The sequence below is a fragment of the Diuraphis noxia genome, unplaced genomic scaffold (genome assembly GCF_037042655.1).
Source record: "Diuraphis noxia isolate RWA-SAM2 unplaced genomic scaffold, SU_Dnox_SAM2 contig0003, whole genome shotgun sequence".
Lineage (NCBI taxonomy): Eukaryota > Metazoa > Arthropoda > Insecta > Hemiptera > Aphididae > Diuraphis > Diuraphis noxia.
Window position 1 is genome coordinate 82,901,612 of NW_028301713.1, and position 60,948 is coordinate 82,962,559.

General features: G+C 28.4%; 2 protein-coding genes across 6 annotated transcripts; one reads left to right on the plus strand and one right to left on the minus strand.

The window, feature by feature from the left end:
* The first annotated feature begins 24,663 nt into the window (after positions 1–24,663).
* Positions 24,664–38,966, plus strand: LOC107173225 (uncharacterized). Of its 3 annotated transcripts, XM_015523666.2 has the most exons (9): positions 24,664–24,917; positions 28,141–28,222; positions 36,076–37,001; positions 37,078–37,312; positions 37,381–37,514; positions 37,574–37,763; positions 37,824–38,033; positions 38,099–38,232; positions 38,305–38,966. In XM_015523666.2, the coding sequence occupies exons 3-9, from the start codon at positions 36,111–36,113 to the stop codon at positions 38,422–38,424; spliced, it is 1,914 nt and encodes a 637-aa protein (XP_015379152.1). In that variant the 5' UTR covers positions 24,664–24,917; positions 28,141–28,222; positions 36,076–36,110; the 3' UTR covers positions 38,425–38,966. The 3 variants fall into 3 exon arrangements, with proteins under 3 accessions (XP_015379152.1, XP_015379153.1, XP_015379154.1); XM_015523667.2 differs by lacking the exon at positions 28,141–28,222; XM_015523668.2 differs by lacking the exons at positions 24,664–24,917; positions 28,141–28,222 and adding an exon at positions 30,783–31,264.
* Positions 38,967–44,247: 5,281 nt separating this feature from the next.
* Positions 44,248–59,054, minus strand: Usp10 (ubiquitin specific protease 10). 3 transcript variants are annotated; one of them, XM_089222132.1, is made up of 11 exons: positions 58,651–59,052; positions 50,734–50,971; positions 49,327–50,655; positions 48,994–49,207; positions 48,699–48,927; positions 48,560–48,643; positions 48,321–48,485; positions 48,019–48,247; positions 47,254–47,313; positions 45,463–45,707; positions 44,248–45,359 (listed from the first exon to the last, which is right to left on the minus strand). In XM_089222132.1, exons 1-10 carry the CDS (start codon positions 58,669–58,671, stop codon positions 45,487–45,489), a joined length of 2,790 nt encoding a protein of 929 aa, XP_089078258.1. In that variant the 5' UTR covers positions 58,672–59,052; the 3' UTR covers positions 44,248–45,359; positions 45,463–45,486. The 3 variants fall into 3 exon arrangements, with proteins under 3 accessions (XP_089078258.1, XP_089078260.1, XP_089078259.1); XM_089222134.1 differs by having other exon boundaries at positions 49,327–50,637; positions 58,651–59,047; XM_089222133.1 differs by having other exon boundaries at positions 44,248–45,707; positions 58,651–59,054.
* Between the last annotated feature and the right edge of the window lie 1,894 nt (positions 59,055–60,948).

Sequence of the window (60,948 nt, forward strand, 5' to 3'; positions counted from 1 at the left end):
GGATTATCATCCATTCAATCTTTGATGCGCGACTCAAAAACTTATATGTAAAAAAAAAGTTTTTCAAGACGAACACCATGGTCGAATTGATTATTATTATTTTGATTTTTAATTACCGTTGTGATTTTATCTTTCTCGTGTAGTTCAGATTATAATTATTTTATGTATTTTTATATAGTATTTTTAACATGTGAACCACTAGAAGTCACAACTATTATTATTCAAATATTTAAAATTCATAATCAGACTTCTAATTGTTCAACTGTCTCTGTTACTCTTTCGTGTAATTTATCTGGTTCTATTTTTAAATTATGAATACGTAATCGTTCGAATACATCGATTAATTTTTTATTGTGATCATTCAAATTTTTTCCATATATAATTATATCATCTAAATATACGAGACATTTTATACCTATTAAACCTGCCATCACATTAGCCATAGCCTTAGCAAATGTACTTGGTGCGGACGCAAGTCCCATACTCATACGTTTATAATGATAGTGTCCTTGACTTGTCGAAAAAGCTGTAAGTTCCCTAGAATCTTTAGATAATGAAATTTGGTGGTACCCACTCTTTAAATCTACTATGGAAAAGAGTTGGCACTGTCCTAATTGATCTAATATTTCCGTAATATTTGGTAAAGGGTGAAATTCATTTATAGTTACATCATTGAGTGCTCTAAAATCTATAACTATTCTAAATTTTTCTTTTCCCGACGCATCAGATTTTTTCTTTACTAACAATAGTGGTGCATTAAAAGGACTCATAGATTTTTCTATAATATCATCCCGTTCCATTTGTTCTATTTGTTCTTGAATTATTTTTTGTTGTGAAAAAGGGATACGATACGGTCGTTTGTGAATAGGTGGAGTGTCTTTAGGTATTTTAATTACGTGTTCCGCTGCTGTTGTTATTGTTAAATAATCATTTTCTAAATGAAATATGTCGGCATATTGTTCACAAATTTTTATTATCGATTCGCGTTCTTCCGAATTTAAATGATCGCTCCTAATTAAATTCCTTATTTTATTTACGCGTTCATTATTATTTTGTATATTATTTATTTCATTAATGTCAGTGTCAATGTCGTATTCGTATGATATTCTATTAACTTGACCTACTTTTATATCCTGTCTCGCCTCCGATATATTTAACACACTTATTATAATTTTCCCGTCCCTGACTGTATTATATATATTAGCACAATATACATCTGCTGATAACTGTTGCTTATTTATTAAAATATTTTTATTATTCATGTTTTTATCTGCAATGTTAATCGATACTATTGTTTCCGTTCTAGGTTCTAAACTAAAACATATTTTATCATCATTTATTTCATCATTATTTTTTATTGTTAAAATATTATTTGCAATATCTATAACTGCATTATTATCTACTAAAAATGTATGTCCTAAAATGCCATCGCCTTCAACCGGAAATTGCTTATTCACTACTTGAAATTCTTTTATAAATTCTTTTTTATCAATTATTAATTTAATTTTAGTTTTTCCTATAGTCGGTACTATTTTTTCATTTATCCCTTTTAAATATATTTTCTGATTTTCGTCTATTACCGTTTTGCCTATTAATTTATTTATTTTAACAATATTTAAATCGCTACCTGTGTCTAATAATAATTTAATTGTTTTTGTACTAAAATTAGGTGATTCTACTGTTACGTGATTATTATATATTACGGTTGTTACATGTAAACATTGTTTAATGGCGATTCTGCGTCTATTATTTCCTGCACCAACCTGACGCCCTGAGTTGGCACCATCGAGTTTTTTGAAACATTAGAATTATTCCTTTCATTACGTAATTTAGTATAACAGTTTACAATTTCATGTCCCACTTTATTGCAATAGCTACAATGTAGTTGTCCATTATTATTATTAATTGTACGCGTATTATTATTTGCATTTTGTTGCCTATTATTGGTACCGAACTGTCTATCGTTATTTTGCCTTGGTAATCTACAATCTCTTGCTAAATGACCATTCTTTCCACAATTATAACATGCATTATTATTATTATTATTATTATTATTATTAGTTGTCATATTCTGATTATTATAACGCTGATTATTATTATTAGCAAAATTTTGTCGTCCATACCCGTTATATCCGCCACGATTAAAACTTCGATTAAAATTATTATAACCGTTACTACGTCTGAAATTATTATTATTATTATTGTTATATCCGTTATTCTGACCACCATAGTTATTGTTACCGCGATTAAAATTTTGACTATTATTATTTTGTTTGAAATTATTTCCCGATGTATTACTATTTCCGTTTAAATTTTGTTTTTCTAAATCTTTTTGTAATTTTTCCATTTGTAAGTTAGCATTATGTTCCATTTCCTCATCTTTTGCGAATTGCATAGCAGTTTCTAACGTTTTCGGATCCCTAGCTTTTAGTGCTAAATTTAAATGTTTCGGTAAACCGTTTACAAAAATTATTAATGCTTGATTTTTAAGTTGTTTTTTATATACTTTGCTTTCCTCTTCTGTCATATCTTTCGAACCTTCCTTACATAATTTATAAAATAATTCCTCAACTCGTCCTGCGAAACTGGTTACGTCCTCATTTTCTTTCATACGCGCGAAATTTAATCCTATTGTTAACGTTCTCTCAGATGCTCTATGTTCAAATGCTCCCTTTAAAATTGACTTTATATCCTCCCATTTTTCTGTGTCCCTATATTTTGTTGCCTCTAGTGCATTACCTGCTAATTTCGAGTTTATTATTTTTATTAATAATGGTAAATTACTTTTATCTACCGATTTTACCGCGATATTACATGTATTAATAAATTCTGATACATTCTTTGCTCCTGTACACACCGGAATCAAAGCTGTGGCTTTATCTATATCCATTTCAGCCATTGTTTTTATTTTTTTCGTTCGAGTTATGTTTGGTAATTGTACGTGTACTACCCCTTTGTCAGTTCGTAAACCTGTTCGTTTCTTTATTGTACTATCACTATCACTTGCTGGACTTAAAGACTTAAAAGTTAAATTTAAAAATTCTTTATCTTTAACTGCTCTTAAATATTTTTCCCTATCACAATCTTGTGAATATTTATACTCTTCTGGTATATCTAAATTAATTAATGTTTGTTCTGTTTTAACGATATTTGTCTTTGTTTGGACTACTACAGCCCCCTCGTTGTTGTCTACTTGAACACCTACGTCTCTAGTTTCGTCGTCAGATGTTAATAATATGCTTCCTGTCAAGATATCTTGTATTTCCCCTGAATTTTTATTCATCAATATATTTTTTATTCATTTAAACTTTGAAAAATAATTTTATTTAGTTCATAAAAATAACATTTATTCTTCCCTCAATAACTTTCTAATATTTATTCTTGTTTAATTATTCAACTATATCTTTTATTTTCTAAATACCTTTATTCTCAACTTCGATTTATATCCTCAATATTACTTTTATTATTTATTCGATTCCGTAACAAGTCATTTATAAAAAAAATCGTGTTCCGCGATGTTTTTGTTTTATATTACGTATTTATTTTATATCAGTTTTACTATAAACTGCACTCACACTAACGCATTAATTATATCATTACTACTATTAAATATTACGCCTCTATGTTATAATTATTTATCTTTTGGTTAATTACTCCAAATAAAATAATTAAATTAATATATCGCAAAACTACTTATAAACTTATTTATTATTATTTTTATTAAATCTTAATTAATAATTCTAATTCAAATTTATTTAAACTATTATAACTTATTCTAGACTACTTTAATTTATTTATTATACTATTTTTACTTAATGTGGGCTATATTTATGCTATTATATTTATTTAATATTATATATTATTTTATATCTAATATTATATACTATTTAAAATTAATTCGAACCGGTTCTAAAATTACTTTCTTTCACTTCAAAATTTTATTTCTTATTATTCTCAATTATTTTCTCTATACTTCAATTATTCATTTACCATTTATCATTTATCATTTATCATTTATCATTTATCATTTATCATATATCATTTATCATTTATTCATCATTTTTCTATAATTTCCTTTTTACTATATATTCAATATCTATTCTCAATAAACTGTGCGCGCACACATTATATATATCTTTTTCAACAAAATCTCATAATTATTCTCAATATTTATTCATAAAACTAAGGACTTATTTTCTCGCCTTTTCTAAAATTCCAAATTAATTCTCAATTATCAACATATAAGGTCTTACCTCTTGCCTTCCAAAAAAATCACTATTATTTATTTCAATTACTATATATCATAAGGTCTTACCTCTTGCCTTCTCAAAAAATCACAATTATCAATATCCCAATTACTTTATAATCTAAGGTCTTATTTCTTGCCTTACTAAAAATCTCAATTATTCTCAATTATTTATATATATATATCTTTTAATATTCTTCAAATTTATCAATTCACTTATTTTCATTTATCAATACTCAATTATTTCTCATTAAATTATTTCTCGTTATAACGTTATCTTTTTATTTTATTTTACCTAGGTTTTTTTTTTTTTTTTTTTTTTTGCCTGTTTATTTTATTATATTATTAATCAATAATATTCATTAAACGTATATATATTATCTGAGTTAATCATTTAATTTATATTTATATATAAAAATAATATATTTATGAATTTAATGTTCTAATGGTGGTGTAGGTGCACACACCAAAAGTGTTTTATACGATAGATCCTAAAAAATCTAAAGGAGACGCGACCCCACAAAGCTTACAAAAACATTCTCTTAAATACTACACAAAAATTATAACTCACAATACTGTCGTCTTCGTATTTTGGTTCATCTTGACTGAAGCTGATTTTCCTGCGCTATCGACTGTTGACCTCTACGTAGATTCTTTTGACCCTCGGAGTTGTTGGAAAGTGATCAGTTCCCCAACGGTGATTCTGTCGAACTGCCTCCGTGAAATTCTTGACTCGAAGTTGTGGAATTTTTCAAAATTTTCGAAAAAATTTATTTTTTGCGAAAAATTCTGCTTTCTCTCCTCTTGAATTTTTTGATGTTCTTCTTAGGGTTCCGTACTCGACTGCGCCAGATGTAGTGATATTATAATAATACTAGTAGTTCCGTAAACGACTGCGCCAGATGTAGTGATCACGTCGCCTACAGGTATCAGTAGTCAAGGATGATGGTTGGAAGGTGACTCTTGAGTTAATTACACAACGTAGAATTCTTCTTAATTAGATTAATTGTTTATTTATTGTGATAAAACATATATTTATTTATAACATGAAAGCTGAATGTAAGTTAAGTATTCTGAATGATAGAATAAATTCGGTTTGATTCGAATATTTTCTAAGTTCAGAATATTGTTTATAAGAAATTTTCTAAGTCCAATGAATTAAATTAAACAACAGACTGGCGTGAAGGTGCTCTGGCTAGTCTGGTCAAGTCGCGTCTGAATACAGGCCGTTTCGGGGTCCCTTATATAGTGCTACCCTCTACTCCCCATAGTCTACTCGTTCTTGTCGCTGTTCTCACGGATGTGGTATAATTATCTAGACTGACGGAAATGTTACTCGCCCACATACAAGCCAAATGTGCATCCCGTGCAGCTGCAGACCTTAGCGATTGATATTATAATTAACATTAAGAGTATATATTATAATATTACATTTAAACATTTGGTTCTTTGAACTTTTGTAATGATGCATAAAACTACGTCTTGTGCAACCTTATTGAGGACATTTTTATAGTCGTCTGTTCCCATGATTTAGTATGTCCCTAATTTTAATGATTTCCAGAAATGCTGTCTCTCCTACATTTACAAGGATCGTCGCACCCTTCCCTAGATTGATGCGGCTGGTACCTAGTTGACCGTGAACTATGTAATGCGGGACGCTAGTCCATAGCATTAGTATACAGGATGGGTTTTAAGCATGCTCATCCAGTGGCGTCAAAGTCGGTTTGAAGCGATAGAGGCCAACAATAAATGCTGAGGTACCAATGCCTCCATCTTTACATAGTAATTTATAAATAATTATTAATATAAATAATTTAGTACATATTTCAATTTTGCGGATTCTGACAATCCACTTTTTATTTCATTTTAATTTAAACTGGTATAAAATAAATCTTTTTTTTTTTTTTTTTTTATTAAGAGAAAAGCCTCGATAACGTGACCATTGGCTTATTTTTACATCAAATGACGACTTAAATTAAATTGTACAGTTCAGTATCTTTCAAAAATAAAATTATGTTTTGGGTGGATTTTTCGTCAGGGCCCAGTGCGTCGTGAAGGTGTTCCGGTATGTTGAATTTTTGTCTTGCCTCTTTTGTGTCTCTGCATTCGGTGATAATATGTTTGATTGTAGATGTAATTCCGCATGTAAGGCATATTTTTGGTGGCTCCTTTTTCATGAGGTGACCATGTGTGTAATGCGTATGACCTATTCTGAGGCGAAAATAAATCTTTATATAATAACTGTCAATGATTAATATATAAAATTTAAAAATTGGTTTTGAGTTTTTTAATTAAAAAAAAAAAAAAATTGATATATGCCTAAAATGATTACTGATTTATAAGTGAGTATATTCTTTTTAATAGAAAAAATTGGTGTGTAGGAGTTTAACTTTTTTAAAACTACATGTGCTTTCAAAATACCTCTGTACGCCTCTGAAACTCTTAATCTTTAACACTCACTCTACAAAGAGCACAGTTCTGGATCCCTTATATTCATAATATTTATCTCTAAAACCTTAAAACTCCACACTATTTTAAATACAGAAATTCTATGCTATACTGATGATACAGCTATTACGTTATTTGAACAAACAAAATATAATTTGTATTATGAAACAAATAATACCCTGAATAATATTTATGATTGGATTTGCAAGAACTTATTGAAACTAAACTTATATAAATCTAAATATATTTACTTTAATCAGTTTAACCCTCAACAGCGTAATACTTTGAAGAAAATAGTTTAATAGTTCATTAATTAAAATACCTAGGTATAATTCTAGACTAGACTTAAATGAGTTAAATGGGATATTCACCTTAATTATATAAATAATAATTTATGTGAATTTCTTCTTCAATTTTAAAGAAATTAAATACATGTATTATATTTAACTCATATAAAAGAATTTTTATTATATATTTATCATTGGTGCAATCAGTTTTTAATTATGGTATTTCAATATGAGAAGAAACTTTCTACAATCATCTATTTAGATCAGTGGTTCCCCAACTGAGCTTTGTGGAGCCCTTGGTGCTCTGCAATGGTTTACTAAGGGCTCCATTCATAACACCACAAAAAATTATTCATTATTTAAAATTAATAAATATTTCATGAACACTCGAATGCCATTATTTATATTGCTTAAATATTTATAAGAAAATAATATTTTTTCCAGTTCTTTTAATACTTACTGTTTCACCTTTATTCATAAATATAATTTCATTTTGACTCCTGTATTTACTATGTATACAATTCAGGATTATTATACTTTATAGGAGATACAACTCAGGCAGATAAAAACTAATGGTCAATATTTCTTGGGGGCTGCACGAGAAACTTCTACTTAAATAGAAAGTTGTGGAACTGCTGATCTAGATTAAAAATGCATAGTTAAAAATCTACTACATTTCCCAGTCTTAATAAGTAAGAAACTTAAAGTTAGTGATTTCAGATGCATTTGTCATTGTAATACTTCAATAGAACTTTATGAAATAAACATTTAATTAAGTATCTCCTTAGACCATAATCATATGGTATCATAATTCATAATATCAGATGCAAACTTAATATAAATAAAGGTGTTCCTAGTTATGATCATAATAAATTTATTTGATGGCCAAAGAGTGTTTTAAATATTAATATACCTAAATCATTAATGTTACTGATGTCTTTCAAGTGTTATATTAAAAGTTTTGATTTATCTAATATATAATTAATATCAGTAAATTTAAATGCTATGGTTTTGCGTATTCTGTTTATTATTATTATTATTCTAACCAAATAACACTATTATTCAAAATATAAACAGTTAAAATTATGAGTTATACCATGAAGTATTGAAAATTAGAACTATACTAACTATACTACAAATGTACAACAATAAAAGATTATATTGTTATATTAAAAAAAAACTAAAATTCTTGTGGCATTGCAAACTAAAGAAAATTAAGTCGTTTACTAACCTTAATGACAAAAAATTTCCATGTATTGAATTTGAAAAAAAATTGTTTGTAACTGTAGTGAATAGTGGTAAAGCGTCTATAAAAACTTAAGTACACATAAAATGCAACGCGTTATTGCAGACCAAAAACGTCAAGATCCGACATTAAACTTCCAGAATCCAGAAACTATAAACATTGAACATTTCAACACTGAACAACTGAACACACCATCCAGTGTAAGTCACCAAAACACACAGATTTTGCCTTATAGATGACAAAAAAAGGTTTCAATTATCTTTAATCCATGACAGAATCCATTATAATTTAAATAAATATATAATTTATTGATCTCTTATTTAAGGCTAATGATTACATTTTATGAATACAATTTAGAATACAATTTATTCTATATATTATCTGTGTTTTATCTTTTTTTTATAATGATCGTCTAGGCCTCTACATAGAGTAATTATACTCTATGAGCATCTAGGAGTTAGGACAGTGCCTCTTATCAGCATCACGCTATCATAAACCTATAATAAATTAATAACTTTTATTTAAATATTTATTATTTATTTTTGTCATTTTAATATTTTGTACTTCAAATTATTGAAAGTGTGGAAAGTATAATTTTTATTTATTAATTATATATTTCTAAAAATCAATAAACAAACTACTTTTTTTAATATCAAAAAGTAGGTATTATTTTTTACTTTTCAATAATTTAACTTTACAGTTAATTTTATTGAAATCTATATTAAATTGATTGGTGATTAAGTGATTTATATCAAATTGTTTAAATCCTTACCTTGGACTGAACTAAATTTAATGGAAAAAATGTGTTAAAAATTGAGTAGTGACGCACAATTTAAGCAATAGGCATAGATAATAATATAAAAACTCATATTATCTATGGATTTAAGACGGATTTGTGTTATGTTGTGACATGCAAAGATGCAAAAAGTTAAAAAATACAATAAACCATAATCATATATCAGAAAACCTTTTTTTTCTACTTAGTATGTAGTTTGGTCTTCTGAAAACCAGGGACTAATATTGTGTGTTGTACAAAATATCAAGTATGTACCTAATACGAAATTAAAATATGTGTAATGGCCTGTAATAAGTTGTAACTTCTTTTACAGCTTTTCTTCAATTGATGGACCATGGATAATGTTTTCAAGATCTATACCATTTTATTGTAATGTAGTCTGTATTCTGCACTTCTGCAGATAAAGAAAAATTGAAATTGACTCTTGTATGTTTATGTGTATAGATTAGATACACTCCCAACGTTAACTCCATGTTTTACATATAAAGTATATAATATGAAAAAAAAATTTATCTTCTGCTGAAAATGATAGTGAAGTGAAATATTGAAGTCAGAATTTGGGACACTATTATCTTTTGAATTATAACCAGGGTCGGATTACCCGAATTGGAAAAATTCAGCTCACACCAAATGTTTTTTACTTTATCGGCCAACTTACAAACTTAATATCATCAACATTTACAATAACATACTAACCTATAACCTAACCTTTACGTATATTTGAAATTTGAATATTTAACAAATGGGAAAATACAAAGTATTCAAAGCTGTGTTTATAACTAAAGTATAAAACAAGGCGTGCAAAGTAATATAAATATAATAAATATAAGTAATAAATAATGGCATAATATAATAAACAATAATTATAAAATCATAGCATTTGGGCCATTAGGCCAGGTTACTATATTTAAGCGGGTATATTTGTTGCTTTATGTTTGAAAACGCATCTACAACCTACAGGGTTACAGCTACATATTAATATATGCATTTAACTTCTTCTTTTTCTAAATTTAAGACCATGAGATCACTCAGTCTGCCATCTATGGGATTCTATCTAAAAGTCCGGCGAAAGAAAGTCCGGTTACAAAAGTCCCACGAAAAAAAGTCCGATGTCATAAAAGTCTCGCGAAAAAAAGTCCGGTTTATTTATTTACGAGGGTTAAACCACTATCGAAAATTATGTACACCAGATTATAAAGAATAAAGATTTTTATAATACTCTATTACCATAGTCATCTGTTTTTTATGGCCATCGAGAAATTTGAACTTGGAAATATTTTTTTTGAAGATTCCATAATATTCTTCATATTGACTTTCTGAAATTAGATCGGGTAAAGTATTCCTAGCAAAATCTTCAGTACTGGAAATATCACTTGGTTGAAGCTTAAATTTAAAATTCTTTTCAGCTTCTTCAAATGGGTCTTCATTCTTTGAGTTAATATTATTTAATTCCTCCATGATAATAATCTATTAAAATAATATTATAAATATGCACTAAAAATAAAAAAAAGCACTTAAAAAGGTCATTAAAAAAAGGATTTATTCGTATAAATATAAAAAACATTGTAATTTATTTATAATTATTTGGTACTTAATTAATAAAAAAGATAATAAAAATAATAATATAAAAATATAACTACATGGTTTTCGATTTATTGGGTATCTTTAAGCCGGACTTTTTTTCGCGGGACTTTTATGACATCGGACTTTTTTTCGTAGGACTTTTGTAACCGGACTTTTGTTCGGTGATTCGTCATCTATACCATTATTGTAGTGCGTAAGAAAGTTTTAACGTTTTAAGGGGATAAAAATAATCGTTATAGGTTAGTCAGTTAACAAATTATTTTTATAACAAATATAATCTTCAGTCTTAAATGAACGATTATCAAGTCTATAAAACATTATTTATAATGAGCGATGCACGCCACATTAACGATTGATTAACTGAAGGCCAAGGCGACAAGGGCCAAGGGGCCACGTAGTAGAAAAAAATGACAGGGTGTGCTAGTGTACACCCTGCTTCCCCAAATGGTGCCCCTGATGTTCTTAGATCATATTCTGCTAGTATGTGATCCAAGGGCCTGTGCAAGTCAAAATGTTTTCAATTTTAAACAGTTTAAACAAGATTAAACCCTAGGTACACATATTTTCAGTCAGTGGCTTCATGACTAAACAGCCAAAATTATCGTGACTCACCGACTAGGTACTGAATTTTACTCAGTAAGCCGGGTTGGGCAGTATCAAAGATACAATTTGTATCTTGTATCTTTTTTTTCCAAAAGATACAAGATACTTTTATTGTAAAAATGTGTACTGAATAGTGCCAAGACATTTTGATTTTCGTTATTAGATAATTTCGTCACGGATTGTATTTTTATGAAAAATTGTCCAGATGCTATCGAGTTGAAATTAACGATAACGAAAAACTGTACCACATAATTTTAAAACTTGTAAGCTGTAAGATAATTTGAAAAACATAAAATTAAATTAAGATGCCCGTATGTCCGTAGTCCATTATACGGTATACGTATCTACAGTTATACAGATAAGCACTAAATCCTAAAGCACTTAACTGAAATGTATACAAATTAAGATGTAATTTTTATGCAATCTATTAATTTTGGTGTATTTATATTATTATATATGTACAGATGTATTTCTGTATTAGTTATAAACTTATAAAGTTATAAATTTATAATGTGTACTTATTGACTTATTATATTATTTAATATAATTATGACTTTATAAGTATTTATGTATTGACAGTATAGTGAATTATGTATAGACGTTTTAAGTTTAATAATAAATAAAATTCGATTAGAAAATATATTAAAGTATCATGTATCATGTATCTAGTATCTTTTATACATTCACAATGTATCTTGTATCTTGTATCTTGAACACTAAATGCAATGGTATAATGTATCATGATACTTTTTTTGAGTATCTTGCCAAACCCTGTCAGTAAGGTGGTAAACTCATCGAGCAAATCCAGCCTTGATTATCACACTTAAAATGGGTATTCACTATACACTACGTTAGAAACATTTTAATTTCAAACAATATTTTATATATATGAATATTTTGTAGGTTCATGTTAAAATCTAATTAATTTTTTATTGTTTCTACTATTTTATTATAATAATATTATTTGGTAAGTAAACTTGTTTTTTGGCTACATTGAATATTTCAAAAAAAATGTTTATCAATTTTTAAGTTTTTAATTTTCAATGTTAAAAAATAAAAGATAAAAAATGTGTTCTAAAAATTTAGCGTAGTAAGTGTCTATGAATTATATTTTTAAAAATATTTATTAGAACAAAAGTTATTTCATTTGTCAGATCACCGTGGGATACCCTGTATAATATATGTGCATAATTTATAATTATAAAAAAAACCGTTCGGGAGCTATAATAAAATTATTCCAAAACAAAAAAAACATATTATTTATTAATAATTTCCATATTATTCTAAATTAAATTCTGAAAAATAAATCGTCATTTCAAATTATAGTTTTCAAAAAAAAAACAATTCTTTTACGACTTTATATACAATGATTGAACACCGAGTTTTGAATTCAAGTTAGTTATTATTAAGAGACGTCGAACGCGTCGTCGTCATATTCACATTATTTATCTATTTATTTTATAATTTTAATTTTTTGTGTCTGTTCATTGTTCAACTAATATACGTACACGATTATATATCAAAATGTATGCCCAGAAATTAAAATTTTTTGTCGTTTGCTTAAATATTGACTATTTTTTTTCTAGATAAGCCACAAAAACATTGGATATTGACTATATTATCAAACTTGAATTAAATTAATGGAAAATTATATTATATTTTTTATCGAGTGATGAGGTACAATATTAATATCTATTTGAAAATACCCATAATTTATTTAAAAATGTAAATAATAATAAAAACAAACAAGAGAACATAGATGTCAGATAATGTTCTTAGATTTAAGTATTATATAATATGTAAATTCACTTCAGAAACGTGCTTAGCTTTTTTGAAGGGGTGAGTGGGATGTGAATTTTTGACTATTTTCAAACCACGTTACCTTATATATGTACATTCATTACTTTATCATCATGAAAAAAATAAGCAAAAGTGGTGGTATACGGGTATGACATCCTCATCTCCCTTTGTGTGCGACACTTCTTTACTTTAATATTTAAGCTATACAAACAAAAAATTGGAACTGCTGGACGTAATACATTTTGATTTATTCAGACATTAAGTAATATAGTAAGACGGAGACACACGCCGTCTTCTTAAGCACAGAGCAATAAAAAATGTCTTAAACGAAGTTAACGTGTCGTGACGTATTTTTTTCTGGGGGGCTTACATTATTTTTTAAATATGATAATATAACAGCGTCAATTGAAAGTTATAATGTGTGGAACAGTATTCTGTTAGATGACGATAATTAATGCAATGTGGTGTATATTTCATTTTAAACTCTTGAATATTTGGTCATTTTATAGTTAATACCTATGAACAATCCAATGATATGGAGTACAACCATCAAATAGCTCCTTGTTGAATGCCGACAAACAACAACTGCTAGGAAATCGAAATAACATCCCCGAATCAAGAACGTCATTTCAGTTGTTTTTTTATTTTTATGCAAACATTTTATGCAGGCCATTTTAAGTTATCGCCAGGTCACAATAATGGACCCTTTTTTTCGTTTGTGGGTATGGTAGTTTAGAAGATAAAACATCTTCTATTTTCTTCTTTTTCGCTTTCTATTCCAACTATATGGCATATAGGGTTAGCCACCATTGTTCTTTACTTCACATACTTTGTCCACACATATCCTTAATTTACACAAGCTATTTTCATATAATTCTCTATTCTATCTTATCGACTTATCACTTATATAGATTTCATCGACTTTCCTCTGCTTCCATCAATATTAATTTTCATAGACACCCTTATTACTGTCTACCTCTGAAACGCCTCTCCTCGTGATTAGATGTGTCTACTCAGTAGAATATTAGTGTAATTAATTTATGATAATGTCACTAAATATATTAGTATTAAAATATCGCCAGACATCTTATTATGTATTTATTTTGTAGTTACCTGTTGTATTTATTCACATATGAACTGGGTAAAATATAAAAGCACCTCTATAATAAAATACCTAAAATTACCGAATCTATACAATTGTTCTTTCTGCACATTAAACACATAATATAGATATAAGCTATAGCTAAATAAAATCTAAAATTCATCCTAGAAATTTCCATAGTTTCATCAATCACGAGATTGCCAGCAATCTAGGAAAACTGCAGGGTGCACCCTCATGAGACGAGAAAAACTGACAATAGGTACTGGCACTCAAATACTAAAACTCATCAAAATAAATAAATGTATTAGTATAGACATATAACTTAATTAAATGTAATAACAGAAATAGCAAACATATTCTATAACATACGCATAATTGAATTATACCTAGGTGGCTAGGTATTATATTATAAAGCCGTATATAGAGACAAGTATAAGTAAAAAATTGTCAAGCTTAGATACCAAGCCTTATCTTAATAAAAAAAATAATACAATAAAATGGATAGTTGGATATTTTTGTAATATTTAATAACCATCAGTTACATTTATAAGCAATTATTAAAATATTGGAATATTATCATCAAATACTTTTGGCCTTCGAGGTTGGCGTTAATGAATGATTGGGTAAAATTTTTCTCAATGAAAGGTATAGCAAAAATATGAATTTTTCTTATCATGAAAAATACCCTAGCAGAAACTAACCAATTCGAAAATTCTCTTTCCACGTAAATACTTGATTACTATTGGCTCTTTTATTTTTATCATCAAATATTTGATTGCTAATTGGAATTGTATGATATTATAATTCAACCATATATATATATACCATATTACCATAAATACTATAGATTAAAATTCAGAAAGCTCTGTTGAAAACGACTGGCCACATGGCGCTAAATATCACTGAATTTGCCTATTCTGCCCCTTATTGCTTATCTGCAAAAAAACTAATACAAATTATTTGGCGCCAAAATATGAATTCAATTTCCTTCACAGATATGTATAAGAATACACAAACTATATTAATTATTTCATCTATGCATTTATGCTGCGTTTAGAATAGCTCTGTATCTATAATATTTGACCATTATACTTGATGAATTATACTTAGGTATTCAACAAGTAGAAAAATGTATTTTTATAGTAGGTAAATAAAAACACTTATATATAGGTAGTATAGGTTAACAATGTGTTGATATTAATTACCAATCGATAATATTTAACAAAACAGCAATATCCAATTTCATTGGTGAATTATCTTATCATAAAAATCAAAATAAATAAAACAAAATAAGGGGTTGAAATGGCAACCCTTGGTAAAATTTTGCGATATTGTGTCCTCAGAATGCTTCCCGTGTTCTAATCTACAGTATTTAGATATTAAAATGTGCTTGAAACATGTATATTAAATCGTAAGTGAGTGAATAAAGTAATTATCACCCTATGGATGAGTGTCACTTTTATATTATTCTGTTGTGTAGATAATACAATGATAAGGCGTTCATGATGTCCATACCAAGCCGCCGTCACGTATACAACATCAACCATTCCGCCACAAAATGAAAAAAAAAAGCCTAACCTAAGTGGAGAGAACGCACTATACAGCTGGATACTGAACAAACATAAGATAGACGATAGTGTCAAATGAGACTAGCACCTTCTCACGATGTGATAAGACTTCTAGCGCTAGCCGCTAAGGCTAAGCAAATATGGGTGTAACATTTGACATATTTTTATAGATTATAATAAAGTTTTATAGCTCTTTATCCAGTCAGTAATCAGCATCACAGAACAATTCTGTAGCGCTTTTTTTATCTAGCTAAAATATTAGATTCATGATTAATAATAGAAGATTCTATCCAGTGGCGTGCACAGCTTTTTTGAATGGGAGGGGATATTCATTTTGATTTGTCACAGACCCATGGAGCTTCGCCCAATAATTTATTATGCAATGTAAATATGTTATAAATGCTAATAGGTATACTAATAGTAGTAATAAAATCAGCTCTGTCTCTACATTCCGGGAAAAATTGAAATAACAGGTTTATTTTTAGACCAAACATATTGGTGGAATATTTTTGAAGATAATATATCGTATTGATAAAAATACAGGAACGCCATCTAATCTACAAGCGAAATCTTGAATTTTAAACCTAAATTTTTTTCATGTAAACAATAAATCATTGCAAAAAAATCCAAAAGGGGGGGGATATGACACCCTGATCCCCCCCCCCCCCCCCCCGTGAGCACGCCACTGATTCTATCTTAAATCGTGATGAGAAGGATGATTCACATAGGTAATATTCGCAAATAATAAATTACAATAGGGGGGCTTCAGCTCTACCATTTTTTAACTATACAAATTAAGCTCAGGCTTTAACCCTATAGCTTTAAATGATCGAAAATAATCATTAAATTATTATTATTATAAGTTATGAGTTTATGACCATCACTAATAGCTGTAATGTTACAAGATAAAAGCTTAATTAAATTTAAAAATCACAATCATAAACAATTATAAATGTACACAATTAATGATTAATAGTACTTTATACCTGCATGTGTTGTCTCTGTCTTACAAGTACGTAACATATTAAAATTTGCACTCAGCAGATCACGTTTAGTTCTGAGAGTTTAAAATTTAGAATGAATTGCAGACCTCTTATAAAAATTAAAGATGACATTATTATCGAGAGTTTCTCATAGACTTTTTATTATATTAGATTCTGAACAAAGTGATGAATGTATTGATTTTACAATGATGTGTGTTTTTTTATTTGTGTGTGTCTGTGTACAGCAGAACTAATAATGCTTCAATTTCAAACTTAGGGGGGAAAGGTTTCCGATGTAAAAGTGCAAATATCCTTGGTGCATTATAGAGGTCAAAAGTAAATATAAAAAAAGTTTTCAAAAAAATCGAGAAAAACAAAAAACAAATGACAGAAAACCGGGAATTTTTACGCAAAATCAGTTTTCGACCAAATCGATTTTTTTATATGGTTGTAATTCAAAAACTAATCACTGTAAATACTTGAAATTTTCACCAAATGTTTATGTTAGTGTTATCTATATACAGTCTAATTTTCAAAAAAATTTTTGACTTTTTTTGAGTTATTTATAGACCACTGAAATTTTCAATTTTGTTGAGAATTTTTTTTTGAAGTGTTGGTAAAAAGATTGTTGGACGACCAAAAAAATTTGAAAGTTTAGTACACGGTTCTTTATGAGTTGTTCTTATTGTAGTTAAAATAAATTAAAAATCGTAAGTCACAATTTTTTTTAATAAGCGTTTACAGTTCAAAATTTTGAAGTTGAAAAATCATAAAATTTTTTGCGTTTATAACTAAGGATTAAAAATACAACACTAAGTTTTCCATAAGTTTTCCTTCAAGTAACTATAGAGAAAACTCGAAGCATCATTATAGGAAAAATTTTAAGTGCGTTTGAATTTTAAATTTTTACGAAATAGCGTAACGATAACGATTTATCCTCAAACGATTTTAAACATTTGTTATTATTCAAAAAGTATAAGTCATAGATACTTGAAAAATTTTACCTGTTATTTTTTGAAGTGTCGATAAAATTTTTATGTTTTTAATTTATTTATTTTTTATGGCCCTATCAAAATACTTGAAAATTTAATACAAAGTTTCTCAAAAGTTCTTCTTATAGTGATTAAAAAATTATAAAAATACATAAGCACAATTTTTTTTTATTAGCATTTGAAATTCAAATATTGACTTAATACGTAAAAATTACGGTAATTTTCAAATTATCTTAGATCAAAATTCATAAAAGTTTTTCTTTTTAATTCTAAGATTTGAGAATTTAATACAAGGCTCATAATATATTTTAGATTCTGAGCGGAGCGATGAATGTATTGATTTTACCATGATGTGTGTTTTTTTTTTTTTTTTTTTTGTGTCTGTCATCACGTTTTGGGGCAGTAAAAATGCTTCGATTTTTGACTTCAGTACCTCGTTCGATCAGAAAGTGAATCTAAGTTGGTACTTTAGGGTAAAAATGACCATAGATACATGAAATTTTCACCTAATGTTTATATAAGTATATTCTATCCACCGTGCAATTTTCAAAAAATTTCGACTTAAGTTGAACTATTCATAGGCATTTCAAATTTTCGATAATTATTAGTTTTTTTTAAATTAATATCGATAAAAATGTATTTGTTAGGCAGAAAAGCTTGAAAATTTAATACAAGGCTCTTAACATATTGTTACAATAGCAGTTGAAAAATAAAAGAAATTCATAGTCACAATTTTTTTTTATAAGCATTCAAAGTTTGAATTTTGACAAAATACGTAAAAATGACGAAAATTCACAAACTATTTTAAGCTAGAAATTCATAAAAAATTTTCTTTTTAAATCTAAGATTTAAAAATTTAATACAAGATTCCTTACAAGTTTTTCAATTTTTATCACAAATAAAAATTCCACCGGAAATTCGGATTAAATTTTTATGAGCATTTGAAATTTAAATTTTTACAACATTGGATTTTCACTTTTAGCGATTTCCTTATTTTGGTGTAACTCTAAAACAAATTACCGCAGATACTTGAAATTTTGACTGAATGTTTATATAGGCGTTTTATATATTTGATAAAATTTTCAAAATATTTAGATTTGTTTTGAGCTGTTTACTGACTTTTTTAGTTTTTTTTCCTATAAATATCGATAAAAATGTATTTGTTCGGTAGAAAAGCTAGAAAATTTAATACAAGGCTGTGTTAGACACATTGTAACAATAGAAGTTAAAAAATATTAAAAATTCGTAGGCACGATTTTTTTTATAAGCATTTAAAGTTCAAATTTTGACTAAATACGTAAAAATTACGGTTAGGTTAGGTTAAAACGTAAAAATAAAAGTTTTCCTTTTTAATTCTAAGATTTGAAAATTTAATACAAGGCTCCTAACATATTTTTACAATAGCAGTTGCAAAATAAAAGGAATACATAGTCACAATTTTTTTTTTAAGCATTCAAAGTTTGAGTTTTGACAACATATTATGTAAAAATCACGAAAATACAGAAATTATTTTAAGGTAGAAATTCATAAAAAATTTTCTTTTTATATCTAAGATTTGAAAATTTTATACAAGGCTCATAATATATTTTTACAATAAAAATTGAAAAATAAAAGAAATGCGTAGTCACAATTTTTTTTTTACAAGCATTCAAAGTTTGAATTTTGACAACATATGTAAAAATCACGAAAATTCGCAAATTATTTCAAACTAGAAATTCATAAAAAATTTTCTTTTTAAATCTAAGATTTGAAAATTTCTAATAATCTATAATATATCCTAGACAGATAAACCGTCTTCTCTCAGAATCGTTTTTTGTATACAATGATGTAATATCATTGGATTCAAATTTAATTCCATCCATTACAGTAACCCACTTGTAACCTACTGTACAGCAGAGCGACATACACGACTTACCCGCTTTTTTTTTTACAATAGCAGTTGAAAAATACAAGAAATGTATAGTCAAATTTTTTTTTTACAAGCATTTAAATTTAAATTTTGACAACATACGTAAAAATCACGAAAATTCGCAAATTATTATAAGCTAGAAATTCATAAAAAATTTTCTTTTTAAATCTAAGATTTGAAAGTTTAATACAATAGATTCCTTACAAATTTGTCAATCTTTATCACGAAAAAAATGTCCACCGGAAATTCAAATTAAATTTTTATTAGCATTTGAATTTCAAATATTGACAAAAATTCGTCAAAACCATGAATACTTGCAAATTATTTTGTAGTTCAAAATTCATAATATTGTTTGTATTTATATCTAAGGTTATAAAATTTAACACCAAGTTTTCCATAAGTTTTGCTTCAAATAGCTATAGAGAAAATTTGAAGTGTCATTATAGGAAAATATTTTGAGCGTTTGAGTTTTAAATTTTTATGAAATCGCGTAATGATAACGATTTTTCCTCAAACCAGGTATTCGTATATCTATGATAATATAAGGTATTATGAATTATGATAACTACATGATAACTACACTAATTGATTAACCATGCCTTATGCAAAATGCGTCTTAATTGAAAAATAAAATATTTGTTTCAAAATAGAATATATGACAATATTTAAATATAATATATCCTAGACTGACAAATCATCTCCGTTCAGAATCGTTTTTCGTATACAATGATACCTATCATTGCATTCAAATTTAATCCCATCCATTACAATAACCTACTGTGCAGCAGAGCGACATCCACGACTTACCCGCTTTTTTTTTTGAGATATTTATAGATGACTGAAATTTTCAATTTGTCTGTAAATTTTTTTTTGAAGTGTCAATAAAATTTTTTTGGCCCTATAAAAATACTTGGAAATTAAATATAAAGTTCCTCATAAGTTATTCTTATATAGTGGTTAAAAAATTATAAAAATACATGGGCAAAATTTTTTTTTATTAGCATTTGAAGTTCAAATATCGACTTAATACGTAAAAATTACGGCAATTTTCAAATTACCTCTTAGATAGAAATTCATAAAAGTTTTTCTTTTTAAATCTAAGATTTGAAAATTTAATACAAGGCTCCTATCATATTTTGACAATAGCAGTTGAAAAATAAAAGAAATATATAGTCATAATTTTCTTTTATTAACATTTGAAGTTCAAATATTGACTTAATACGTAAAAATTACGGCAATATTCAAATTATGTTAGATAGAAATTCATAAAAGTTTTTCTTTTTAATTCTAAGATTTGAGAATTTAATATAATGCTCATAATATATTTTCACAATAGCAGTTGAAAAATAAAAGAACTACATAGTCACATTTTTTTTTACAAGCATTTAAATTTAAATTTTGACAACATACGTAAAAATCACGAAAATTCGCAAATTATTTTAAGCTAGAAATTCATAAAAAATTTTCTTTTTAAATCTAAGATTTGAATATTTTTAATATTCTATAATATACCCTAGACAGATAAACCATCTCCGTTCAGAATCGTTTTTAGTATACAATGATACCTATCATTGCATTCAAATTTACCTAACCTAACCTACCCTAGTCAGAGGTCCACCCCACCCCCTAATTTACAGTAGAGCAATACCCACTTACCCGCTTTTTTTTAATTTTAAAGCGAGTTATAAGTATTTTAAGATATTGTATGTCTATGCAAATAACAATTTACAATTTTAAAATACTCATAACTCGCTTTAAAATTAAAATATAATAAAAAGCCAATGAGAATTCCTTGATAATAATGTCGTCTTTAATTTTTATAAGAGGTCAATTCACTCTAAATTTTAAACTCTCAGAACTAAACGTGATCTGCTGAGCGTAAATTTTGCTATGTTACGCACTTGTAAGACGGAGAAAACACATACGGATTAACGCCCTCTTAACAAATTTTTGATTTCGATGATCATCGGGTACAAAACTACAAATATACGTTTTGGTTAAAACAGTTTAAAAATAACTCAGTGAGTAGTGATAGTTTGATATCTATTGTCTACATTATTATCGTGCTAATTCAAACATATAATTAAAACTATTATAATATTATTTCCGATAATAGCAATACTAGGCAGGGGTGAACGCAAGAAAAAATTTCGGGGGGGGGGGGGGGGGGGGGGTGAAAAAATTTAAAGTAGGTATTCATAAATATCATATTATTCATACTGTATTACACTTTTACCATTTATTTTAGGCACTTAAACTATATACATTATACATATACATATTACATATCATAGATTAATAATTAATTATTAAAATTTATCAATTCAATTTAAATTATAAAACAAGATCTATACGTCTCGTTTTTTTTGCCATTATATCAATGAATTTCCCGTAGACTAATTATCGTTAATTATCTTCATCGTTTGTTGTCTTGTTGTCGCAATCTACGATTATTTAATAAACTATTGGCAGTTACTATTGTAGGCCATATTTTTAAAGTCATATTAACATATTTTTTTTAGTGCATTTTTTAAAGATTTTTAGGTCGTCAAGTTCCGGGCCCTACTTATAACATACTGTCATATTCATCATACATTTTAATGGTAATTTTATTGTATACATTAATATCTCATTTTAAATTTTAAATACCAAACAGTTTAAGACTACCTACTGCTATCGGTTGACGGCTATTAAAACGATACAGTAATAACTAATAAGTAAATATTTCGTAGTCGAACCACAGAATAGATTTAATCTATAGATTTAATCTATTCTGTGGTCGAACTATGTAGTTTATAATAATATAATGTACATTTTATCCAGATTCTGATTTACGCATGTGCAGGCGGTGCACTAGCACAGGGCCCCCAAATTCAAAGGGCCCCTTCCCATTCCATACTTATAGTTACCATAAATAAAAAGATATTTTTAATAAGTCATAACTAATAAAATGTCTATTATAATTAAATAAATGGATTGAACTTTTTATTGTTAAATATGTACCTATTAAAAAGGTAAAAACTAACTACGCAATTGTACAGTGTCAACTGCGTAATATGACTAGTACCTATGGCTCAGGGCGCTCAGCCATTTTGAAGGTAATGTAAAAATCGCGGCAGTATAACCGTTCGACATCTTCGGCAAAAATATTGCTGTATGCCAGTATGGACAAAGATTCTTTACTATACTTACACTCGTACGACAGGTTTTGTTCACAGTTCACTAGTTTCAAATGTTTAAATGGTACATGCATATATGTTGTTAGTTTTGATATTAAAGTAATTGACCTGTACCTATCATTGAACTTTAAAGAATAAAGATTAATTAATAATAGGCGACATAATAAAATACTGTGGCGTGTCCATAACTTTTTTTGTGGATGGGCCACAAAAATTAAGTTCAGAATGGTTTTACCTCCTCCTCATACTAAAATTTGATCTATTTATAAGTTTTAGTATTTTTATTCTATATAAGTCCTAGTACTTATATAAAAATGTGGGTGGGCACATCACAATAGCTATAAATTGCGATAACTTATAAACAAGTAAACATTAAAACAACCTAGCCTAACCTAACCTAAGTATCTTATATAATGATATATCATACATAATATTATGAATATCATCATTATTGTTAAATATTGTAATTGTAATAATTGTTTAGAGTATAGGTACCGTACTAGTATAGCGTACTACCTCAGTGTTATTAGTGTTGGACATCCATTTCCTGATCGATTATACCTTTGAATTCAATCCAAAAAAAGTGAACCTTAAACATGTATGATAATTTAACATTTTTAGTCATTAGTATATATACTAAGTTATAACTATACGTCATAATTTTATTCAAACAAAAAGTTGCCAATTTAATTTACAATAACTAGTGACCGTCTTCCAATAATGTGCACCAAGAGACTAGCTCACCTTGTGCGTAATCAGCTAATCGAGGTCAGAGAATTAATTGATTAATTTAGCGAGAAGGTCTGCAAATAAACATTAAAACTATAAACAAATTGTGTATTAGTTGTAGAATCGTGAATTATATTATGGGTTACATAATGTGTGATCTATAATGCAGATATTACGAACCGCGATGAAGTTCAATAATAATCGTAGACGAATTTTGGGGGAACCCATTCCTTATTGGCTAAATATACGACCTCAGTTGAAAAAAATAGTTACATAATTATACTGAATTATCTTATACCTATCAAACTAGATAATATCAATTCAAAAACTTCCATAGTAGTCAATAATATATAAATGAATCAAAAGAGCTCTCAATTTAAAAATCAGCGAAAAATATATTTTAAGCTAAACTGAGGCTAAAATCACGTGAATCACAATTCATAAGACATCTAAAAAGATTACCTGATTACAAATCCAAACAGATAGCTTTATTAGCTTTTAGTCAAATTTATTTCTTTTATTATACAATTTATGACTAGAATAACCATGGTCCATGTATGACATGTATGTAAACATGCGGAATGTTGTGACATTTAAAAAAAGTAAAGTATTTCGACAGTTGATACAATTAATTTCATTACTTGAATAAGAAAATATAATAATAATGTTAATTTCTAGTCATGATTAATCATTTAAAAATTTTACGAATTAGCCCGTGTTACCGTCAGGACGTCTATCTTATTCTAATGCATTTAATAATAACATACAAATAATTTTATAAATTCATTATCATACATTATTATACACAACCCATTTAAAGTAATCAAATTTAATGTTAGTGGTGAGTGCCTTACGCATATCATTATGTATTACTTCTATTGCCATGACTACAACTGACTAGTCCATAAGATTAAAACATTATGATTTATAGCTCCCACTAAGGACAATAATAAATCTTTACTATATTCTATGCTTTATGAATGAAATGTTTCAAACGGTCGGTTAGTTTGGCGCGTTCGTACATGTCTGGTTGGCAACACTACCACGGCCGGCCGGCCGGCGATATGGGATTGGAGCCGCATAAGTGCATAACCACAGAACAACGGTTGACACCGGTAAATTATCGTGCAACTTCTGGCAACACTCGTGGCCGTCGACCGGATGATTGTAACACGCACAAGACGTGTTGTACTACCGCGCACAAAACATGTCCGTCTGTAACTGAAACACGCTTTTATCTGTGCGTGTGTGTGTATTATATATTTATATGTTTGAGCAACTCAAATGAGAGCGTCTTCCTGCTGCTGAGCTGCTGTTAAACGCAAATTTAGATTTTCCATCATCGTGTGGATGCGCCTGACGCAATAAACACGACAAAGACATTCGCCGAACCTCCGCCGGCATCAACGGGCTGATCGCACGAAACGCGTCGAACTGATCTTCAGGTTAGTACTTAGTAGTACAACAGCGATGCTGAAGACGCGTCGTAAACAAACGCAACAGTCGATACTTTATACTAATATATTATTGAACGTATACTGTATTGTTGTTGTGGATAACCCCAACAATTGGAGACTAGTACTTTTCTGACCGGCTCGTTTTTGTGCCAATAATGAGGAGACGTTGGTGGCGAAAAAGACACAGAGTTACTGGTTACCCGGCGTTGATGGTTGTCCGGCGGCCTGTGTCGGCTTACACATTAGCCGGGTGGTTGTCGAATCGGCTAACAGCGCAAGTCCAAAAAAAATACTCAACATCATTTACTACAAAAATATTTTAATGCTCCTTTTGTTATATTGGCAGTCTGTTCCATAATTGGTACTGTTGTAATATTCTTCACGTTTTTCTATTTCCCCTTTTTTTTTTTGGTTTTCTTCTGATCAGAGTACCTATGATTATAATATTTATGTAAGAGTATTAATTTCATCTATTGGCTGTTCAAAAATATATCTATGAATGTACCTTTGACACTTGACCTTTCTCCTTCCTCTTATGCCATCACTAACAACCAAAAAATGTAAGTTAATTTGGGTCGCATACTACTTAGCTGCCAGTTAATAGTTTCCGACAAACAAAAGCGATTCTGCTGTTGAACTCAGTTGTTTATTTTTATATATCATAGATTCGTTTCTCGACTACATTTCTGTCTACATTTTCTACCTTGTATTCAAATATTAGTATAATAATTCATATATGTTGACAGTTAACTATATTTTGTACCTATGTTATTGTTAAGGTTTTTATTTCTATATGTCGTACAAAATACTTCTTAATGTTATCTACAGTTCCAAGACTTTGCCTGAAACAATATTTTGGAGTTCATAAAAAATATGCTACTTTATATTGCTATATGTCAATTAAACTGGTTTAGTATTAAGTAACATACAATTTGAAAGATGGATTATACATTACTATTCTAAAACAAATCTAATACTTATAAATATCCTCATACGAAGGTATGAGTACCTAACCTCATACGGTAGGTATAACTTATAAGTCAACAATAACATTGTATCTTAATAAAACCTTTACATACTTATAATTCATGTCTAAAGTATGCTTTGCCAAAATAGTATAAATCAAAATTGGTATGAGATATTTTCTTTTTTATTATTCATTACTATCAGATAAAAGAATGATATCTAATAAGTAATATCAGGGCCGTAACTAGGAATTTTCTATGGAGAGGTTTTATACCTCTTTCATACTGCCTCTAACAGGAATTTCCTGGTAACCGGATAGTAAAATGCATTCAATGATTAGAATTAATTTATCTTTATTTTATTTTAATATTTAAATTCTTAACAATTATAAAAATATACTACAGGTATTATGAATACACCTTGGGTATTATACTATAAATTTACTATAATATTATGTTATGTTTTTATTCAGTTAAAAAAAAGATTTAAAAATTGAATTTTAAATTTTAGAATATACTAGGCATTTTTACATTTTTTTTCTATGTTAAGGGGGGGGGGGTTGAACCCTTAAACTTTCCCCATATAGCTACAGCCCTGTATCAAGTGATTTTATAATATTTCTTTTATTAATTTTAATGTATCTCAAAATTCTTTATATACACGAAAAGGGCTGCAAATATCCTAGTTTTTGTATATTACATTATTCTATACCATATAGTTATGTCTATTAATATCTAAGCCTTAAAAAATAATTACACGATTTTATTAAAATTTCATACATCCTACTCGTTTGGAGTTTTCTTGTATGAATATAAGCATTTTTTTTTGTTTCGTCAAAATACTGAGTTAAAATTTATCAAAATTGTTGAACTATTTTGTAGTCAAAAATTATCAAGCATTCAGTATAATTATATATTTCATATTAAAACTAAGAATGAAGATTTTAGTTATTTTATTTAAAAATATTATTCTTGGTTACTTGAGCTTTTATAACAGTACATTGTTATATTCTATCCACACAATGACATTATCTAATATAATTTTTTTTGGCAAAAACGAATCTAATATTTTAATGCAAAATAGTAAAATAAGTTACTTTAGTCACTAAAATATTATCAAATATACCTGGTAAAGTTAAAGTAGTAAATGGATTATTTATCTTGTATGCTGGCAGATCATTTTCACTTAGAATCGTTTATCATATTATACAATGATTTAATATCATTCAATTAAAATTTAACACATCCATTGCCACACTGACTCTCTAAACATCTAATGTACAGCAGAGTTACCCACTTTTCCGCTTTATTTAAATTCTAGTTATCATTTTTATAAATGATATAGTATTTCAGTCCTGGTCGATATTTACAGATATTTTTAATTTTCAGAATTCTAATAATATAATGCGAGAAATGTACGGGGAGTGCGTGTAAAGATATAAAGGTTTTACCTAACCAGGTGTTTTAACAGGTGTTTCTGTAGAAATACTACCTGTATTCATATAATATTATACCTCAATCCTATATATTTTCATTTATGCTTCTGGTGATCATATAAATTACATAATGGATTATGGGGTTCTATGTAGTGGTGTGGTCCTAACCTTGAATTTTATGAACAGAGGATATAATATTTTGTATGGTTATTTTAAACTGTATAAATTGTGTCGAATTTTGATCTTCCTGATTGTACATACTAAATGTATCTTTTGTGAAATTAATAAAATTCGAATAAACCACTCGGCAGTGGGAACTGAGATTTAAAGCTATAATTATACCTATCATAGGTTCTTTGAGTTAACCCCAACAAACACATCATCAAACTATTTTTGTGTAAGTACAATACTATTATCCTAATACAAAATTACGATATCGTATAAAACAGTAGTTTTTATACTGCAAGAATAAATATTTATTCCTATAATTTTTGATTTATATGCTTATCAAAAACAAAATGAATTTTACTTAAATATATGTAGTAAATTAATTTAAAATAACAAACCTGTTCGTAAGGTTCAATCAGAGAACAGTGAATTAAAAATTATTCGATTAGTCTTTATTTAATTTATCCGATGACTAGAATACATTATTATTATTAAACAGTGTGATTTTCGTATACAAATCTGTTTTAAATATTTAACACTAAAAATATACGTTAATATAACATCGGTACATTATCCTATAATATATTTAAAGATTATTAATAAAATAGATCATACACATTTTAATTCTTGAATTTTTATTAGGTACTCATATCTAAAAGAGCGGAACCGAGTGGTTGACAATTTACACAATCCTTAATTAAGCGTTTAAAATTTCAACTCTGCAGTAAGTAGATTGTGGATTTTATTGCTTTGATGTATCATAAATGTTTGATTGTTTATTTATGTTTATTTATATTTTAATATTATTTGATAATACAGTAAATTACACACACAATTGCAGTTGATTTATTACATGGTCGTAAAGTTGCCTAAATCGTATTATTTAAAAGTCCATTGTTTTGAACTAAAATTAGAATTCTAATTTTCAAACTTTATAATCAATTGTATTATATGCACTTGTATGCACGTTCTTTTTATTTTTATGGTCGTATACTAGTTTACTAACTAGCTTGTATTGAAAACCATTTTGCATTGTTTGTTTTAATTTTGTTTAGTTATGTAATTAATGTGTTGATATATTTGGATAAGTTTTTATTTTTGATTAAATGCTTCAAATTTAAATCTATATTCTAGATTAAAAAAATGCGTTCTGTTCTTGTTTTAACCTTTTCTTTTTGTATGTGTTATTACTTATTAGTTTCTTGTTGCATTCATATTCATGTTGTGTGACCTAGGGCAAAAATTGTATGTTTCTAATAAAAACCTAAAAAAAATTTATTCATTATAACTGAAAAATTCGTATCAAACCTATTTATTAACTATTATTAAATTCACACATAATATTTAAATGGGATTAAACGAAATTTAAATTAATTTAAATTAAATACATATTTTAGTACAATAAAAAAGGAATTACTAATACTTGAGATTTTTCGAAGGTCAAGGAAACCCAATTAATTTCAACATTTAATTAAGTTTGAGATTACGATTACATAAATTAAAAGATATATATAAAATTTCACGATATAATATGAATTTTAACTAAAGTTGTTTTAAATACAGAAGCGCTTGTCTATCGACCATTCGTCAATTTTTACACAAATTTTATCACTTTTTAAAAATTAACATTAAAATGTTTGTTTTTTAGTATTATTATTGACCCGTAATTAAAACTAATATTATAAACATTCTTTATAGTTTGTTTTTACCACTTTTTTTCTATTCGATGTTAAATATTATCTAAAACTCGCCCTTTCTCGATCGTAGTTAGTATACCAACATACACGTTATTCCATACAGCAATTTGTATGTACTTCAACAAATAAGTATTACCTTTGTATAATTGCATATGACATTGTATGTTTTATTTTGTGTATTCATTTATGAGGTACACGTAGAGATTAAATCAAAGTTATAGGTTAAAGGTTGTACATTTGAAACTATTCGGTAGTTTGTATAATACATGGAAAATATGTTTAGTAATCTTTTGCTGATAATTTACATAACTATTTTGGATTTATCATTAATATTGTATAATATATTTAGTTTCATTTATACTAGGTTGTCTTAGGGGTCTTAAAATATTTTTTCGTATTCAAATCCATTTATCACAATGTGTCTATGTTATTATTTATTTTTTTATATTATTTGAATATAATATTAAATATGAATAATCTTTTAATATTTAAGATTGGATGTTATTTGATTATATTCTTATAATTTAAACTGTGAAACTAGAAAATAATTTTTTGCCATTTTCCTATTTCATGTTCAATTTCATATTAATATATTATTACAGGTTTTTAAATTTCACATGAAATCTGTCCAACTCTAACACAATGTAGAAGTAAAAGCATCGAGCAGATGTTTGAACAATAAACAAGCAGCTGTAACATAAGATCGTCCTTATTCCTTATGTATATTGTTATGTTATAGGATGTCCTTTAAACTGGAAATGAACAGTTATGATTCTTTTACAATATATAATATACCGAATACCTATTTTGTTTAGAGCTCTTTGGAATACCTTGAACTAAATTAAATATTTAAAATATCGTATTAATTTGTCTTTAAAAGTATTTATTCTAGTTAACATTACATAACATTTTTTAATAATTTTGAATGTCGTTGTTTTATCTCTAATTTTTAAAGATTAAACGCACATTGTCGTCCGATATTTTGGCTATTAAATAAAAACAACTTAGAGTGATTTAACGACACAACGACATAATATATTATTTACAACATTAATGATCACAATATTATATTTGTATGGACTATAGAGGTTTAACTTGAAATCCGCATATTATGAAACACGTTGCAAGAAAACTTCAAACTTCGCGTATTAATTTGCATTCGTTTAAAACGCAATTCGGATCTTAACTCGTTTTTTTCGATCCAGTACAGTAACAGTTGGGGTGGTGGGGGAGTCTGCCAGTGTAACCGATATCCGTATAATATTCTGGGCGATCGTCATTGGACGACGGTAGCAGAAATGTGAAGAAAGGACGAATATATTATATTTATATATTATAAGAAATGCCGGGCGGCGTGCACTATCCGCCGCCACGTGGTCGTGCGCCGCGACACATTCAATTCGGCCGTAGACGTCGGGCAACACTGCGCCGCCGGCCGGCCGGCCGGCTCGTCCCCACCGTGCACGTCTCTATGCCAGTACGGTAACGTCTTCCCCTCGACCACGCGCTCCTCACTTCATTGTGGTACCCTTCCCATAACCGGCGTCGGCTTTCTCCTCTCGCCGCCGCCGTCGTGTTTTCATTTCCTCTCGGCCCCCGTCGCTTCACGATCGTGCACTCTACGCACACGCAGCGAATCGTACCTTCGCACACTGCCTACCACCACGTTGCTTGGAAATCGGAATTCGTCCGTCGCCGCAATACTGCGCCGTGGTTTTGGTAATTTTTAGTGTAGTACGGACCAGAGGCAACTGCTGACTGGGCTACTCTTGCTGTCGTCTACTCGACGTGTGTACGTAGTAGGAAGTTTTCCGTTTTTTCTTCGTTTACAATCGAATTTCTTTTTAACAGTTGTCGGGCTAGTGTTTTTTTTTTCAAATTTTTATTATTTTATTCGCTCCATCAGTGGTTTATCGCGACGTGCACACTACGCATTCGCGCTTCTTATACCTATCGAAGTGGTGTTTTCTACTCAATTGATTGAAAGTATTTATATATTTTATATATATTTTATTTGTACTTGACGCGGTTTCATTAGTATTATGGCACAAGGCGACAACGTGGACAAGGTTGGTTACTCGTTTTTATAAATAGAAACTAAATAATTATTTTAGTAGTAGTGTAGTATATAAGTATTATAAATTGTTAGTAGTAGGGTAGTAAATGATATGTAGTATATTATAATAGTATTTACTGTTATTGTATAGTTCGAGCGAGTAGCGTTCGTAGCGTGCTCTCGTGGTTTTGCGCTGCGACGGCGCGAGTTTTACGTCGTGCACACAACGTGGTTTCTATTGTTGCCGCCACACGTCCATGCGTTCGTGACGGCGGCCTATTATTTTGAATCGAAATCTGCCGTTCTGACGTCTTGCTATCTCCGTGTCTTCACACCGTTTAAGATCATGATCCGTCGCGTAGCTGTTGTCACGAGATACGCTCTCATCCATATACACGTGTGGACGGTTGTTACGGCGTTTTTCACGACAGTAACTATTATCGTTAGTGGCCGTGGCAGTGTCCGTAGACGCCCGCGAAACGCGTGTGCGTCGCTCGAGGTCGTCTGTTTCGGTAACGTGTCGATATGAACGTACATAACCTAACAATATCGTGTGTGTCGGCCACGATTATACGCACGTCGAATTCGGTCGTGTTGCCGGTACGCGGTAACACGTCATTCTACTGTTACTATATATCGGCGAACTCCACATTACGCTCATGATGGAAAATGTCGTTTTTCTCGCCTTATGCGGGCTTAGGCTTCTAATCTGTAAATCGCGATGTAGGAAATTTCGCACAGACAAAACGTCCAAGTTAAATATTGTTGCTAGCTTGCGTACGTGGATTGTCGTCGCGATAAGACTGCATACGTTATTATTATTACTATTAACAGACCGGTTGGCGTGTGGTACAAACCTGACCCCGACGATCGTGCGGTGTGTGCGATTTACAGTTTTTACCTGTTGCCGGACGCGATTAAGTGCAATGTTCACCTGGGGTTTTTTTTAAATAAAAATCATTATTTATATATTACTATTAAATACACTTGAATTATAGTAGTATACCATGCTCTCGTAGTTAATAGCTTGGTCGGGTTATATTACATAAATATTAATTTGGTTTTTTTTACATTTAGTTCCAGTTCTGGACATTCTTTTAATAATTATTTACGCTCCCGTGTCAGAATGCACTTCATTAAATGCCAAGCGATTATTGTTAAAACTGGCGTAGTACCTCGCGCGATAGAACACTTCTTATATAATCGCAGATAGAAATATTCACATTAACCATCGTCGCCGTCAGACCATATTTCAAAACCTAATCGTTTATTATTGCTCTAATTACCTTTCTGTTTTATTATATTATGTGCTATAGACACTATAGTATATATGTGGAGGTGCTTTGGGAAAGTATAGTAATAAATATACTTGTTCGATCATATGTTTCTAATTTTATGGAATGCTAATTATTGCCTAAGTATCAAAGAATTTAAATATTGCTAAGTTGCAATAATACATTTTCAGTATTTTTACAAGCGATTTGCACGATCCCATTTTAATTTTGTAAATACAGGTATAACGTAATATATACATATTATGTGCTAACATATTGATAATTTGTTAAGAAAAAATCAGAATACATCGAAGTTGTAGTTTTTTTCAAATCATAATGAAATCAATGACCTGTTATTTTAGTATCAAGCCTTGAATGTCATTTAAATTTAACTTATGATTATAATGACTGAATTTACAAAAAAAAAAATAGTCTAAGAAATAACAACTAAAAAACGACTAAGATTTGTATTACAACGTTCATTTATTTGAATGATGTTAATTAATTATTAATAATCGGTTATAATTTAAGTTAATTTTAGAATATATGACTTATTATGTTGATGCATTCGATTATGGTATTATATTGATATCGGTGTAATTCGTATGATTTAATCAATTATTTAGCCATCAAAAACGTTCTTACCATTTCTTAGAGCCTATTTTTTTTATACCTGTTATATGTGTTCCATCAATCTCGGAAAATAGTGAATTTCACGTGTTACTAATAAAGTAATAACGTTCGTGACTTGTGATTATCTTACATCGAACGATCTCCTTAACAATCGCGCCACTATAATATTTTAGTTGCGTAGGTAAGATAAGATATTTATTATTAGATATTAATTAACTTAATTTCGATACATGTTTGAATTTTTGATATGTATTATCGATATTCAAATATTATTCATTTAATGTAATAAAGTTACTATAAATTTATAACCCAAATTAAATTTCTTTATATTAGGTATGTTCTTAATTCTTAATTTCCACAATTGTTAAAATAAATATTGTAATTGGATTTCTTTAATTTTTACAATACCTTGATTATTATGAAAGTAGTCTTTTGTTATTTGTTTTTATTAAGATAAAATTAAAATATAACTAATATTTCGTTTTTATTTAATTCTTTTAACTTTCTTTGTTTTTAAAACTTTTTTGCTTTACGAGTGTTTTTGAAAATGTCTAGATTTTAATTCTTATACTTTATTTATATGTTATTATGTTTATAGCATTTTAGTACTTAAAATTTTAAATATTCAGTTATTAATTTATGTAGACAAAGGGATCCTATATAGTAACAATGTTTTGAATCTTTAAATATACCACGCGAGTCGGAAGTGTTATATTAATTTTATATTGACTGATTTTTCGTTCATGACCCATTCTTGTATTAAAACATATTTTAGATACATTTATTAACTGAACAAGGCAACTAACCAAACCTGTTTTTCATACAATTCAATACGTCATAGGTTCATGGAAAAACAGGTATGTGGTCTGATTTCTTCTCAGACACAGCCACCGGCAATCAAACGAGTAGATTTTACTCTGTACGCTCACTGGCAACGCCTAAATTTAATGACACGTGTAGTGCAAAATAAACGAATAAAAGAAATACTATTAATACCTTATTGTTTGGCCATTTAGAACGATTATATTACTATTTTTATGAATAACTATAAAACAAAATATAAGTATAGAAACATTTTTTAATAAAGAAATTAAAACAATATTAAAATATTTAGCAAACTATCGATTTGGTAAATCCACGTGTGACTTTCAACATTTAAATTCACTAATTGTTTTTTTCAAATTAAATTATATATTTAAATTATTTACTTAATTTTTTATCTCAACTTTTTCTACATCCATTGTTTGACTTCAATTATGTTACCAAATATCATGATAAAAGGATGGCTTTTCGCTAATCGTATTCTTCAGATTGGTTTAAAATTTAATCGTATTGAACTTAACACGATAAAGCTCGGTCCAGACCAAGGAAAATTTGTCGGGAACATATATTGCTGACACTGTCGTCGACAAATATTTATGTTGCCGCTTATGACGGGAAATTAGAAACATTGTCGACGACATGTCGGAAACACTTGTTTTCGAAAAATTTTTCTTTGGTCTGGACGAAGCTTTAGATGCACGTGATCTGTTCGTTTCTGTCATTATTTCTTTTATACTTTGTCTCTCTTCAAATATTAATATAATAATCGTTAAGATTCGATAATTTCTGTCAAAAGCTTCGCAATGGTATAATAATTAATAAGTTAATTTTCCTATTTTCATTATCACATTCGGGAATGATTTTTTGTCCCAATTATATATGGGTTATTCTGAAACTGTACACAGGTGTTAATTTTGTAATTCGTTAAACTTAAACCTAGTAAACTGTAATACGAAAAGCTACCGTGTCGACTGATTTTCAGTCGGAGTATGAACTTTTTTAAATTATGAAATATTTAAAATATACTCCTATTAGTTAGTTTGTTTTATTTCAATTTTCAATTTTATAATAAGCTAGTAATACACGAATATTTTATTACGAAATTCTCTATACTTTTCTAAATCATTAAGAAAACCAAATTTTTACGCTAAACAATTTTCGTAAATTTGAATAGACAACAGTCTTTGTTGTAGTTCTAAGATGAATCTCTAAAAATTTGTATTTTCTACAAATATTTATTAGCATTTTCCAAGTACCTACAGTCGTTGTGAAAACTCGAAGTTGTGAGGGAATAAAAATTGTTTGCTGTTTGTGGTATTGATAACAATATTATTACCTAAAATGATATCGTGTATTGTGAAAAGGTCTCCTCTACACATGTATATTTGTCGCCTTACATGGCATTTAAAATCGTGTACACATCTCTTTAAACATTGTGTCAGCAGTCACATTGACTAGTTTGTTGTTTGCTGTATATTTCCCATGTACAAATACAAATAAAGATGTAAATTTGTCTGCATGGTATAAATCGAGGTATAAATCTAATAACATCTGTTGCTTAACACATGACAGCTATTGAAAGTTGGCATTGTTTTTTTTTACAATGTGTTTTACGTTTATTTTCTCCGTGATAATACAAATATAATTTAAAAAAATCAATAAAAAAATCATGTACCTTGCTACATAGTTTTTTTTTAATTAATTGAAATATTGAAATTTTTAAATTTTTGATTCATTTTGGAATACCTAATTTAATTATAGTTATTTATTGACTATTATTCTTATTTACTTTAAATTTAATATAATCAACTATCAGACATTAGAACCATAGAAAATGAAAATTATTAGTAACTAATAGCACAATTTTTTATTTATGTAATTATTTATTGACTAGGTAACTAACTAAATAATTGTATCTTAATACAAGGTGCCTTATACAAAGTGTGAATTCAATATAATGTTTTTATACATTTTCATACTATATTATGGAATAAGCAAAAATATAAAATATCTTCCTCATTTTAATGTTGAATTATTTATGTTCTTAAACAAATAATCTGTGGAAACTTTAAATTTATAATCTTTTATTTTATAGGTTTTACACTCGTATCAAAGTGGATATCATACGATATGTTCAAGGTGAGGACTGTATCGCTGGGGAGAATTTTAACGTTTTCGACAGCCGTCTTATACCTCGGTTATCTTTGGTACAAGCGCAAGAGAACTTTGTCACATCACCAGAGTGACAAGAAGAGACCCCGTTCTGAACCTTCAGAACTGATTAAAATTGATGATCAAGAATTGTTTCAGGCATTAGAAGAAGTCTCTTGTACTTTAGAGATATCAGAAGCTGTGGAAGAAGAACTGGTTGAGAGTTCTGTTATTCATAAAGAGTTCATGGAGCCTACTGTCAGTCAAACAGAAGTTAATGAAAAAGAATCATTTATAAACAACGAAGAAGTACATGAATTGGTTACAAAAGTTATTGCAATGGCTAGTGACCAACAAGCATGTTTAAAATCTGATATCATTACAATAGATTCTTTAACTGAAGATTTGAATAATTTGAAATTAAGTACAGCAGTAGAAAATGGAAATGAAGTAGTTGTAAATACTGATGATTCAATAAATATTCATCAAGTTATAGAAAATATTAAAAAAGAAGATATAGAAGAGTCCTCTAAAGATAAGGCTTGTTGGACAGTAATGGTAGAAAAAGAAGATCATTGTGAATGTCCAAAAGTTGTTCATGTTAAAAAAGTTAAAAAAGAAGAAGAACCTATGATATTTGAAGGAATTAAATTTAAAGGGAAAAAGAAAAAAGGAAGAAAAAAAAATCAAACAAAAGATATTATTAAGCTTCCCTCTGAATCAAACAGTAAAAATAAAACTAATAATGTTGTGAAATCTGTGAAGAAAACCCAAATTGTTGAAGAAGATTGTGATTCAGCGCATAGTGTAGATCATAGTATTGATACTAATGATGCACCAAATACAATTTATTCAGATATTAGAAGTGTTGTAAGTTTTATTTTTTAATCTATAAATTTTTATTTTATTTATTTTCATTCTTCACAGTTATGTATTTTAAAAATAGGGTTCTCAAGACAGTGGCAAAGGCGGTAGTTCTTTTTCTGGAGAACTGCGCACAGTATCTGATTCTGATGAGCAAACGAGTTATGACTTTTTAGTTCCAATTGAACTAGTGGGACCAATTATTGGTAAAAAAGGAGCATTTGTTAAATATATTAAAGAGAAAAGCAATGTTCGGCTTTTTGTCGAAAACAAGACTGAAAGTCCAGAAGATAAATATAAAATGTGCACATTAGTTGGTGAGTATTAAATTAAAATGTACCTAATCTATATTTAGTTTTTTTAAATATTTCTTCATTGTTCATAGGATCTGAAATAAATATTAACAAAGCTCTAAAGTTAATTAGAACCAAGTTTCCTGAAAGAGCTTATCCAGAATTTACTTTAGAATGCATTTCTTCATTATTGGATGGTTCACCTGTTATTTCTCAACTCTTTAAGGTAAATTTATTTTTAAACAAATTTGTTTGTTTTCTTAATTAAAACTTTTTTTTGTTTAGTCGGAATTAATTGAAGGCGTTAATAACCATGTTATTGTAACTGACCTAGTAGCTACAGATCACTTCTTTGTACATAATGCATCAAGTCCAGATTATGCAATGCTTTCTTCTTTGAACTTTGCCATGAATGATACATATGGAAAAAACAAAGATGAAATCCCTGAAGTCGATTTACGCACTGTTACTCATGGTATTTGTTAGCCTATTATCAAAGTTGTAACATCTTTAATGTCTGTTCATTATATTATAGGTTCTGTAGTGGCCACCTACAGTGGAGATAATTGGTACCGCGCACAAGTGATTGATGTAGATGAAAAGAAATATGAATCTGCTAATGTATTCTTTTTGGATTATGGCGGTTGTAAAAAAATTGATCAATGTGATATGAGGCCAATGCATGACTCATTAATAGCATTAAGCTTCCAAGCAATTGAATGTAGTTTAGCAAATATTGCTCCAAGTAAATTTACAAATATTTTTTAGTTAATATTTTCTTATATAATTATTTGTTTATTTGTTGTATAGTTTATGGCGAGTGGTGTGAGGAATCCCTAAAAATGTTTGAAACACTGACTACTGGCAAAATGTTATTTGCTCAGGTCGTTTACAAGTCTGATAGTGTACAATATGTTAATTTATTAGCTTTTGATGGCTTAGTGGTAAATGCCTTTTTTTTTGTATTTTGAATATTCCTCTGTGATTATACTAATAATTTGGTTTTTCCTATTCAGACTATTTCTATCAATGATGAACTGATTAAGTATGGATTTGCCATCTACGCTCCACCTAGTGGTATTTACCGAAATGATACAACACCTGAACTTAATGAATCAACACATGCACCTGCATAGGTTACTTTCTCATTTGTTTTTAAAATTGCTTTTGTATTTTCCTGACTGTTAATGCGTTAATTTAATTACTATTTTTCCATTCATGACTTAATATTTTTTATTCGATTTAAAATCTTTCATTGAAAACCTGCTTTCAGGTATATTATATATATATATATTTTTTTTTTAAGTAATGCACTCATTTTTCTACACAAATTGGTATTTTTTTTAATTTTTTTTTTATATTGTGAAACAAATTTCTTTGGATTATAGTAATAGTTAATTAACAGTTAAAACTTTCTTTAGTACAAATACCAAACATAAAAACTTAAATTTTAATTCATTTTATATGATTGAAATTATATTACATTTTTTATTAAAATACCATTTGTTATAATTTTAAGTACTTCAATTTATTTGTGTATCATATTTTAAAAATAATGTAATTGTCATGGAAATAGTTGGACAATTTTTTTTTTTTTTTTGACAAACAAAATGTTTCTATTGTTTGCATTTGAGTTAAAATAATTAGATTTAAACCAAATAAATGATGTTAAATTATATATATATATTTTTTTTTATCTTCGTCGACTGTATTACAATAGAAATAAGATTTTTTTGAAACTGGTATTTCTTTTTTCATTGAATACATATGTTATATATTTTAGATGAAATTATGGATTTATTTTAATTAATGTTATCTTTTCACAGGCTAAAATACAAACATAAATTATATTAAAAGTATTATAAAATAATTAGAATATAGGAAACTTAATGTTTCATTTTAAGAGTGAGAATTTATAAAAAGGATAAAAATGTAAATATTAACTAGTTGTACCTCTTAATAAAAGTTCATATCTTTAATCCTATAAACGAAATATCAAATTATATAATTTATAATTAAATTAAATCATTATTGAATAATTACAGATAAGTTAAGGTTATTGTAAGGGAAGAATTTTTTGTTATCAAGTGTTTTCTTTTATAAAAACTAACGATTCGGTTATATGTTTTGTGTTGTTTTATAATTCCCCCCACATTAACCCTCTTAATTTAAAATCAGCAATGGACAGACCATTAATATGATTTTTAAGGTCAGTACATAATTCTCAATAAATTAAACAACTATATGAGGCCTTGTATTTATATGTAGTACAAATCATAAGCAATCTATTAGCATATTTAGAATAAATAAAAAAGATGCATGTCTTTAAATTAATATTAAATAAACTAACATGGTATAAATTATTGATAGTTCTTAATATTATGCTGATGTTTTCAATTCCACAAATCTATTATGTCTCAACAAAATAACTAAATTGATAATAGATTTCTTAATGAACAATTGTTATTCTGATTTCTCTCTTATTTATTTAGGAAAATTAAAGCTTGTTTTCATTGCATATAAATTCAATGCCTTAGTTTTAATTCAAAGCTGTTGTTAACTTATAATTTTTCTGAAACAAGAGTATAGTGATAAACTGATAACTGTTGTGGTTGTCTACTATTACTTTTTGTTATAACCATTTATTTTTAAAGAATTATTTTCTTTTCAATTTAAGCTGTGAACCATACATAGCGGTCAGTTTTTCAGTTATGACTGAAACGTGTATCAGGTTCACAATTGTTAGGTGGTTCAACTGCTGTGTGGCTCTGCCCTAAAAGTTGAATGATTATTTGGGTGAATGTTTTTTTTGTCTACAAAATCTATTTGGTAATTTTATTGATGATAAACTGTAGCATATTGAATAACCGTTAAAGATAATTACATTGCATTCACTAACAAAGGTTAAATCTAAAGGTATTCAACTGGGAACGATTTTAACCACTTTAATTATACAAAGTGATCATAAACTATTACAATCTGGTATACCATTTAAAAAAAAAAAGTATTTCCATATATTAAAATACAATTTTGAATGAGTGGTTTAATATGTTAAGGGTTATAAATAAGAACTAAATTTAAATATCCAAGAGTGGGCTAAAAAAATTATTTTAGCAATTCTTGTGATAATAAAAATACTATCCTCACGAGATAAACACAATAAGTTTAGTCTGACCACAAAAACCTGTCTGTTGCAGCGCATAGATCCTGTTTTCATATACCGAACTTCACCGCTATAAATACGTTGTGGAGTAGTGGGAATGGTACCCTTGGTGGGTGATGACCGGATTACGATCTGACTATCATGGGCCGGAGTATATATAACAAGTCAATAACTGACTAATTAGTTTTAACTGGTTTAAGTCTTGGACGCAAATAGATATCAGTCGTTAAATAAATACGTTATAGATGTTTTCAAATTATAAATAATACAATTAACAAAAAATTATGAATGGACAGAACCACAGATCAACATTTCTTGATTTACCAATTCAGTTTAATCATAACATTAAACGAATTAATTCAAAATTATAATTAGTATGAATTTATAATAAAAATGCAAAATAATAGTTATTAACTCTTTAATGTAAAAGGACTTTGTACCTACTTGAAAACCATTGCCAAGGACATATTAATGCATTTTGCATTAAAATACATAATTTACACTTTTTATACTTTTTGAGACATAATATTTAACTTAAATCGATTTTTCTACAGTGACATTTCAATTTCAAACACTACAGTCAAAATGGTTGGACAAAAATTTATTATTTTTAATTTTTATCGTATAATATGGTTTAATGGTGTGCACGGGCACGCATTTTTTGTACAAGCGATAATGATCTAACGTTTTACACTATTCCTAGGCGACATCAACACCACAGCTTTGTGCGTAACACGCGGGCTTTTATTCGATTAGGATTTATTTAAAAAACGTTTTTAGATATGATAATCATTAATCAACAATATTTTAGTATTTAGTCTTAATCAGTTCTGCGGAATGTACATTCGTGTTAAAAAATTTTAAGTGAATATGATTGGGTTTTTACATGGTTTGCATATTTAGAGCAACAAGTCGTCTGCCCTACTAATAACTTATAATTTACAAATACTTAAAATTAAGTTGAGTGGAGTGGATAAGATTTTACAAACGGAAGAGGTTCTAACACTAATAATATAACATGTGAATTAGTGAATTATTTTGTACCAGACTAGGCATCATTTTATACACAGTAGCAGTGTTCCAGTCCGCCACTCAGAGGAACCTGAGTCCCACAGAAGCTGATAATGTCATAATGGTATAAGATATAACTTTATAATTTATTTTACACTTATATCTTACAAAATACTAAGACCACTTTGTATTAAAAGCGCATTGTTGGGAAAATTTATTAGTTGAAATAATCAGATAATGCAAACATTTTTTTAATAAAATTTAATTAATTGATTATATTATGTATAATAAAGGAGCTAAATATGAACCTTGTGGTAACTGTACACTTGAAATCACATTGACTGGGTTAGATTTAACACCACCAGCTGTTATATAGTTTGTGTTGCTTGAGAAATATATAAACAATTTGGTGAGTAAGTAGATACCTGGGGGAGGAAAGGACGGATGTTTATTGATTATTTATTATGACTTATTAATATGTATAAAAATCAAAATAATAATAAACAGGTCCTGTTGTTAAGTTTTCTGAAGAAATTTTGTAAGTCATGTTTCTTCAACTTTTCACAAGTAAATTATAATAAAAATTAAACATATAGCATGTAGGAGCTTCAATTCTAACTGTTTGAATTTAATATTTAATTGGTTCATCTATGAATAAAATGATGGTGGATACTATTTTGAAGTAAATTAGGTGTTGTGTGGAACGTGGTCTAATAGGTGACTGTAATTAATATGTTAAATTTTAATTCAATATTATATTGCAAACAAAAAGATTCCTGAGCAAAGTAAATTTTAAGATTAATTAATAATTAAGTTTTCTATAATACTTAATGTTATTAATTTTTTTAATGTCATATATATGTATATAAAATATAAGTTCTTTAAAAGTTCAAGTATGAAGTATGAAAAATATTTTTAAATTACAATAAAATAACTAAAATTGTTATTCTCCGTTTAAACATCTAATGTTATTGAACCTAAACTTAAAATATCAATAAAAAAACTGTGTCAATAACTTTTTTCTTTTTAATGAAAATAATTAAACAGCACGGAAAATCATAGTATTAGTGTTTGGGTAGATTTAAACTTAAAATCAAAATAAATTTAGATAAATGCTGCAATTAGTTAAAAAAAAATTTTATTGACGAAATAAAACTTAAATATTTTTCATTTCCAAGCACTGATTCGTTAACATATTATACAGGGTGTCTCACAGAGATCTGACATTCTGACAAATGAAATAACTTTTGTTCTAATCGATATTTTTTAAAAATGTCTTTTAAATATAATTCGTATACTTGCACTACATTTTTTATTTTTTAATACTGAAAACAAAAAACTAAAAAACTTAAAAATTGATAAAAATTTTTTCGAAATATTCAACACAGCCAATTTGTAAATCTGATTTTTAGAAAAATTTATATGGTAAAAACACTTATTTAAGTCAAATGGCTGATTTTTTACAATTTTTTTAAATATCAATATTTTCGTTAAGTAAATTACGATCTAGTTTATGTTAGAAACCTTGTAATTTCAAATAATAATAATGTTTTTAAAAATATTTTATAAGAACATTTTTAAATAAGTGTGTTAAAATCTAATTATTTTTTTCTATTGTATTTATTTTAATAATATGTGATGTATAAACTAAAAATTACTATAATTTACCTAAGGAAAATATTGATACCTATTTAAAAAATCAGCTTTTTTACTTAAATAAGTTTTTACCATACAAATTTTTTTGAAAATCAAATTTACAAATTGGCTATATTGAATATTTCGAAAAAAAATTTTATCAATTTTTTAGTTTTTTATTTTCAGTATTAAAAAATAAAAAAAAAAATGTAGTGCAAGTGTCTATGGATTATATTTAAAAGAAATTTTTAAAAAATATTGATTAGAACAAGTTATTTCTTTTGTCAGAATGTCAGATCTCTTTGGGACACTCTGTATAATTTCTTCAATGGTTACTCATTGATTGCTTTGCATTTATTGAATTAATGTTAGTATTAATTTCGTTAGTTGTATGACTTCATTTTCTGTTGTAATTAACCTTTAGATGGTATACCATCCAGTAATCCATTAATACATTTTAAATTTCATATTTTTTTGCATTGAATATTTAAATTCCCAACCAACCCAATTTTAAAAACTCTTAATGATAAGCAGTTATTAACTTGTAAGCTTCCTATTATTATTTCAATTTTGTAGTTAGTGACTCAAAACGTTCACCCACTCTGAAACACCACTGTTTATATTAAAAGTATAAAAATAGAGTTCTAATAAATTAAAATTATGATTCATAGAAACATAGATTGTGTGGGAAAATGAGATTTTTGACCCAATTCATTTTACTACTTAGGAGTGACCAATAACTGATAGCCCCGAAAAGAAGATGACAAGAACTTGAATGTTTAGTAAAAAAATGTTTCTGAAATATACCAAGCCTAGTTAATACAATACATATTGTACAGTTTCAATATTTTGACTTTTGTCAATGTGATAATCAAGCTTCTCATTATCAGATAACTATATTCATTTTTGAACTTAGTGTTTTCTTTTAAAATAGATTATATTTAGTTAACATTAAAATGTTTTCTATTTACTAGTGTACAAATACAAATTGATAAACTTTATCTTATTTGACAAACAAAAAAAATGAAGTATCGCAATACTGAGTAACAAAATAACAACTCAATAAACTATGACGTTCATTATCAAAATATAATCAATAGGAAGGAAAATGTAGGAATTTTGTCACAAAAAATCATCAAAACAGCTGAAATGTTAACATAATAATTTATAAAGCATATATTTAATATTATGCTCACAATTTGTTATAAAAGTTGCAGTCGTGACTAAATAAAGTATAAATTATATAATTTAATGGGACATGTCTGATTAGCTTTTTTCCCTCAATAGTCCCAGTTCACATTTGTAATAAGACACTTATATTTTACAGATGACCGTTGAGTTTGTGTGTAACTACACAAATAATAATAATAAAATAATAAAAAAAAATCGAAATATAAATTAAACCCATTAAAAAATTATAAATGACATTAACACGAGTTATTATTATTACGATTCTATTTTAGTATAATCAAAACATGTTTTCGAAAAAAAAATAATAATTTATAAATAACATGATAGTAAAATGTAAATTAAACAATTTAAACTATTTTTAGAAGCATATGATTTAAAAAATTAAAAGAAATGATATAGAACTATATATATACATATATATTATTGTTAATAATACATGTATATAAAATAGGCCAATGATTTTTGAAAAATATATTCAATGTTTCCATTGGGTTTCAGTATTCACTTAGTTATTATCATTATACACATTAATTTCTCTTTAATTATTAAAAAAATCAAACATGACTCAATAATCTCTAAGATACTTTACATTACAATTAATTTTTATATACAAACATAATTTAATACTTTACAAAAAAAAAAAAAATGTAATTAAAAAATGTATTTATATTAACAAATAATTGAGTTAATAAAAAATAGTAATTTTAGTCTCGTATCATTTATATTTATAATAATATGTTACATCGCCTTGCAAAAATAGGCAAAAACAAACTATACTTTACTTAACCATTAACATGTCACGCTTTAAATACGCATTAAAAAAAAAAATGACAGTATTTTTTAAGAGAAAAACTAACAAATTTGTCGGCAGACAATACAACTATTATTATTTTTATTTTAATAAATAATAATAATAAAAACATTTTTGTTTAAAGTAACCCTGTGTTAATATGATTCAACATAGAGAAAAAATAACCCCCAATGTCTATGAAGGCCAACTAAGTATAAATATCTATCCATAAGAAATATTATGTATCTCACTAAGGGGTTTTCATTTTGATAATTATACATCTAAAAAATAATTAATTAACATAAATAATAATAATAAAAAAGGTTATGTACTTCAAAAATATTCATGCAAATTCATACATGTGGCCCAGCAAAAAATACATACCAAAATGTCTGCAAAAATAACGAACTATCTGCCTTTATTATCAAATCCAGAGAGTGCAGCAATTGTGTCATTTCTTCTATAGTACAGCAAATATGGCATGCATGGGGGTTTTGGCTGACAAACTTCTTTGTCGGTGACAAAACGTACTGATGCATCATCAAACCGTAACCATCTACCAAGCGCCACATAGAATACATCAGCAAAGTAGTGACCTTTGTTTGCCTCTTTACCATCATGATAAACAACTGGAAATATAATTTAAAGAAAAAATGAAAGTTAATACTGGATATTTATTGTATTACAAGTTCATTTTATAAAATATTTAATTGAACATTGAGCTTATAATTGTTGGAAGCCACCATACAACATACAACATAGGCCAACATAGGCTTTTAATGAAATAATCATTTTAAAGTAAGTTAATATCATTTTAAAATGTACAGTTTCAAAAACATCATCACTTATTGAATTATAATACCTTCATAGCGTATGTAAGGCCATAGATAACTATCCAACCTTCAACAGGTCAATTGATTTATAAAAACACACTGCATACCATTGAAACTACTGGTAAACAAAAATTTTCCATGTTATATGTGTAAGACAGAGACAACACATGTGAGTGCAACATCTTAAGAACCAATTTAAATAAAATGAATTTTTAAACACAGAAACTCAAAACATCATATTTTATCTAAATATACTTTTTCAAAAAATACAATTTTACATACACTGGAATAAAATGAGAAAAATAATTCAGCAATTGAGAACTATGTTAACAGTTTTAAAATACTAGTGATTTGTTAGTATAAAAAAAATTCTGTATTATATAATAATAACCAAAGATAATCAGGTATATTCATACAAAAAAATATGAACTGGCTTAAAAATACAATTGAATTGAGAATCAAATATAAACCACAGCACGCTACTCAATATATTTCTTCAACAAGGATCAGATAGGTTTATGTTTTTAAGTAACCAATAAAAATCTGATGGAAACAAAATTTGTGTACTCAAACCAAGGAGTACTTATATTAAAACTATCAATAGTTACTGTTTCAGCTATTTCTTTAGAATAATTCATGAATAGAAATATTCCATACACACAAGCCGAAGATAATATACCCATTCTTAGCACACCCACACAACAAAATATAGTTGTAAGGGCCGGCTTAAATAAAACGGGGTGAAAACATAATTCAACCGGGAATCAAATATAAAAACAATCATTAGTTATTATTTCAGCTATTTCTTTAGAAAAATTCATAATTAGAAAAATTCCATACACACAAGCTGAAGATAATATACCCATTCTTAGCACACCCACACAACAAAATATAGTTGTAAGGGCCGGCTTAAATAAAACGGGGTGAAAACATAATTCAGCTGGGAATCAAATATAAAAAACAATCATAAGTTATTGTTTCAGCTATTTCTTTAGAAAAATTCATAATTAGAAAAATTCCATACACACAAACCGAAGATAATATACCCATTCTTAGCACACCCACACAACAAAATATAGTTGTAAGGGCCGGCTTAAATAAAACGGGGTGAAAACATAATTCAGCTGAGAATCAAATATAAAAAACACTCATAAGTTATTGTTTCAGCTATTTCTTTAGAAAAATTCATAATTAGAAAAATTCCATACACACAAACCGAAGATAATATACCCATTCTTAGCACACTCATACAACAAAATATAGTTGTTAGGGCCGGCTTAAATAAAACGGGGTCTTAATTGGCAATTCATAATTACAATAGGTTAGGTTAGGATGTATTTACCTGCAAAGAGCTTATACTGTCTAGTTTTCATGTTAATCTTGGAATTTTTTGATATGAGCCCTGCAAATAAAAACATTTGAAATTTTATATTTCTAGTGATGTTATTTCACACCAACACAGGAATAATATTAATGTAGACCATATAACTTACTATTACATGTAATCTAACATATAATATAATTACTGTACATTTTTAATAAATCGCAATATAAAATTATTAGTAAAAGTTATGTCGATTAAATTAAAATACACAAACTATTAATGTTTTTCTTAATTAATATTTATACTAGATAAACAATCAATTAATGAAAAATTCAATGGTATCCTAAATATAATTTATTGGTTTTATTAGTAATAATTCTATCTTATATTTGTGCATTACCAAATTAAATTTATTTTAGTTGAATATAATAACACAAACACAATGAAGAATGTAATTTTTTTAGTCTAACCATAAGGTATTATTGTTCAAAATGAGTCAACTGTCAGGAAATAGTTTTGATCTTCCACTTTGATACACAATTTAAAATTCAATATTTAACTATAAGTAGACAAAAGTGGACAGAAATCTAATGTAATCAAAATTATGAAACTAAAATATTTGTATGACACTTCACTAAGCTTTTGAATATAAATGTACGCAAAGGCTACTCTTAAGAGTCAAATTTATGTACCCAAATTTCAAAAACAAATCTTATGAAATACAAAATAGATTTGAAGAAAAAAGAAATATGGAAGTTGTGATGTAATAAAATGACCACTTACTTGGTTCAATTTTAAGATCAACAGAGAACTCAACATTTTTCACAATTTTAGTCAGTTTTTGTTGCTTGTATTCAAAACATTTGAGATGCAATAGTAAGACATACGGCAGTTCATCAATAGTAACTTGTTGGTATGCATCTACCTCTCGGTTGGTTTTCGGACAAGTTAATCCTTCGAGTGTATCTTTATTGACTAGCATGTCCAAAGCTTCACGAACAGATTTTGCTTTCTAAAATTCATATATATTATGTACAAAACAAGATGGATATTATCATTTATTTGTTCACAGAAAGAATATAAACCTCAATGTCTAGTTTAAGTGTGAAGAATGGTTCAATATTTTCAGTCGGTTCATTTTCACCATTCTTCACTGTGCGAGTACGTAGCTGTCCACGGAAGATCTCTGACAAAGGAGTTTTTTCCATAACCGTTCTTCTGGTAACCATCTTATGTTTACCATTAACTTCCTGAAATAACGTTAAGTACAAATCCACAAAAAATTAAGTTAACAATATATATAAGAAAAACTACAAGTACAAACCTTCCATTCATTGTTATTATCAATAGGATCTACTTCGGCTTGTGTTTCACCATTGCTTATGTTAGATTTGCTCATTTTTATTAGCTGAAAATAGTATGATGTTTAACAAATGCATGGAAATAAGAATCTCGATACTTACTTCTATCATTTCATCATTAATTCCATTAAGAAGATAACTCATGAACTCTTCAGCATCTTCTTGGCGGCCTTCTTCAAAAGCTGGTAATATTTTATAAACATAACTTGGTTCAAATGGTGGACCAGTATCAGGTGTTTCTTGAGTAGCTACAGATGTAGCTTGACGTTGCTGTTGAGTAGTTCTACCATTTTTAATGCTTAATTGTTGAAATTCTCCAATAAATTGCACCCTAAAATTCAAATTTATGTTATTATTTACAATTGTGATAAACATTTAATATACTAGTATAACATACATGCTTTCTAAAATTGGTGTCTGAGATTTTTGCTGTCCTCGATTGTTTCTATTTTTGAGTTTAAATTGTACACTTCTCATGAGGTTAAAAAAAGGAGGGCATGTTAACAAAGCCTGCAATGTAGCATTTATATAACAACGTGTGTTACGATTAGTCAAACCTCGAGGTTGTAGATGAGCAGTTTTATGGTCCAAATTATAAATCGAAAGAAATTCTGAACAAAAAATAACATCACATTAATAGGTATGTGTATGTGTATGTGTATGTGTGTATATATATATATATATATATATATCCACTAACTAATATTTAAACAATGAAAATGTAACTTACCACCTAATCTTTGTAAATTCAATGTATTATCATCAACATTAGATATAGAATTGCTACTTGATGGTCTAGGTTTATTAACTGGTAATGTTTGTTTTTGGTTGTTATTGGTTACAAATACTGATGTTCGAATTGCATTATCAGGTAAAGTTCTTGAAGGCATAATTATAGATTCTGTACTGATGGTGGTAGTTGGTTGACTACTACCATGTAGTGTGAAAACTTTATCATTACTTGTACTAGTACATCCAGTAAATAGTCCTGCCCATGTTTTAAAAACAGGTTTTACAGGTTCAGTATCTTGGACTTCAGGTACAACTACAGGAGGAATAGAAGACAAAGAAGCCTGCTCTTGGTTTAAAGGAGTTTCTTCTTTTAATTCTACAACAGGAGTAACATCTTCAGTTTTAGTTTCTTCCTTCTCGGGCTTATGAATTTCTTGTATCACATCTGAAGGAATAGTTGGGGCAGGTTCTTTTTTTTTTTTTGTTTTATTAGATTGGGGTTCTTTAATTTTTTCAGGAGACTCAACCGGCGGAATTGTTTCTACAACAATAGGCACTTCACTCACAATAACTAATCGTTCATCCCTTGCCCTTGTTCCCTCTGGTAAAATTTCAATTACTTCAACACAGTCAGGTTGTACTTGTAATTCTTCTTCTTTATCCTGTGGTATTGATATTATTTCTGGATCCACTGGAGTCTCATTAACATTTTCTGGTACTTGAGGATAAATATTATGCACTGGTGGAATTGGATTAATATTAGGTTTGCATGATTCGACTAAAAGGGGTTGTTGAGGTACTTGACCAGCTGGTGGTGAGTGGTACATAGGAGGACCAGGTTGTTGGTATGGATTGTATAAAGTAGGATGTGGATGAGGGTACATGGGATATGTTGGATGCCCATGGTGAGGGGGCAAGTATAATGGGCTATTTTGAGGTGAATAATAATAATGTGGAGGAGGGACAGCAATATATGTTGGAGGTGATTGATAATTGGCCATTTCCATATTGTCTGGATGTCGATAAGTTATATCATTATTTCGTTTCACATTTGGCGGAGGAGGAATTCCTTTTGGATTCCTAGAAATATTTGGTCGCCTAAGATTTGGGTCCATAGGAGGTTCTGGTCCAGGATACATTGGTTGTTGATACGGCGATATTTGAGATGGGACATATCCATGTACTGGCGGTACGTTTCCCATATACACTGGAGGATTAGGCACCATTTGATAAACTGGTGGTGGAGGACCAGGAACAAAATTTCCACCATTTATCATCACAGGGTTCTCAGGTTCTGTATCACCATTAACTGTTGGATAAACACAATCTATTATTACGCAATTTTAAGTACTATATTTTAGATAAGTAAAATTAAAAAAGGAGAAAAAATATATGGCGAACATACCATATTCATCTGCTGCTGTATTCCAATCAGAAATATGTGTGATATTGCCTACTTCGTTCATTAAACCTGGCGGAGGAAGTGTCTGAGGTTGAGTACCGCGAAAAGTCCATGGAAAATCAGGATGCTTGAATCCATCTTCACCAGACACCCATGACTCGTTCCGTGCAGAATATAGCATGTGCAGCAATCTGCCACGTTCCATGTCATTAATGTCTGTGAAATCAAGGAACTCAAACTCCTAAACAAATTGAAGAAATAATCACTACAGAATTGTTATAAAGGGGCAAATCTTAGTTATTTTCCACTTTTTTTTCCCATTCATTCAGACCAAAACTAAAAACAATAGGTAGCTGAGGAATTCAAATGTTTCTATAAAAGATTTTTCAACCACCTAAACGTTCATTCGAATCCACTTATCAAAAAATTAGGTACCATACCAGGTAATCTCTCGAGGCGTCTAAAGCGATTTGTTATAAAAAAAATTTTAAATTTTAAAATAAAAAAAAAATAAAAAAAATATTGTTAAAAGTAATTATTAAGTAACCATTGAATGAGTCATCAATGAGTGGCTCCTTTTAACAAATTATATTCCTGTGAATGTACTTTTAGCACATATTTTTATTCTATTAATGATACAGATTGTATATAACTAGTGAAAATAAAAAAAATAAAAAAATTTTCCACTAAGATAAACATATCTTTTGCAGATTGTACAATATAACAATTTACAGGGCGATTCTTTTAAGTGGGTACATTAATTATCTTGAAAAGTATTTACTTTTTTCAAAATATTTTTTTACATGGTTTTAAGTTGTTAAAAAACCGACGTTTTTATTAAAAATTATATTTAAAATATTTTTTATCCTTATCATTTTTTAAGTTTTTTACTTTTTTGAATGACAACATAGTTTTAATTTCATATTCCAAAGCAGAATATTTTTCCAAGTATTTTTATTCATAAAAATCGAATTTAGGATGAGTAGTTTATGAGTTATATGTATTTAAAGTTTAGACAATCGGAGTAGTGGACAAACATTTTGCGGGGTAACCCCGTACCACTCCACTCTGCCGATCTAAACTTTAAATACTTTAAATACTCAAAAACTACTAGCCCTAAATTTTATTTTTATGAATCAAAATATTCTGCTTTGGAATATGAAATTAAAACTCTATGTTGTCATTCAAAAAAGTAAAAAACTTAAAAAATGATAAGGATAAAATATATTTAAAAATATAACTTTTTAATAAAATGTTGGTTTTTTAACAACTTGAAACCATGTAAAAAAATATTTTGAAAAAAGTAAATACTTTTCCAGATAATTAGTGTACCCACTTAAAAGAATCACCCTGTATAACAGACTCGTAAATGGATAGTTTTTCTGAAATTTTTTTAATATATTAAGTTAATTTAGGTACAAACAATTGTTACAATTTTTTAATTGTACTCATAAGTCTTTCAAAAATAGCTTTCAATTTTTAAATGTTAAGAATTTAAAAATGTAAATAGTAGTTGATTTCAAGAAAATGTTATGAAGAATTAAAATTTAAAATACATATTCAGAAATTGTACACAAGATGTTAGATAATCTAAGTGCAAAAGATGGATACTTAACACATACAAATAAAAAAATTAAAATTTAGGTAATAGGTACTCTATATAATATCTAATACCACGTAAATACTGTTTTATTAATATTATATTTTTAAACTTGCTATTAATACATTTCAAAAAAGTTCTTGAAAACATAGGTTTTAAATAATCATTAATTTTAATAAGTTAACTGTTATTTTCTTTATTCTGATATATCATATATTAAAACAAATGAAATATCTACTGTCAGAAAATTATTCTACCATCAAATTATCAAAACGACAATTAATAGTTGGAAATAATTTGTTTGCCACATTTGTAACGCTAAATAGTAAAAATGTCATCACAAATAGGCAATAGCTGACTCAAACGTGGATAATATTTAACTTGGTTAAATTAACACTGTGTCTATAGCACCAAGCACCTAGAATAATATCAGGTGCTTAATTTTAAACGTAATATTAGACAAATTTAAATTGTTTATTTGATTTTACCATAGTAATAACCTTGGACTAGCATTTTAGCTGTGTAGATAATACAATCTGTACTAATCCATCTATACAAGTCTATCCAGTCATACAGTGTTTTAAAGTGTTAAATAATAGGTTAGGTTACTAACTTACTACTCACTAATAAATAATAATGAAGCTGGAAGATACCTTCACCTCATTTGAAGGATTTGATAAGTTTTTTAGTCTGCAAAAATAATAATTTTACAAAAGTGTGCAAAACACTTGATTCAATCAACGCTATATACCCTAATGGTAGGATAGCACCACGTCTAAAGAGTTGAAATATTATTACATACAATTTTGCTGCATAGATGGTGGCATAGGTAAACAAAAAAATTTGTCTTGACGAACGTGTGACATCGTAAGTACATTTATTAAACCCATAAATATAATGCATAAATTAAACATATATATATTTGATTTTTAAAAATGAAAATTTAAATTATATAAGTATAATGCGCCAAGGCTATAAAATTAGTCTTTATTTAAAGGCATCGGAAAATGGAAAATTATTAAAAATTAAAAATATTAACAAAAATCTAACCATGAAATATCAAGAACTTTATAGGTATAGTCACCTCCCAAACCAAGGAAAATTAAAACCAGAAACTGAGGTGATTGTATTAGAATTTATGGACCTTAAGGCAAACAAAAAAATTTACTCTATAGAATTTATCCAATATTCGTACAACAGCTGTTAAGAAAAACAATAATTTAACTTAGTGCTTTTACTAGTGTATTATTTAGGAATCGTTATTCAAAGAACGACTTAGCTAAAGTTATTAATAAATTAAAGAGAAAATTTATATGCACAGTAGAAATAAAATTTACTTAATTCTTTATTATACATGTTATAATATATTATCTACTGAATATCGGTATTTGTACTGCCGATTAATATTTGTGATTAATTATATTATATATATATATTTACTATATTATTAAAATTATAAGAACAAGTAACTTATAAAACCACAGCCATGATATCATATCAATTATACACATGGTTATATATACCAGTGTTCTACATTGTGACTGGGCGCTTGGGGGTCTACTATGGAACCGGCTCAGTGCTCTAGATACAGCGTTAAATTAAATATAAGTATCTTTCATATTGTACTCTATCTAAGATTTAAATAGCACTGAAGTATCTGTAGAGTAAACAAAGTATTCTTAAGAAATAAAATTCTGTAATAACTTATATGTAAAATATTTAAAAAAAAAGTAAATGTAGGTACCTAAATATAAGCTATAGTATTAATTTATGAATTTTTCAAAGGAAATTGTAATCAGTTAAAATTAACATATTATTGTGAATGATATTTAAACATGAATATTGTATGAAAAATAACTAATCGACAGTGTTTTAGTACCTATATTAAGGAGTTAACTATTATAGTATTGACTAAATAAATTTTAACTATAAGCTATACCAGAGGTATTCAAACTGTGCGTTGTGGCTTCCAGGGGCGTAGCAAGAGTTTGCAAAGGGAGCCGCGTCAAAGCACCGAAAACCAACATCATACCTAGGTCCTGTATAATTATTATAAATATTATCTGCAATCATTATTGAAATGAAACCGACACACCTTACGATTCAAACATTTGAAGTTTTAGTAGTATATATTTGTATGTTCACAGCCAGCTTTTCCACGGTAAAAATACACAATACGGTGATTACACAAGATTGTCCACCTATTTGCCACTTACACAAAAATATTTACCGTATAAACTATTTTTTTATTAGATTTTCAGTTTTTTTAAATTTTTATAAAAAAGTTTATTAAATAGGTAATTTGTGTTCTTTATTTGAAATATTATTTTTATAAAAATTAGTGATATTTGATTGAAAAAATAAGAAAACAGAAAATCTAATAAGAAAATAGTTGATGCGGTAAAAATTTTGTTGTGTAAGAGGCAAATAGACGGACAATTTTATGTAATCACAGCCAGCTTTTACGCGGTAAAAAAACTTGTTTAAGAGAAAATGTTCACCTCCGAGAACACCGATTTACCACGTAACACGATACGGTGATTACATAAAATTGTCCGTCTATTTGCCTCTTACACAAAAATATTTACCGTATCAACTTTTGTTTTCCGTTTTTTTAAATTTTTTCAATCAAATATCGCTAATTTTTATAAAAATAATATTTCAAGTGAAGAACAAATTATTAATAAACTTTTTTTATAAAAATTAAAAAAAAACTGAAAATCTAATAAAAAAAATAGTTGATACGCTAAATATTTTTGTGTAAAGTGCAAATAGGTGGACAATCTTGTGTAATCACCGTATTGTGTATTGCGGTAAATCAGTGTGCTCCAAGTGAGAATTTTCTGCTTGAAAAAAAATTTTTACCATGGAAAAGCTGGCTGTGAACATACATATATAATATACTACTATGTAGTTTTATTTCTAGTACTAAAGTCATTGTAATTATCACCCATATTGTATCCGTGTGTTGTTTCAATTTTTTCATAATAATTTGGGAGCCGTAAACATATTGTGAACACCCAAAGGAGCCGCATGCTGAAAAAGTATGAATACCTCTGAGCTATACCTAATATTACTTATGTGTTTTAATTAATTTACAACTTATTCAAAAACTTATTTAGCAATAATGGATAAAGTTTGTATAACATAGATAAAAAAAATCTATATACCCCTCAATATACCCAAACATAAATATAAATAAAGTTAATTTTTTATATAGTAAAACAACTGAATTTTTTAATTTAAACTTTTAAGTAGTTTTAACCTAACCTCTTTATTTAGGTTCAGATTGATAGCTAATTATTCTATTATCACTATATTAAGTATAAAATACAGGAGTTTAATTGATATAAACAATTTGTTTTATTTCATTCATAAGTAGGATTAGGATGTTTATGACTTTTGCATATTTTTTCTTTTAGTCGTGCACTTTGCAGACCAAGTTTATAAATTTGTTTTGTGCGGCATAGAATCAGATACATTCAATTTTATTTTGCATATTTTTGCATATTTAGGGATTTTTATGAATAAATGCATATTTGGCCAAATCTATAGTAAATAAATGCATATTTCGCCAAAAAATAACTTAAATACAATATAAACCTCAGTAATAACCCAAAGGTAGGCACAGTTAGTTTCACATTTAATGCAAATGAGAAAATATGAAACCCGTAGTATATATTCAACTTATCTTTATTACTTACATGTTTTTAATTTCAAAATATCACATTTTTATATATTTGTATTTAAGTTTAAAGTTATAAATTAATTTTAAATACATTTCGGATTAGAAATAAAATTTAAAATGTCATATTTAATTTTTTTTAAGAGCATATTTTGATATTTATTGTGCATATTTGCATGCATTTTTTAGTATTTTTAAGGTCATAAACATCCTAACCCTATTCATAAGTAACAACCTAACAAATTTTTTCTTTTCTTTTAACTTTTTCTCATGTTATCATTAGAAATGTACCTAAACATTACCAAATAAATTATAGTGGTTTACTACCCGGGGTCCAGAAGTAGACCAAACAGTAACTGAGTTAAACTAAGTGGGCTGTTTAGGTAATGAGAGGATGCTGACAAAAAACACGAACTTAAAGTTTGAGAAATGGAAACTAAATGTTTGACTTGCACAAACCATAATACAAGGTTGTATGGAAGTTGTTGATAATAGGTTTGCAAGTTGGATAGTAAAATACGAAAAACTAGGTTGGCCGAATTAATCCAATCCTCCTTATTATTAATAAAGATACATATAATAAACAACTAATTAACTAGCTATAGGCAAAGTATGTATTAAATGTTATATAATTTCATTAAAAAAAAATATAAGAACCAATTATAAATGCATAGGTACTGTTATCATCTTTATAATATAGTTGTTAATTGAAATTTTAACCAGTTAGATAGATGAGTTACATAGTTGTGGAAATCAATGACATTGGTAGATAGGTACATGTAATTTTCGCTATTCTGACCCAAACACAATAAGTGAAGGTCAACTGTCAGAAAATCATCTACCTTTCTTGAGTACCAAAACGATACCTAAGAAATAATAAAGCTTAATTTACCACTTTTGTAACGCTTGTAGTAACTTTTAATTACTAAATGCTGACTCAAATGTGGATGAATATTTTATGGGCATGGACACATGGTCAAAACTAAATATCACATAACTTCACTCATTAAGAGTATGTAACAGTGGAATTTTTTGTCTCCATCTTACCAGTGCATAATATACCAAATTTACGCTCAGCGGAATACTTTTAGCTCCTTTAATTAAAAAATTACAGTGAATCGACCTATCATGAAACTTGATTATAAGAACATTATCTGTGTTTGTACGTTGGTTTTTTACGATATTTCAATTTTGTAAAAAGTTATGCATATATAAGAAACCATAAAAATGCTCATACTCACTTAAAAATTGAATTATCGTAAAAAACCAACTTACAAACTCAGATAATGTTCTTACCATCAAGTTTCATAATAGGTCGATTCACTTTAATTTTTAAACAGAGGGAGCTAAACGTGATCTGCTGAACGTAAATTTGCCATGTTAAGCACTTGTAAGACGGAGACAATAAATGGTCGTGTAGTGTCCTCTTAACTTATCACATACTAATATTGGGAAACGAAAATTAAAATTATTAATCTAATTCTCGATTACACTTTGTAGTTATTAGTGTTATTACTTACCTACTGTGTGTTGGTATATAACTGAGATCATAAGTTTAAAAATGTTTAAAAAATATACTAATAAAAGAAACATAACCTTAAAAACCTAACCTACCTAGTGAATATTTTTACTTAGAAAATTAAATATTATATTTAAATAAGTACCATGGTACTCTGCAGCTAACAGACAATGATACTGTATATGATAAAGAATTAAATGGTGAATAGCAGTATTATTGAGCAATGTTAAGTATAAGATACCTATAGTTAAAATTAACTTTTATGACTTTAACAATACCCATCAGACATTGGTATGTATCGATGGCTAATAGCCAATAAAATATGTTGTGTTGCGTTAATATTTGAATTCCAAATGTAATATTCAATGTTGATTAAAAACAAAGCATACTCATAACTTAGGGATATTGACAGACCGCTGCGTAGTCGTCAATTTTCATCAAGGTGACGATTAGATAAGTGAAAAAAAAGATTAATGCAAACCAACAGACATTCTGTTACGAAAGGAGATTTAAGGTGGTAAGTCTACATTTGAGTCATGTGCCCGAAATTAGCAGAAAAACGATTGACCGACATTTGACACCCGATTCGATATGGATAGCAATGTAGGAAAATTTTTAAAGCTATCTAAGATGAGCTTAATACTGAATGTTACATATATGCCCAAGTATGAACCGAATACATACCTATTACCTAACCTCAAAAAACAAAATAAAACGCAAAACGATAACGTGAAAGGCATGTATGGTCGGCCACCTAGAGTGCACATTCCCTGATCATTTATAAACTGCCGGTGACCATATGTTCAACATTCTAGGGGACGATATCAGACATCGGCTAGCGTCACAGCTACCGTGACCAACGTTACCCAAGACACGGCAGCCCACCCGGTCATGTGCATAGACTACGCGACGTATTTTGGGTGTCCGTCGGATCCAGTGACGAGGGCAGCAGTAGCAGCAGCCGCCAGCCGAATACGCCAACGTCGCGGGGCACCACGTGTTCCTCCGGACACGCAAACTCCCGCATGAGGGAGAAACGTCCACCGAAATGATTTAAACAGAACGTACGGAAAAGTAGGTGCGCTCAAATGAAAAATAAAAAAACAAAACGTGTACCTGGGTCGCACTGTTGTCCATTGTCGTCGCCGCGTTGGTGGTGGTGGCGGCGGTGGCGGAGGCGATGACGGCGGCGGTCCGTAACAGTGGCGTTCCGCACTACCATTCCATGGTATTGTTTTTCACAATCTTTCGGCGGCAGTAACTTCGACGGCAACGGCGATGACGAGTAAATCGGCAAACGGTACGTTACGACGCGAAACGTTAGCGCGCAACACGGGATGAGACATCGCAATGAATACGAAGAAAATGATTGTAGCGTGTACTGTATAGTGGTGTACGAACGCGAGCAGCCGACGGAAAGACAGAGAGAGCCGAGTGCGCGTGACAGAGAAGTTGTTGGGAGGGAATAATAAAAAAAAACTACATAATACATATATAAATAGTATATTTAAAGTCGCATGTGTGTAAGTGTGTGTTAACAACAGTAGTTTGTGCCCTGTCAGTGCGAGTGTGTATGTGTGTGCCCTTTTCATTCGTTTGTTCCGCACGGCATATACAGCGCTGTTCGCCACCGGTGCTGCTCCCACACAGCCAGCCGGTCGTTTTACTGACAGTACGGGATACACGATTGGCCCACTAATGGCGACCTTGGTAAGTGGCGACCAATTGCAGATACCATCACGGCGGTTGTCACGCAGATTGTCTTGGAGAAGAAAACAAGCGACGCGGTGACCGGGAAAACGCCGGTTTACTTATCAGCCAACCAATTAAGTTTTCCAGTCAGTCGTACTTGTGTTTCCTGATCATTCCGCCCGTTAACAACACAAAGTAATAAGAATTTTCTTAGTAATAAGAATTATTCTTATTAGTCTGTGGTCGACAATATTACATGTCTCGCCAGCCGGTCGACGGAAAACGTGTTTTACGTTTTCTGTTCCATGATCGAACAGCTGCAAAATGTTGATGATCTAATTATTTTTTGAGGTTACGATTTTGTTGTGTATACTGTATTGTGTTGCAAGGTTACAACTTACAATAACAAGATTTATGAATGTTCCGATGTTTGGCAGACGGCAATGCTTCCGTATCCCGTGTTCTGCTTCTGACCTGCCTTAAGTCAGCGAATTCTTGTCGTTCGAGTCCTGAACTCCTGATGCTGATAGTCCATCATGATACTTTGATACGATTGTGAAGACGTGGGCTCGCGCCATGATTAGGGCACTGCCTACTGTTCCTAGTTACCACTGACCAAGTGCCAATGCCACTAATCGTCCTAATAATATTATGCATTGATACCCATAAAAATAATTACATTATTATTATTACCCAATATTATGACAGATTATTAATTTATTTTCATGATAAAGAAATACATTTCGAAGCCGGGGCCAGGAGTTTAATCTTTATTAAGTTATCATAATTTATTATAATATGTAATAAAATCATAAACATAAATATGAATAAAATATCAGTATCGGTCAATGCATACACGATACACTTATGAATATCGAATAAAATTAGAATAATTATTTACGGTTTCCGTGCTTTCGATCCTTTGATCGAAGCGATTTCCACACTTAAAACCTACATAACAACATAACTCATTGACATTAATGCATTTTAAATTACGATGTTATTGTAATTTGTACATTAATTAATTGTAAGTACTTATTAATAATTTACTACTCACAAATTCCTATAATTGAATTCCTGTAAATTCCTAATCATTAATTATAAATCTTAGTAAAGAAAAAATATTAAGGTAAGTAAGTGGTTATTTCAAGTTAAAAATTACTTAAAAATTCATTTGGTAATTTGCAGTAAAAATATTAATTCGCAAATGTCATCCGTAATATGTTTACAATTTTTCTTGAAATTACTTTACAATATCGAAATGATGGGAAGTGGATTGTGGTTATTGCTCTTATCTTTGCTAAAATGGACATTCTAGACGTTTTTAAGGTCAAAATAATTTACAAATTGCCATGATTTTTTTCAGGTTAAATATACCAATTAACCACTCTTTGTTGACAATTAAATCGTTATTCCAACTATTTATTGTGTTCGTGTATATACACACAACGATTCCCAGAGTAAAAATCCCCAGATTGCAGTATTATTCACATGAATATGATTTATATAAACAGTGGCGTATTTTTTTTTTTTTTTTTTTGGGGGGGGGGGGGGTCCTCCATGTCTTGACACCCCCGACATTTAAAAAAAAGTCCTAATATATTGTCACTTATTTTATAGTATACCATTTTTATCAAATGTAAGACTTCGTGTCAATTCCTAACATATTAATTTGTTAAAAAATTAATTCAATATCTTTTTACATTAGTAAATAATACTAAA

Coding starts and splice junctions, on each gene's coding strand:
- Usp10 (XM_089222133.1), bottom strand. CDS start 58,671: ATGGACAACAGTGCGACCCAG. Junction 48,644..48,698: donor TTAATGATGAAATGATAGAA/GTAAGTATCGAG, acceptor TACTATTTTCAG/CTAATAAAAATGAGCAAATC. Junction 48,486..48,559: donor ATAATAACAATGAATGGAAG/GTTTGTACTTGT, acceptor ACGTTATTTCAG/GAAGTTAATGGTAAACATAA.
- LOC107173225 (XM_015523666.2), top strand. CDS start 36,111: ATGTTCAAGGTGAGGACTGTATCGCTGGGGAGAATTTTAACGTTTTCG. Junction 37,313..37,380: donor TAAAATGTGCACATTAGTTG/GTGAGTATTAAA, acceptor CATTGTTCATAG/GATCTGAAATAAATATTAAC. Junction 37,764..37,823: donor TTTACGCACTGTTACTCATG/GTATTTGTTAGC, acceptor ATTATATTATAG/GTTCTGTAGTGGCCACCTAC.